General features: G+C 28.1%; 3 protein-coding genes across 3 annotated transcripts; all 3 read right to left on the bottom strand.

Moving 5' to 3' along the window:
• Positions 1 to 15,665: 15,665 nt before the first annotated feature.
• Positions 15,666 to 16,404, bottom strand: LOC127259118 (uncharacterized). The gene is made up of 2 exons (XM_051286265.1): positions 15,860 to 16,404; positions 15,666 to 15,761 (listed from the first exon to the last, which is right to left on the bottom strand). The coding sequence occupies exons 1-2, from the start codon at positions 16,319 to 16,321 to the stop codon at positions 15,666 to 15,668; spliced, it is 558 nt and encodes a 185-aa protein (XP_051142222.1). The 5' UTR covers positions 16,322 to 16,404.
• A 1,300-nt stretch (positions 16,405 to 17,704) lies between these two features.
• LOC127259119 (uncharacterized) lies at positions 17,705 to 20,075 on the bottom strand. The gene is made up of 2 exons (XM_051286266.1): positions 19,269 to 20,075; positions 17,705 to 17,719 (listed from the first exon to the last, which is right to left on the bottom strand). Exons 1-2 carry the CDS (start codon positions 20,073 to 20,075, stop codon positions 17,705 to 17,707), a joined length of 822 nt encoding a protein of 273 aa, XP_051142223.1.
• Positions 20,076 to 30,482: 10,407 nt separating this feature from the next.
• On the bottom strand, positions 30,483 to 32,761 carry LOC127258978 (uncharacterized). Its single transcript, XM_051286083.1, has 3 exons — positions 31,748 to 32,761; positions 31,133 to 31,675; positions 30,483 to 30,876 (listed from the first exon to the last, which is right to left on the bottom strand). Exons 1-3 carry the CDS (start codon positions 32,624 to 32,626, stop codon positions 30,781 to 30,783), a joined length of 1,518 nt encoding a protein of 505 aa, XP_051142040.1. The 5' UTR covers positions 32,627 to 32,761; the 3' UTR covers positions 30,483 to 30,780.
• Between the last annotated feature and the right edge of the window lie 37,843 nt (positions 32,762 to 70,604).

Consider the following 70,604-nt stretch of genomic DNA (forward strand, 5'->3'; position numbering starts at 1 on the left):
TTAAAATTTATCAATTTTGGTTTTAATATAACCAAAATTTATCATTTTTTGTCCGAATATAAATATTTTATCAATTTTACTCTCAATATAACCAAAACTCATCATTTTTAGTCTAAATATAATCAAACCTTATTTTTTTGTCCTACTGTCAACAAATCAACGGAAAATGTTGATACGAGAAGAGGACAAAGTAGGAGCATTTCAGGAGATCATTTTCCTAGAGCTCCATACATAAGTGAAAATTTTTCTTGCAGTAATGCATCTCGAATGATGTTCAGAACTTGTCCGTACTCTGATACAGGAGATTCATACCAATGTTGGGAAGAGGCACAAAATGAAAATAAAAAGAACTTTGGAGGAAAAATGCTTTCTGAATATTACACTGGAATCCTTGTTGTCAAAGTGCGTGTAAATGGAGAAATGCAGAATGTAGAATCTGCATCGTCCGGTTCCTCTCCAAATAAGAGTTGCATGTCATCAATATTTTCCGTCGTTTTGTTGACGGTGGGATTAAAAAATATAAATTTTGATGATATTGAGACAAAAAGTGATGAATTTTAGTTATATTGGGACTAAAATTGATAAAAATTTTATATTGATAAAAAAATGATGAGTTTTGATTATATTACGACAAAAAATGATGAATTTTCGTTATATTTGGACAAAAAATAATGAGTTTTGGTTATATTAGAACCAAAATTGATGAATTTTGATTATATTGGATTAAAATAATTTTTTTTCCATAAAAAAATTAGTCATATAATTATTTCAAATTACAGATTCAATGAACGATGTAATCAAGGAACTATATCCTATATCGATTATAAAACCTAACTAAAAAAAAAAAAAAAACCAACCTAACTATATGCTGTAGAGTCTAGACTACTATTTATTTAATGTTTGTGAATATGCTAAAATAAAATAAAATAATATTATTGAGGTATCGAAGTAGGACACATGTGACGTGTGTTTGTTTTAGGGGTTTGGATTTTGAATTGGGATTTGAATAATAAAAATTTTGAATTTGAATTTTGTATGATGTGATATAAATAAGTGTTGATATGATGTTTTGAATGTAAAATTAATTTTTAGTATAATATAAAAAATAAAAAATAGGTGTTTGATTTGATGTTTTTTGGGGAAAAAAATTGGATGAATAATGAATAAATTCAATCCAATCCCCCGAACAAACACACAAGATTCGGTCCCATTTTTTCTGTCTATTATTCTGTTTCCATTAGCTACACTTTATTTTTCATTTTTTCTTTTGAAATATAATTATACACTATAATTTGTATTTTAAATTTCATCATTTATAATTTTTTAAATTTTAATTATCCAATTTAGTTATCTAAATTTTAACCAATAATATATTTTATAATACAATAATTATTTTTATTAATACATCTTTTAATTAATTAGTAATTATATTTTACCTAAATTATCGTGCCTACAGTTAGGGGTGAGCATTCGGATTTTCGGTTTAGATTTTTCCAAATCTGACCCGATCCGAAAATCCGATTTTTTTACAAAAAAAACAATCCGAAATAACATAAATCTGAAATTCAAAATCCGAAATCCGAACTAAAAAATCCGAACCAAACCGAAAAATAAAAAATTCTAAATATTTTTAATTATTTTTCTAATTTTTAAATTTTCTTTTAAATTTTATTATTATTTTATAATATTAAATATACATAATATATATAAATTAAATATATTAAAATATAATTAATAATTTCGAGTTTTTTTATATTAAAATATAATATTTTCTAATAAAATATTAGATATATGTAATAAAAAATATATTAAAATGTTATATTTTGGATTTCAGATTGGTTCGGATTTTAAGTATACCAATCCAATCCGATCCGAAAATTGTCAAAAATTCAATCCGAATTAATCCGAAAATACGAATCAAATTTTAAAATGATTTGGATCGAATTTTCGAATTTCGAATATTTTGCTCACCCCTATCTATCATAATATATAAACAATACATAATAGATAAGCATAGATAGCATTCTTGCATAATTATATAGTGTATGAATTAACTACACATTATAATAAATCAATACAATAGATATCATTATTTATAATTAATATATTAATTTTCTAATCCAAAATTTTAATTCATACATAAATAAATAAATAACTTACACTTCACTTAAAATGATCATCACACACATATCTTATTTTTCAATCTATTCCCTATACTTTCAAAATAAATATTTAATTAATTTCTTTCACATACTACTTATATATATATATATATAGTCGGGACTTTGTAACAAATACACACATGGATAGAAGGGGTATTTTCGTAATTAATCAAATTCGAGATGGATGCATTATTTCCGTAGTTAAATTAATAGTTTGGCAAAGCTACGTAGTTTGTGACCACGTGATTTCTTTGACAATTAATTAATTAATTATTTAAACTAGCTAGACAGCATGCTTTGTAGGTAACTGGCTTACAAAGTAATACTTCATCCCTCCACAAACTAATTTTCTATTTTTTTTTAAACACAAATTTTATATTTTTACATTTCGTTTATTTATTACTTTTAATCTCTACCATACACTTAAAGATAAATTTGTCTATTCATAAAAAAACAGACAATCACCTAAAAAACTGTGCAAATATACTTTAGAACAATAGAAATTAGACGGAGGAAGTATTTGCTTAATAGAAATTTATATGTAATTTTTTTTTTTTTTTAAAAAAAGGTACAAATTATAATTATAAAATTACAAGAATTACATATTAAAATTATTAAACAAACTCCAAAGTAACACACCGTTACTGCTGCTAAAAGTCAAAATTTAGGGGAGGCTGTCTACTTTTGATTTGCACGCAAAGAAACGACAAATTAAGAAAAAATAATATTTTATCTGTTTTAATACAATAGTCTTATTTATTATTTTTGTCTGTTCTAAAACAAAAGTCTATTTCTATAAATAACTATATCATTATAAAATTACACTTATTTTTTTTTTATTATTATTACACAATTGTCATTACTTTTTACACTAATATACTCACATACTCACAGGGACAAAAACAATTTTATTTTTTATTTTTACTTACTACCAATATAATATCAATATTCTTTAAATTCTGTGTCAAACGCAACCCAATTTATACTTCTAGGCCGGAGGGAGGGAGTAATATTTAGTCAACTGTTGAGGGAGGATTACTGGAGAACTAATTTTCGTTCAATCAAATTAAATAATTTATGGTTGTGACCGTGTGAAGATAGCTAAGGTTTGCTTCTTGATTTTGGAAAGTCTTTTTTTTTTTTTTTCCCAACATTTTACATTATTTTAGTTTGAAAAATCATCCAATTTTTTTCCTCGAAAAATATCAAATCAAACACCTATTTTTTATTTTTAATATTATACAAAAACTTGATTGTATATTCAAAACATCACATCAACACCCATTTATATCACAACATACAACTATTCAAATTCAAAAATTTTAATCATTTATTCTCTAAATTTATCAGCCTTCCTTTTTTGTCTGTTAGATAAATTTGTTTTATTATTAATTTTGACAAAGTTAAAATATCAATGTTTAATTAATATTTTTTAATTCAATATTTATTTATAACAAATATCACTATTATTATTACACATTATTCACATTCTTTTTTTTTTTTTATTCTCTTTAAATTTTCATAAATACCCGTACTAGTTTATAGTTTATTTTTATTTTTAACTTTCGTCCGCCTCACATATTTTTTTTTGTGAAATATAATTATATACTTTAATCATATTTTTAATTTTATATTTTATAATTTTTTAAATTTTAATTAAACTATTTAATTATTTTAATCTTATTATATAATTATTTTATTATATAATAATTATTTTTAGTAATACACGTCTTACTAATTATTTACTAATTATACTTTGCCTAAATTTTTGATTATACATCAATAGGTCCATGGTACATGGGACGAAAAGAGTAATATTTAATATTTTTTAAATAATGTGTTCATCCAAATAATTTTTTTTTTTATTAATATGTACTCATATATGTATACTCTATTCATTAATAATTTAAAATAAAATATTAAAATTATATTAATTCTACAATTTTCATATTTAATATAAAAATACTTCCAATTATAAAATCTAAGCAGATATGCTAAGATCCCAAAACAACTATTTTTATTTCAAAAAGTATAAAGTAAATTAAAAGAATACAAAAGAATGCCCCTTAAAGAGTATGTTTTGAAAAATGTATTTCAATAAAACTATAATGTTATTATATGAAATAAATTTAATAAAAAAAGAACTTTTGAATAAATAGTATATGTGAGTGAAAAATATAGGATATTGCAAACATACTCCGCATAACAAAACATGAAAAATTGAATAATTTTGAAATTATTTGAGAAATTTTTTGTATAATATCAATTGTTAAAAATATATATTTTAGCATGCCTTTTTTAAACTCAAGATATGATCGAACAAACTCGAATTGGTTAGAAGTGATCGAAAAAATAGTCAAGATTTTTCACGAACAAACTTGAATTTGCCAAGATTAACCGAAAGTGGTGCAGATGTCCACTAGATCAGAGTCAAAAGTAGAACTCTCAACACCGTTAAAGTTGGAAACAGGACTCGCTCGCTCATACCGGAAGTATAATCGAAAACAGGACTCGCTCAACTCTTAATAGAGCTACAGTCGAAAGGAAGACTCGTTCGTTCACAATAGAGCTAGAATTGGAAAAAGTACTCGTTCGCTTTCAATAGATGACCCCTTTAATAAATTTATTCATCTTAAATATATACTACAAAAAAATAGTATATTTGTAACGGAATTTTGTTCCTAAAGTTCACGTAGCTAACATAATTTCATCTCTAATTCCGTCTCTAATATCATTAGTAACGGAAAAAGTGAATTTGGGAACGAAAAAACCTCGTTACAAAATTGATAATTTCTTGCAGTGATACTTAACAAATATAAATTAATTTAATTTAATTTTTAATATCTTATATGTATGATCTCGTTCAAAATATTTTTATTTTTCTCTTTCTTTAATAAAAAAATAATTTTATTTATATTTAAAACTCTTTATTTTTATAAAAAAATCCTTTAAGTTAATTATATATATGTATTATATAAAATTTTATTATCTAAGAAATTATATACATATTATATATAATTTATTGAGATATAATACTAAAAATATATTTAAGCACATATTCTAAATATTTTTTTGATATTTATATCCCAGAAGTTTGCTCAATTGCATTCTTATTTTCTTATGGTATTAGATTTTTGGTATGATATATAGGTCACCATAGTATTTAACAATGAATCAAGGTCGGGAAAACAAACAACGACAAACTCGTCCTTAAGAAGTCATCATCCAATCAATTTGTCATTTTCTACATTATCACATTATATTTTTTATCAGTTCAGTAATAAATTTTTTATATTGATTTCATTATACCTTTTATCTATAATATTTTTATATTAAATAAATTATATGAAACGAAAAAAAAAATAAAAAATAATGACAAATTATGTTGATAGAATAAAGTACCTAATAAACATATATATATATGATTAAATCTAAGTAATATTAGTATTTCAGATCTTATTTTTGCACTATTTTGAAAAAAATAAATAAAATATATATATATATACTATATCTAATGCATATTTCTTATTTTTATATTTACAATGGTATATTCAAATTTTATATTTCATACAAAAATTTTGCAAAATAGTATAAAATTCTCGTGTGATTTTCGAAATTTGCTAAAAATCTCGTATGGTTCTAAAAGCTCATATTATCTATTCATTTTTTTAAAAATATTGCATAAAAACTCTCTATGTTAGTATTTAACGACGATTGCAATTTACACACTCAAATACAACAACTCCTCGGGCTATACTTGCACACTATAATGCAATAATCCTAAAATCTATTGTATTGCTCAGTCATGCTGACTTTAACATGTGAAGTACTAACGGTCGTACTCTCTTTTATCAACCGTCGTACTTTGAAAATAATACTAATATATTTTTATTTTTATTTTTTTAGATTTAAAAAAATAATACTAACATATTTTTATTGAGAATGATGTAAAATATAAGATAATAAAGTTTTCATATATATATATATATGAGCAAAAATCAATTATATTTCCATTCAAAACCATTTTTTTCATTTTTTGGTCTCACTCAAAATTTTTTTTATCAAAACTAGTCCCACACAAAACAAAAAGCATCATTTTTAATCCTACTGTTCAAATTTTAACGAACTGTGCTAACGTGGCAGTTACAAAAACTAATCTGGCAGCTGAGTCGGATACACACGGCCATGTTTAAACACACAGCTCAGCCACCGCCCTAACCGATTTCAACACAACCGTGTTGAAACAAAACACGCCCGTGTTTCCCCTCAATCTCATAACACATCCGTTCCACTAGGTGTGTTCAAATTCGGTCGTGTTTAAACAAACACGCCCGTGTTCAAACTCAGAACACCACTGTAATGGTGTTAAACACGGACGTGTCAAACGTATAAATCCAATTCCTACCTTTTTAATGTTGTTGCATTTTGATCGACATTTTTAATATATGATCATTATATATTTTTAATATTAACAATATATTAAATAGAAGTAAAAACCTAATAATATACTCTCTCTGTCTCATTTCAAAATACTATTTTTACCATTTTAGTCTGTCTCATTTCAAAATATCTATTTTTTTTAGTAAAAGTAATCATGCACTAATATCAAAATACGCTTAACTTTTATTTAAATTATAAATATATCATTACACACACACTTATTTTTTTTTGCATAAAGTCAAAGGGTAAAAATGTCAAATTTTCTTACACATTTCCAGTAACTAATAAAATACTATTATTTCTTAATATACTACAAAATCTCAAAGGACACCTTTCAAAAGGGACATAGAGAGTATTATATTTAATTAAAAAGTCAGTTTATATATATATAAAAAAAAAAAGACATCAAAACAAAACATCCGCATAAGAAGGCTGGACCGACGGATAAGGAAACGAAAAATGCTCATAAAGGCCTGGAAACGATATATGTATCTTCTCATCCACATGATCGAATCGGCGATTCATCTCAATGTGCAACTCAGCAACGGATGACTCATCGGTGGAGAACCTATGTTGAACCCGATGACGAGGCTGAGTGTACGCAGCCTCTCGTTTAATTTCCCGCTCAACCTCCTCACCCTGTACAGGATCATCCGGATCTATCTCCTCACCAGCCTTACCAACCAACACAAACCGCTCTTATCCTCCTTGTGTCATAATTTTCGTGACCATGGCCATAGACTGCATGGTACGAAAACTATACAACATCACAAGACAACAAGGCTCGTCCGTCACTTAATCAAAGAGTCTAAGACCTTTTTCCAATCGAGTGACATAAGGTCTAATAACAATGTCTCTAAGACGTTTATCCTCAACTTGATGTATAAGGAACCTCGCAAGCATATAAACTAAATTTACATGTATATGTGTATACATACTCCAAAGATAATATAAATCATGCGATGATACTATTCCCGTACTCTTTCTATGACTAGATAATATATGGGCCAAAATATAATGAATCTATCACAAAGGTGCATACCGGAGCTTCGATGCCTTCGACCGGGTAGGATTGTGAACTTGTTCCGTACTAATCCGCGACTAGAACTGATATGCATTTTTTTGATATCGAAATGGGCAAGTCGTTAAACTCTGGTGTATCCATGAACTCCATATCATACAAACCCATGATTCCAGCAAAATAATATAGTGAAATCAAAAACATCTTGCCTCTGAGTCGAAAAGTCCGCTTCTTTGGCTTTTCGTAGTGATAGTTAATCGAGTCGTGCGTCAACGTAGTCATGAATTCCAACACCAATCTCTTGTAAATCGGCTCTATAATTTGAAAAACTGACGCCATGCCCCCATCGAAATCAGCTCCTCTACATCATCTTCTATGTCCAGAGTCTTCAATATTTGGCTATCGATATGCTTACTAGTAAAAAAAAAGTCATATTCTTCAAACGCTCATACCTTCTCACCCGAATCGCCCCATCTATCCTCCTGAGGGTTTAACACACTCTTATTCTTGAAAAATCAAATATTGAACATTTACATCCAAATTCGTATTGTCCCTCCATGAACATGCAACGTTTTTGCCGCTTCGTTGTTTCTTTTACTTATGTGTCATCCCTTAAAATTAACAAATAAGAGTTCACAAAAACTAAATACAATACAAAGTATATTGTACACATTGTTCAAAATCCAACAAAATATAGTTTTTGTTGAAAAAAAAATTAATAAAACATCAAGAACAAAGTATTATACAATATTGTTCAAAAAATCCAACAAATTTTAGTTGAATGTTGTTAAAAATACCAATACAACCTTAAGAACAAAGTATTATACCATATTGTTTAAAAAAAAAAAAAATTCCAACAAAATCCCTCAATAACAAAGTATTATATCACATTCTTAAAAAAAATCCAACAAAATCTAGTTGAATGTTCTAATTCCAACACAACCATGTTTGATAGCCTCGTCAAAGCTGCAAAATAAAGTATCAGTTCCTACACCACAAAAAAACTTGCAAAATGCAGTAGTTCAGTAAGTAGGGTCGTCTCCGCAGGTAACAATAATAATATTGAATATTCGGTTATCTAAAATTATACTATATAAAATGGGGGGGTTGAATTTATCACACTAAAATAAGAGAAAATAAATTCGCTCAACTAAATAAAATAAAATAAAATGCACGGCAGATTACCAAAGATGATTAGACTCTAGCATAGGCATGAATTTTTCATTCGGGATATGAAATTTGATCATCGACTAAAAGTCAAATTCATCGACTAGTTGGATAAATTGGTTAAAGTTGATCTACACGCGTTCACAACCAACCTTTCCTTACTTTTTCGATAGATAAGGTACGGCCGTTAGCTATTTCTCTAATCGGGAAAGAATCCTAGGTACGATCGTAGTTTTCTAACTCGACAGCTGTAAAAACTAGAAAGGCCCAATTCAATTTAACAAGCTTCTAGGAGGATTTGTTTAAAAATTGATTTTAATTCTTCCCTAGAGTGTTCTTCTCTAGGTTGCTACGCTAATTGGAAAATTACACAATTTCGTATGACAATCCCCAATATAGCTATGAAATACTAAATTGATACGTGCGCAATAATCAATTCAGGATTTCTAAACTCATCGATTAGAAGAATTAAAAATACCCAACATTGATGAACACCAATTTTAATCGAAACCAAGTCTCACAATTTCAATCCCGAAAATCAATTCATACCTACACTAGAAATGAAACTACTCGCAATCCATAGCAATTAAAAATATAAAATAACTCAAATAGTTCATCATGCCTTCAAGTTTAAAAATCGACAACAAACCAATTCTAGAAATGAAGAAAAAAGGGTGCCCGGAAGTTCTTCTGCGTTGCTCTCCAAAGTTCCCGTACGTAGTATCTTCCTTCGCTTCTCTTCTCTCTCATAAAATAGGTTGTAGGTGAGATCGTGGTAGAGAACGTGATAGTCCCCTTCTCTTCTCCTCTTCAATTAAGAAAATCGTGTCTCTTCAAGTCACCTAAGATCCCCTTTGCACTTTAAACCAAACAATTTTAAAATTGCTAATTAACTCCGGAGGACCTTTTTGCAATTTTTATTTTTTTCTGCTTCGTGATCACGCCTAAGGACTTCCTGCGTTCTGCTTTTCTCTTCAATATGCCCAAAATTTGTCAACTCCTCAACGCCTAGTAGAAAGTTCAAAAACACATCATTAGAAGCATATATACAAAATTCGTATCCAAAAACCGTCTAAAATATAGCAAAATATTTGTCTAATATCGTATATATCAATGTTCACGACTGTGTTCGTGTACACATCCAACGACATGGTTGTGTCTAACCCTTCACACTATTCTGTTTTTTGAACATGGCCATGTACGCCTACATAACCTATTCGAATTTTTTATGTATACACCCGTGTGTTGTCAAACATGCCCGTGTTTGTTCTTAAATTTTTCGTATATATAATTTTCAAATTAAGGTATCCAAAAGAAGTACCTATTAAAGTAACAATATTGATTACTTCAACAAGAGAATATAAATTAATCCATATCAAGGTAATTTAAATTCATCTACATTAAGTTAAGTCAAATCTCATCCCATAATAACATAAGTCAAATCCAACCTCACAATAAACATAAGTTTCACAGTAACAAAAGACAAATCTCATTACAATAACATATATCAAATCCACGTAAGCATACCAAAAATTATAATTTCTCTTAATGTGTCCCATTTGATGTTACACCTTCATTTGTTGCACCAATTCCAAGAGTTATTTTTTCTGACTTATGTTGTACAAAATGTAAGAATAGATTGTAATTGAAAAGTCAATTCATGTACCAATATATTAATAAACAATATAAGTTACGTACCGTTAAATTTGCGATGGAAGCTTGTGGTGTAGGAGTCTCAACTTGTTGAGTTTGTGTAGTGGAAATACTTTGACTTTGCGTCGGAATATCGCATCTATGCGATAAGTCCCCAGCAAGTTGCATCTCGTCCGCCACAAAATTTGACTCAATCAAATATGCTTTTCTCTTTTGATAACCCTTTAAAGAATGCCCAACAAGAACACAATATTTGCAAGTTCTTCTTATTATTTGTCTTGGCAGAGTATTATCACTGACATTTTTTTCCTTATGATCGACCTTTCTCCATTACTTCGTTGGGTTCACGTCTCATAGCCTTCTTAGACCTTCCAGCATATCGTCTAACACTAGGAGGAATTGGTGGAGGCAATTCAGTTTTTTGGCACATTTTTTGACCATCCATTACGCCAATAGAGTACGAATACACTTTATTGAATGTCTTAACACTGTATATTTTGTCAACAAAGTCCTCTGAATTTAACTGTTGTCCAAATATAGCATTTATCACATGGCGACACGGGATCCCGCATAATTCTCATTTTCTACAACTACAAGATTTTTGTAAAATATCAACAACGAATCGATTCCTATCCAAACAATAAATCGCGTAACGCCAATCGTCGAATTTAATGGGTGTGCAAGAATAAGTCGCCTGAATGTTTTCATCCATAATTTTTACTATTTTCCAGAAAAAACGCATATCCCCCATTTTCTTTGTGCTATCCCCATTTGCTTCTGAAATCTATTAATAAGTATCTTCTAATTCACTCAAACATCAGCAAGATCAACATTTTTCTACAGTTTTTTTGCATACAATATTATAATATTGAATGACTCATATAAATTGTTCAAGATCATGTCACATTTAGAAAATGTAGCAAAATGCGATATTGACCACTGAGACAGTGGCTTGTCGGCAAGCCAATTAATGCATTTCAGATCTAACTCTTGAATTTCTTTCATCACCTCCTCAAACTCGGGAACATTACTTGCAACGACAGCCATCCAAATCAATTTTTTATATGCAAGACCTTTAAATTATGTTGTTTTCATGTTTCTATACAAATGCCGAACACAAAATATTTTCACATTAGGGGAAAATCTTTTCCATGTCCGGCACGAGACCTTTTTGTTTGTCGGATATAGAAGTATAATCATCGTGCTCTATGTTCAAATCTTCTCTTAACAGAGTAAAAACCATTCCCAAGCTTCACGGATCTCACTCTAAACAACAACATATGCCAATGGATACAATTCATTGTTAGAGTCAATTCCAATAGCAGTTAATAGAATGTATTGACAAGGACTTCTTAGGTAACAACTATCAACCCCGATGATAGGTCGACACCCAGACTAAAACCCACACACAAACGATTTCAAACATATGTAATACTTACTAAATCTGTGCCTTTCATTCAAAAATTCGTCTTCCAGCTACATCAAAATAGTTGACCCAGGATTAGACTATCGTAAAATTTCGGCATAGTTCTACAATTTTACATATTGCTCTTCTGCATCATCTTCAATTGCTTTCAGTGCCCATTTCCGCGCTCTATATGCTTGTTGTTGGGATATATTACATCTAATGTCTTCTGTAACGTATGTTCTGAATCCCTTTATACATCGTTTAGGATCTAATCAAAACGACTTATATTTCTTTGCAAGCCACAACGACTTAACATTCTTTACATTCAAGTCGCACATACAATCATGGTTGTAATTATATGTTATGAGTTGAAAATATGGTTGATCATTCACATTTACTGGGTTCATTTTCCAATTACAATTCTCAACGACACCTCAGACATAAACTCTTCTTTTATCATTTTGACAAATTCAAACTTCTCATTGTCTTGATAGATTGGTTCTGAATTGCATTTTTAAATTATTTTTTCGAGCTAAAAATCATTCCAAGACTAAAAGTAAGATCATACTTTGACGCTAGATCTTAAATGATATACGACTATATTTCATCAACATCAAACTCGACAAAACTGGTTAAATCTTTATCTTGAGAATCACGAAGTGACATCTCATCTTCATAATTTAGGTGTACTACGACCCTTTGATTTTGATTAAACTCATTTATATCCACATTATTCTCAAACAATGATCAATCAATCATATCATCTTTCGAATGTTGTTATTCCATTATACATAATGCTCAAAATCTGATTCACTAAGCATTTCATTTCACTCATCTTCTTCTCTAATTTCATTGCAATCTAAATCTATATCTTCACATATATTTCTCCAACATCTTTTCCCTTATCGTAATTATTTTCTATGATAATGAATTTTTTTCCTACAATACAAGTTATAATATAACATATATTCAATACACTAGCTATAAAAAAAAAAAATGTATGCATTAATCAATAAAAAAAAATACCTTATATAAAACTTATCTCTATAATATTTATATTTTTCATACATTATAATTTACTAATCACAAAAAAAATACATGCTACACATATTATCATTGTTTATATCATAAAATACAAAAAAAAATAAAGAAAAAAACAATACAAGTTATAATATAACATATATTCAATACACTAGCTATAAAAAAGATAAAAATGTATGCATTAATCAATAAAAAAATACCTTATATAAAACTTATCTCTATAATATTTATTTTTTTCATACATTATAATTTACTAATCACAAAAAAATACATGCTACACATATTATCATTTTTTATATCATAAAATACAAAAAAAAAAATAAAGAAAAAAATTAATTTAAAATTTACATCTTTAATCCAAAGAATATAAAAATATAATATGTGGAATATGGGATTGAAATGTTGAAAATGTGGGGATGGAATGTGGAGTTGGAATGTTGAGAATATAGAATTGGAATGTGGGGAATTTGGTAGCAAAAATGTTGGTTGTCGACTGTGTTGGCCGTCTATGCTGTGTTGTGAAGTGGGGACATGTGGGGCTAGGGTTTTTTATGTGAGTGAGGTTAAACACGCCGTGTACACTTCTATACACGGCCGTGTTTACATAAGTTAAGATCAAGTGGTGTTCTGAGTTTGAACACGGGCGTTTGTATAAACACGTTGTATTTGAACATGCTAACTGAAACGGGTGTGTTATGAGGTTAAGGCGAAACACATACGTGTTTTGTTTCAACACGACCGTGTTGAAATCGGTCAGGACGGTGATTGAGCTATATGTTTGACCACGGTTGTATTCTATGTAACACAACTGTATTCAATCTGACTCAGCTGCCAAAATAACTTTTATACTTGCCACATCAACACAGTTCATTAAAATTTGAACGGTATGACTAAAAATGATGATTTTTGTTTTGTGTAGGATTAGTTTTAATAATTAAAAAAAATTAGTAGGACCAAAAATAAAAAAATTGGTTTTGAACGAGACTATAATTGATTTTTGCTATATATATATTTATTATGTTATCATTAATTAATATTTTATTTTATTATACTTCTTCCGTCCGAAAAATTAGCAAATTTGGAGTTAGCGCAGACATTAAGAAAAATAAATATTTTATTGAAAAAGTAAGAAAATTAAATAAATTAGTTAATTGTATTTTTAAAAATTTAGTTAGTAATTAAATGAAATAAAGAGAGAGAGTGTACAAAAGTAGTCACAAAAATAGTAAATAAGTATAGAATAAAAGTTAATAGTTAAATGTTAAATGTTGAATGTTGAATATTCGATTTTGCAAAATTAGTAAGAAAGTAAATTTAACGAGCAAACAAAAAAGAAAAAGGAGAGTAAATTTGGCGGACCGAGGGACGGAGTATTTATAACTTTCAATAAATTTATTCTATTTTATTTTTTTTAATATAAAATTTAATTATTCTAAGTGTATTTATAAAAATAAATTTAGAATTTATTAAAGAAAATATATTAAACTAATTAATAATTATTGCAATACAAAATATATTTATATGTATGTGAAATAAATAATAATTTTTTTTAGAGCAAATAAGAAATAAAAAAAATTAAAATGAAAAATCTCTTTTAAATCGTTGGGTTATATAGCTTTTTAAATAGGGGTGGGCAAAAAAAATCGAACTGAATCGTCGAATAGCTGAACCGAACTGAACTGAACCAAATTTTCGGTTAACCGAGCAAATTCAGTTTGAATACAAATATTGCATATTTGATATTTGTTCGGTTCGGTTCGGTTTCATGTTTTTATATTTTCTAGTTCGGTTAACCGAACCCGAATATATTTATATATTTATATTATTATATTTTAATTTTATATTAATAATTATATTCGGTTCGGTTCGGGTTCGGTTTAGATATTTGAAATATTTTTTAAATTAAATTTTTAATATATTTTTTAAAAAAAAATTGGTTCGGTTCGAATTATTTGCAAATATTTTGTATTAATTTTCAGTTTGAATACGATTTGTAGTTTTGGATATTTGTTTGGTTCGGTTCATATATCAAATACCAGTATATTCGCAAATACTCGAACCGTATCCTCCCCTATTTTTAGGAATCAGCCTTTTAGTTCCAATATTTTGAAAATCATAACTAAATAATACAAAATCATAACTGGTCAAACAATTAAAAATTGTTCAATTAGCTAATAGCTCTTGAAAAAAACTCTTCATCAAACACGTCTACGTACTAACAGAGACGACGAGTTTTTATGCAATATTTTGAAAATCATAACTAAATAATACAAAATTTTTGAATCAGAAGAGATTTTTAGCAAAATCCGAAAACCATATTGGGCTTTTATGTTATTTTGCCCAAAAAAAGTTTTAAATCCAACCCACCAACCATAATAACAAACCGCGGGCCGGGTCAATTTTAAATATTTTAACCCAGCCTGAGCTCAAAATATATTAAAAATTGATCCCACGGGACCTGCCTGAGGCCACCATTGTGTTAACCGGGTCTAGTATGGGTCCGCGGGCCGGTACAAAAAATAATACGATATGTTTAAAAATTGAAAATTACCAAAAAAATAAAAGAAAATATTGCAATATTTTGAATATATAAGCCTTAAACATGTTCTTTTAGGACCAATATTTATATATGATCACAGAATGAATTACTCAAATTGAATTTACAAACCACTGTATGCAATGAAAATAATAATAATAAAATATTGGAGTTCTTCTATCTGGACTGTATATGTATGCTCCCAACTTACAAAAACACTCCATATAGATGATTAAATCAAGCAATAACCTCATTATCACTGCACTCCCTAAATTTAATCTCCGCCGTCGATCCATCCACTCGCCCCACGTCGCAGCATTCGCATCGATCCATCTACTCAAATAAAATAAATTTAATTAATTAATTAATTAATTAAAATTCCCAAATTACAAATAAATTAACTAAAAAATTACGTATGGTTATAATCTTACTTGAACACGTTTTCTCGCCGGAGAAAACACTCTCACATAAGTAATCAGGTCGGCGGAATGGTTGCCGGCGGCGGCGCACGGCGGCAGACCCCGCGGGCGGGCCCGGGCGTATCCGGTGACGATCCGGTCGCCGGCGACGGTCCGGTAGACCGATTCGAGGAAGAACCAGTGCGGCGCGTCGCAGGGGTCGGCCGGGACAGGGCGCGTGTTGAACATGTAGAACGGCGGCTTAGGGCCCTTGGCCCATGGCCGGAAAGTTTCGATGGGCATTTGGAGGAAGCTTCTGGGGAAGATGGACTCGTAGATCTGAGCGGAGTAGCCCCAGGCGACGGAGAAGGTCCAGTTGGAGGGGCGGTGGTGGCAGATGGTCTGCTGGAGGAGGCGGGACTGGTCGGCGGCGGCGGCGGTCATGAGGTGGCGCGTGGACTGGAAACGGTCCATTTTGGGGAAGATGGGGTCCATGGCGTCGAAGTGGTGGAACGTCAGCAGAGGGACTTTGGGGTGCGCGGAGAGGTAGCCGGAGAAGTCGCCGTGGAGGTCCACCTGGACAGATTGACAGACAGACACGTGGAGGATTTGTTAAGGCCGTGTTTGGTTGCTGTTTTTAGGGTTTTAAAATTAACAACCCACGTTGTTTAAGAGGAAGGTTTAACTTTTATTTTGCACTAATAAAGAATAGTAGAAAATTATAAATAAAATACTCATTCACTCCATTATCTATCTATTTATTTTTTTTACGGAGTTTTAAGAATATTAATATTATAATATAATATGATATGAATATAATAAAAAAAATTAAAATAATTTTATTAGTATTGTGTGATATAAAAATAATGGCATTTATATAATATATTTTAAGTTGTAAGAATATTTGTAAATTTACTAGAAAGTACACAATAATCTATGCAAAACATGTTATTATTGATTTCGGTATATAATATAGGTTCATACAAAGCACTAAAAGTAAAATACTAGTATTATTTTTAATCTATTATAAAATACTTCTTTCGTCTCAAATATTTTACAATAATTTTATTCTATCACATTACTTAAATAAAAAAATAAAATAAAAATACATTTCTCTTTCCAATTAAATCACATCATCTCCAAATTATACTACTTAATACTGTTCACTTAAATTTCTGCAGTATTATATTGATAGTTGGATAAAATTGTGTTTAAAAGACCAAAATGTCTCTACTTTAAATAATTATTGTTAAAAAAATAGGAATAGTTTTGTCAAAAATGAAAAGCTAGTTACCAAACGAAAATGACAAAATAGAATTATTATTTTGAAACAAAAAAAGTACTCCCTCCGTCCCAAACACTTTGCAACATTTTTTTTTATTTGTCCAAACTCATTGCAATATTTTCAAATTTAGAAATAATTAATACAGTAATATTTTTATACATATATTAATATACACTTCACTTTATCCCATCATATCACTCAAATAAAAAAAAAAATAATTAATTATTTTTCTCTCCAATCACATTACTTAATATCCAAATTATCTCAAATTAACATTCTTAATACTCCTTACCTAAACTCATCGTACCGAGACTGATGGAGTAAATATTTATCTATCGCAAATATCATATTAATATTATTTCATAGCATAACTAAAGTAAATAAATGTATAGAATAGTCATTGTATATTTAAGCTAATGCTACATGTATTTTTCTAAAATATATATTAATTTTTTACAAAACGTCATATTGAATATATTTTTATATTTATTAAAATTTATTTTTTATTTCAAATATTATATTTAATATTTATTTAAATTACATCAAATCATCAATTTTTCACTTATTGTGGAACGAAGAAAATTCATTGGTTGCTATGGAGTTTGACTCTTGAATGACAATAATTCCATGGAATTCGAATAGTCATACAAATTAAGTTAGATATCAATCATTATCATCTTCTTTCTTTCTATTTTCTCCATAAATAATATAAAAAAATATATATATATATATATAAAAATATTATGGCCGTCCCGGATGAAATTATATATTTAAATTTTTATAGTATGCTAAAAAATAATATATTTTTTTAATCACAAAGTATACTGTCATTCGGTGACACGAATTTTAATTAATATAGTATTTTTTCCGTCCGTTAAGAGTTACATTTACCTTTTGTGTTATTATATTTAACATTAAAAATATTTTTATATTTGTATAATTTTTTTGTACAAATATTCTTCTATTAGTATTATAAGATACTAATTGAAGTAATTTTCGTAATATTTTCTTAATTTGAACTATGTTTTGATATATGTTCGTTTATACAACTTTTACAAATTTCTACTATTTATCAAAAAATATTCTCAAAAATATCCAATTAAATACTTATTATTTTTATTTTTTATATTATACTACTCCCTTCGTCCCATGTAATATGGATGTATTACTGTAGACACTGGAATTTAGGTAAAGTATAATTAGTAAGTAATTAAGAAGTGTATTAGTAAAAATAATTATTATTTAGTAAAAATAATTATAGATTAAGATTAAGATAAGTAAATAGTTTAATTAAAAATAAGAAAATTATAAAATTTAAAATTTAAAATGCGATTAAAGTGCATAATTATATTTCCAAAAATAGAAAAGACAAGTTATATGGGACGGACGATAATAGAAAATAGGGACAAATTATGTGGGACGAAGGAGTAATAATTAATTTTTACATTCACAATTTCACATTAACATTTACTTATATTTATAGGTTATGCAACTATTCAAATTTAAAATTTTTACTAATTCACATTCCAAACCAAAATTCTATCCAATATATGTATATGTAATGATATATTTGTAAATACTTAGAAATGTGTTTATTACTCTCTTCGTCTTAAAAACAATAGTTTCACTTTCTCTCCACTTTTTTACAAAATTATCCTCACTTTTTCACAATAATTATATATAAAGTATGGTCGTTTTCGTCTTTTAAAAACACTCTTACCCCAATATCAATATAATATTCCCTCTGACCCAATGATACTATTTTCCATTTTTTTCCGTAAAAAAAAAAAGATATTATTTCCTAATTTAGTAATTTACTAAATACCTAACATAATTAATACTCTTACAACTTTCAATATATTACACAATTTTTATTATTTTTTTATCATACAATCTAATAGGGGTATTCTTTTTTATTATAAATCAATATAATACTAATATTCAAAAATTTACTTTCAAAAAACAAATGTTATTCTTTTTTCTGGTCGGAGGTAGTACTATTATTTTTTAATTCTCGTATCAATCCCAAATGTCCCTATTATTTTGGGACGAAGGGATTATTTTTATTATTATTATTATTATTGTAATGAAAAATAATTAACAAAAATGTATATATATATATATATATATATATAAAAAAAAAAGAATTGCAAATACCTGATGGATTCCTTTGTGGGGTGTAAGATTGACACCAATGTCTGCAATACAAGTCATTGTAATCAAATCTGCAGAACTGCTCTTCGCATACCTCACCAGGCACCCTTCCATGTCCGCCGCCAGCGCCTTCGCCGCCGGGTAGCTCAGAACAATCCCGCCGCCGCCGAACGCCTGATCGAACGAGAACCAGTAGTTCGAAATCACGCTCTCCGAATGCCAACCCAAATAATAATACTTATTATGATCGTATTCCGATAACACATCCACAATATTATCCACAAAAAAAATCGAATCATCGTCGCCCATCACGATCCATCTCAGCCCGCCGGCGCCGCCGCGGTCCTCCTCCCGGAAAAGCTCCAGGATCCCGTGGACCATTCTAGGCATCAGTTCGAACCGGGGCTTAACGGTCTGGAACAGGTACGAGATGTTGTCCACCACCCTGTACGGCGGCGCCGTCTCCGGCCACGGCAGGTATTCCGGCGGCGGCTGCCGGTCGAGGTAGATAAAGCCGCGAGTTTGGTTCCGGCGCCACCAGGCCTCCGTGTAGCCCCGCCGCTTCGGCCAGGTCGCGACGGAGCCCATGATCCCGAACGCTATGTGGCTGAGATTCGTCCGGTCGCCGTCCCCGTCGTCTCCGATCGGAGAAATATCCGCCGGCGGCGGCCATCGGATGAAGAACACGCTGGGATTCTGTCTGTTGGAATAGAGAACGAGGAGGAGGTAGAGAAAAATTCCGGCAGACAGGATAGCTTTCCACAAGGTGTTATTACCTGCGAAGAATCCTCTGGAAAGCGAATCCGCCATTGTTGAAGAAGCTTTGGGGAGGAGACGAGACTGGAAAATAGGGTTTTATGAATTTCAGAGAGAGGGCGAGAACGTCGTGTAGAGAATGGCAATCACGTGAGCATCACGTGCTCTTCGCGCCCAATGGCTAATTGGAACGGAGAGATCTCTCCGGGAAATATTTTTTATATTATTTAATTGGGACACAATTTTAGTGAAAAACAATAAATACTTACCCTTCTATAGAACATGAAGATTTTTTTTTTCTTTTTTCTATAATAGCATAACTGGCAAATAAAATTAAATGCTTAATTAATTTTTGTTTGAATTATAAACATTATCTGAATTTACTTATAGAGCTGATATGATAAGAAATCGGGTAATTAATTTGTTAACTTACTCAAAAATAATCCAATTCTGCATTCTAGACTTTCTTTTTTTCTTTTATTGGTCTGAATTTGAATTTTTCAATAATATTATTCAAAATAGAGAATTCAACGTATCTTTTCAAATGTGATTACATTTTTTCCAAGGAATCAATGTCTATTAAATAATTTATAAATAAATTTTATATCTACCAAATATTTTTATTAGATTCTATGTATAATTATCATTTAAGTACACTATTATAATCTTTTGGATATATACCGCCTGATTTGTTTTGATTTGAAACATTAATCATTATTATTTAGTTTCCAAAAAATATAATTTTTTATAAAACATTAAATTAAAATTTTATTTAAATCAAAATTCATGTTATACAAACTCAAACAAGAACCGAACAAATCCTATACTAATCAAAAAGATGAAGTTTTGTGTGTGTATATATGTATCAAAAAATGTCAATTGTGGTGTGTTTGTTTTGTGCATCCAGTTTGAAATAATTTTTTTTAAGTAGGGAATAAGAATTGTGTAAATAATATAAAAATAATAAGTATTATCGATTTTTGTCCATCGGTTCGGGTTCCTTGGAATTTACAAGTGTTCCAAATCGATCTAAAAACCCGATCAGTGGTATCAGAGCCTTAGGTAAGCATTGAACACAGTTGAATCTACAATTTTACGGGTGTATCAAAAATTGGTAAAATTGCCATAACTCAGTAACGAATGGCTAACCCTTCAACTTCTATGTGTTAGATAATCATAGGGTACTTTTGTTTAATTCTATATGATTAACGTGTGACTTAACTGTGTTGCCTAACACACTTATCAAGTATTCGGCTGCTCCAAGAGCGAGTAAGTAGCACTGATAAGTTGTTAATTTTGTGAATATATGTCACCTATATTTAATATTTCACCGTTAGATGAAAAAATTGAATTTTCAATTTGGCAACAAAATGTGAAAAGTATTTTGGTTACTCAAATGGTATCCAAAACAATTGATGACGATTTTAGTCCTTTAATGACTGAAGAGAGAAAGTCGTAATAGATGAACATGCACATTCTCTAGTTATTTTGAACTTATCTGATTCTTCAAAAGAACCGTGAGATCAATTAAAAGAACTTTATTTTGAAAAATCCCTACCTAATAAATTGTTTTTACTTGAATTTTTTTCGGTTTAAATTTGATTTGAATAAAAATATTGATGAGAATTTGGATGTTTCACTAAATTTGTTCAAGATATAAAGCAAACGAGAGATAAAAGCATTGATGAATATACCTCAATAGTTCTCTTAAATGCAATTTTCGAATCTTTTTCAGATGTTAAGTCTATTATTAAGTATGGTAGAAATAATATGAATCTTAAAATTGTCATGAATGATTTAAAAAGCAAAGAACTTGATTTACATGCAAATAAAAGCAATAAGCATGCTACTGTTGAAGTGATGTTTGCTAAAGTTAGATCACAAGTCAAGAAAAATACAGAAAATCAAAAAAATCTGATAAGGATTATGTGAAATATAGGTTTATGTCTAGGCCTAAGAACAAAAAATATTACAATTGTGGAGATCTTAATGATTATGTTAAGCGATGTCCACATCCTAAAAACTTTAGAAACCAACATAATGAGCATGTTAATATGACTATAGAAAATGAATGTATAAGAGATGTTTTCATGGTTCAAAAAAATTGTGTTGTTGTTAATGCTATTTGTGCTAATGAGTTGTTACTTGACTCTGTGTGTACTGGAATTCTCATATATCTCGTTTAAGAAAAAAAATTTCAAACTATAGATCTATATCGTATGTTACTGTTTAAATGGAAAATGAAAAACTTTGTAAAGTTGTTGGTATGTGTGGTATTTGTCTAAAGTTCAATACTGGCTCTGTGTTAACCTTAAAACATGTTAGATATGCTCCTGATTGTGCAATAATTTGACTTTATGTATTGCACTAGATGAAAGTGGATAAATAGGAAAATAGTAAAATGGTGTTATGAAACTCTTAATGTGTTCATTTGTTGCATTTAAGGCTGTTAGATAAAACAATTTGTATGTTGTTTATGCTAAACCAAATTGCATGTCAAATGTAAATTTTTTTTTGTTAATGATAAAATTGAATTGTGGCATAGAAGATTGGATCACCTTAGTGATAAAGTTCTTGAAATCTTAAAGAAAAATAGTTTTGTTTTAAATGATAAGATTACTATTGTATTCTTTTGTGACTCGTGTGTCTATGGTAGGCAACATAGGGTAAAATTTGATTTTTCTCATGTCCATAAAGTGCTAAATGTAAGGATGTATTTAAATATATGTTGTTGATTTGTGGGATCCAGCTCCTATTCCTACTCAAAGAGGAAGTCTGATTAAGTATACATTGTTATATATGTTGTAGTAAAATTATAAATGATAGTTAATATATTAAATAAGATTTCTACTAATTTTAGTATAATCATAATTACTGGCAAAATGGAGTGATGTGCGTCCCTGCCAAATTTGTGAGTTAACGATTGAGTGAATTTTAGATTTAAAGATGGAAATGAGCAATTAAGAAGTAATCGTGAATGATTAAAAAACTAATTGAAAACTTGATCGTCTATAAAAGAATCATTGAATGAAACATCACAACTTATACTCTAATTTCATAGCCTAGCTTGGAGGATTGGAAAAGACAGTTTGAGAGGAAGCGCCGTCAGATAATCATTATTTTTACTGCTTTTATTTATTTCTAACCATGAGTGACTAATTTTCTAATCTAGTCCAAGGGTGAATGTAGATTTTGGATTTTGATTTGTGAAATTATGTTTTGGTTTAAATTGCATCTTGTTTAGTAAATTGATATTTGTGCAATTTCTGTAATTCATGCTTACAATTATTTTATTTAATCTTTTATCACGGTAGGATTTTAGATTGGTTTAGCAATTATTTGTTAGTTGAACATCTGCATCTGTAATTGTGCATTTGTTTGATAAAGTGGTTTATAGGTCGACAAGTTTAGCCTAGAAATTGCATGATTAAATCATTTAATCTTTTCGTAATTGATTGAATATTTAAATTGAGTTTTTCTCATGCTATTTTCAATTGGAAAATTAATTTATGGTCGTATCTAGATTATTTTTTTGATTAGGGATGTAGTTAATTGGTCGTACCATTGCCGCCAATAAAGTAAGAAAAAATTGGGCATTACGATCGTATCTAATGCCTATAACCAATTTATCAATTGAAAAACAAGATTATTTAAAATCGATGATCGAATCTTCAATCTGATTTCTTATTCACTAATTGGGCTAAAATCTAATATCTTTGGAAGCTATTTTTTTTTTTTCTAATCACTTATTTTAATTACCTTGGTTGAATTTGCTAATAAGTGACTTGATTCATTATGTGTTTAATCAAAGATAATTAGACATAAGATAGTTCCTTATACACTCCAACATAATGGGGTGCGGAATGAATGAATCTAACTCTTATCGAAATGGTGATAAGTATGTTTAACTTTTCAGGTCTTTCAAAGAGGTTTTTGGGAGAAACTGTGATAACAGTTGCATACTTAATTAATAGATCTCCTTCTATGCCACTTAGGGGTAATGTTCTGAATCTGTATGGTCTGATAAGAAACTTGGTTTTTTCAATTTGAAAGCATTTGATTGTGCTACATATGCTTTATATAAAGTTGATAAACTTGAATCTAAAGTTGTGAAATACATTTTCTTATGATGTCTTTTAGGAGTAAAATGATATAGATTGTGGTTAAAAGATGAACTAAGTTTCAAAGTATTGATTAATAGAGACGTCACCTCTAATGTAAATGAAATGTCTTGCTTGAATGTGTCAAATACTAAAACTATCTTGACTCTTAACGAGGCGGAGCCAAATAAGGTGGAGCCCAATAAATTGAAAATTTCTGAACATTTGCATGATATATCTGATTCTCATGATAAGTTATTTGTTTTTTAATCTGAAAATGTCTTACATAATGCTGTAAATTCTGAATTAGAATATGAGAACTTGGAAACTATCAACTGACTAGAGATAGGACTAAAAACTCACTAGGCCACCTACTAGGTTTAATGAATATGACTTGACCTCGTATATTTTTACTGTGTTTGAATCATTAGATGAAAATGAACCTAAATCCTATTAGAAAGCTCTTAAATCTAAAAATGATGAAAATTGGCTAAATATAATGCGTGATGAAATGAGTTACTTGCATGTTAAATAATACATGGATTTTTTTTTCCTACACCTAAAAAATGTTCTACTCTTGATTGTAAACGAATTTTCAAAGTTAAAAATGAAAATGATAATATAATATTTGAAGCTATATTGGTACCAAAAGGTATTACTAAAAAAGAATGGATTGATTACACTGGAATTTTTACACATGTAATTAAATATACTACTCTTAGGATTATACTTGCCTTAGTTGCTCACTTTAATTTGGAATTAAAACAAATGAATGTTAAAATTGCTTTCCTACATGATGATCTAAATGAGAAAATCTACATGAAACAACCTTATAATTTTTTAGAGGAAAGTAAGAGGATGTTTGGCAAATAGCTTTTTGAAGAGCTTTTAGCTTATTGAACAGCTTTTAGCTGTTTGACCAGTCAAAAAGCTAATTTAAGTGTTTCGTAAATTAGCTTTTTGGAATAGCTTTTTGGACCCAAAAAGCTAATGTTTGAAAAGCTAACTTACCCAGCGTTTTGAAATAGCTTTTTCTGTAAAAAAAAATTTATTCCTTATATGCCCTTAAAAATTTATTATGCATTTTACACAAATAAATATATTTTTGATTATATTAGAATATTTTATTATTATATAGTTTTACTTTTATAAATTTAAAATAATTAATTTTTATATATAAATTATTTTAATTGTAAAATATATAAATTTATTAAAATCAACATAAAATATAAAATATAAATATTAATAATTTATTTTTATATTAAAATTACATTATATAAATTTTATACTAAAAATAAATTAAATGAATTAAATTTATTGAAAATTATAAATATAATGAACTAATCGATAACTAACATAATAAATATATATACGAAAAATTTATTATTTTATATTTTACATCATTTTCAATAGAAAAAACTATTTATATATTTTAATAAAAATATATTATTTTTTTAAATCTAACTCTAATAAAAATAAATACTTTTATAACACTTTTACAATTTTTAATAACTAATAACAAAAAATTTTAAGCATTCTAAACTCAAAAGAACATAATTAAATATATTAGAAACAAAAATAAAATAAAAATGTCCTCAATTGTCATTTTAAGTATAAACAGCTAATATCAAACAGTTGTTTTACCAAACATTTTAATACAAACAGCTAATCGAATCAACTAGTCAAACCAACTAATTGAATCAGCTAACAGCTATCAGCTAATTGCCAAACACGCCCTAAGTTTGCTCATGTGTTTCTACTACAAAAATATTTGTATAGCTTGAAACAATCACATAGACAATGGAACATTAAGTTTGATGAGTGCATAAAATCTTTGAAATCTACAGAAAGTAATTTTGATCATTGCTTGTATCTTATGAGATCAAATTATATTTCTGTTTTCTTACTTATCTATTTGGATGATATGTTATTGATTAGTCCTTGTGTGAATACTATCAAACATGTTAATGATTACTTGAGCAAGAAATTTGACATGAAATATTTGAGTGATACAAAGAACATTCTTGATATGAATATTATTAAAGATATGGTTGTTTTTACACTTTTGTTGAATTAATCTGCATACACTGAAAAAGTCCTGAAACAATTTTGTATGTCCAATGCAAAGTCTACTAATGTGTCTTTAGTTTCCCATTTTGTGCTAAGCAAAGAACAATGCCCTAAGTTTGAATCTAATATGAATTACATGAAAGATGTTCATATTCAAATGTTATAGACTCTGTGATGTATTGGATGATTTTCACTAGACCTGATATCCCATATTCTATGAGTTGTTTGAGTCGTTTCATGTCGAACTCTGAAACTGAGCATTGGAATGTAGTAAGGTAGTTACTTAGATATTTATGTGGTACTAGTAACCTAGGGCTACAATTTGAAAATGTGTTGAAGAAGTAAAATTGAGAGGTTATGTGGATTCTAACTATGTGAATAATAGAGACAGTAGGAAATCTACTTCATCTTATATGTTTAATTTAGGTGGCTCATGTATAGGTTGGAAAAACCCAACTTCAACATATTGTTGTTCTATCTATTACTGAATCAGAATATGTTGCTATAACTGAGGCTCTAAAGGAAACGTTGTGGCTAAAAGGTTTACATTCTGAAATTGAGATATTGCATGACAATGCGATAGTCTATTATGATAATCAATTTAGAATCCAATTATGTAAGAATCTTATTTTTCATGATAGAACCAAATATATAGATGTTATGTTTCACTTATTTGTGACATAGTTGCGAAAGGATTAGTTAAACTTGAAAAGATATCTTTTCAATTTAATCATGCTGATATGGGAACCAAATGTTTGTCTATTTCTAAGTTCAAGTCATGTTTAAATATATTAAACTTTGACAGTATGTATTATTGCTATGTGTTTAATATATGCTTTACTGCATTAACTATGTATTATATGTGATGGAAAAAAATGCGATGATGTCAACATCTTCCTACTCCCGATTGTCCTCCAAAGTAACCATGATGGTGGACCAAAACAAGGTGGACATTATTGGTATGTTTTATTCCGACCCGCAAGATCCAAACCCGACCCGATTCGTGAACCAACCCGATCCATAGAATATAATCTAAAATTTGATTATCTCCCAAATTGTTTAGACCGGTTCCCCCTTCTTCCAAATCTTTCCTCTACCGATGCGATAAAAACTAGGTTTGGATCTCTTTTTACTACTCGTTTAAATCTCGTTTGTTCCTATCCCATCGTTCTCTCAACGGGTTTGTAACTATCTCTAAACTTCTGGGTGTTTATTTTCTTCTTATCTTATCTATATATGTGGGATTTTTCTATTCCTTTAACACCAAGTGAAATCGATGTTCTAGGTGTTCTTTTGTGGCGGTTCTATTCGACCTTATCCCAGCCTTATGTCAGTTCGATTTATGTCCATCGGTTTGGGTTTCTTAGGATTTACCAGTGTTCCAAATCTATCCAAAACCCTTCAAAAGTATGAGGCCTTTTGGAGGAAATTCAAAAACAAATATGTGCAGACTTAGCCCAAACAGACAATATCATACTAGTGTTGAGTTAACCCAATTTAAACAGTGGTATCAAAGTCTAGTTCAATAGTGAATTGGACTCGGTGGCTTTGGGCATTGGTTGTGGTTGTAGAAAGCCCTCGTGATCTGCAGAGGTGCCCAGTGTCGAAAGTCTCTTGGCGTTGGTTCAGTCCCGACAGTTGTAGTTGTCAGACAACAGATCCCTTTATAATAGACGATGCAATGTGAGCAAGGAAGGCTCATATGTTGGTCATTGGTTTGAGGGGAGGATAGTTGGAGTGCAAACTCAAATCCCACATTAGAAGATGTGAAGAAAGTCTAACACCTTATAAGTTCCACATAAATTTTACTAATATGAGGCCTTTTGGATGAAATCCAAAAATAAATCCGTACGAGTTCAGCTTAAAGCAAATAATATCATACTAATGTTGAATTGACTCAGTCTCAACAACACATATTCTATTAATCTTAGCACATATTATATTATATTCGTCCCTTAACAATTTATCTATTTTTTCATTTTGGTCCGTCTCATAACAAAATATTCATTTCATTTTTTAGTAACTGTACTATATGCCTAATATTACAAATAACCTTCCAATTTACAAAATATTACACACATGTCACTACTTTTATATCATACAATACTAATAAGGTTAATTTAGTCTTTTTACCTTTATTTCTACTATATTTCAATATAATACTAATATTTTTAAAACTCCGTGCAAAAGCAAACGGACCTAGATATGTGATGGATGGAGTATTTTAATTACTATATACATTATTGATTGACAATATGTTAATGTAACTTACCTTAAGCATCCTCAAGTATAATTATTTTCAATTTAAAGTATAGTAAATATTTTACTCCAAATAGAGTAATTGTGTTTGGGAATTATATTAATTACGACAACACCCCAAACGGTTGGTGTGCAAATGCAAGCAGTTTAACGGACCTTTTTTGGGCTTTTCCATGTTGGACCTATTTTTTGTATAATTAAAAATAGTAATAACAATAGTAATAATATGTTTGTTTTAAGGGAAAAAATTTAAAATTAATCTCATTTCAAAAAATATAATTTTTGGTCTCAATATAAAAAAAATGTATTAAATTAATTTCATTATACGCATATTTAATCAATTTTGGTCGTATATTGTTGAAAAATTAATGAAAAATACTAACATGAATAAAGGTTTTGACGTGGCATATCTGATTTGGATTGAAACATAGAGAGCCATATTTTTATATGTATAGAGATATTTAAATTTAAACTTTTTTAATAAGAAGTTATGAAATTTGAATATGTTGTTTGTATATTTAAAAAATTACTCCATAAAGTTTGTTTGTTTAATTTGTGTTTCAAACTAAATTTTTTAATATGCAGTATTTTCATGTTCATTGTTTTTTCTTTACAAAATATTATTATTAAAATACAATTTAAATTAATTTTTTAATTCATAAAATAGTTAAATGTGATCTTTTATATATTAAAGAAAAAAAAAACACATCATTCAAAACCAAGCACATCAAATAGAGAGCAAATTGGGGGAGAAACATATGATGTTATTTATTTGTTTGCCAAGTATTTTTTTTTTTTTTTTTTCCAATTCATTTTATTCTCTTGGTTACTATAATATTAATTTTGTTTTGTGAAAGAATTTATGACGCAAAGACGAAAACAAACATATGAAAAATTATTATTATCGAATGATGTAAGAGCTGAAATACATATGAAATTCCCATTTCTGGCTACGGAGAATTTACGGTGTCTTAGGCCATCTTCAACCCATCAACTCTATTTATTCAGTTTTAATTTCAAATATGCAGTTGCTACAGTAATTTTACTCCAATCATAACTCTATTTTTCACTATTATTATTCAAATATTTAATTTTTTTATTATTTTAAACAATTTTTTATTTTTATAATTTAAAATAAAAATATTAAAAAAATAAAAATTGAATTTAAAAATCAAATTTATAATTTTAAAAATTTAAAAAAAAAACGATAATAATAAAGTTGGCGTTGCTACAGTACAACACCAATTTTGATGTTGCACCGTAGCAACGCCAAAAAAAACGCAAGATTTGGCCGACCCATCGCCATTAATGACACTAGATTAGAAATGCTCTTAGACCAATAATGTATATATTTGCATTGTGAGAAAAAATTGCGAGTCTAAGCTTTTATTTAGACAGATTTTTAAAAGAATTTCGGAATTTTGATAATAAATAATTATAACAATATTTTGTTTGCAACATTTTAAAAATCACAAATAAATTTTTTTTCGGAGTTTAAACTATCACTACAAAAAAAATATCAATTTTGCAACAAAATTTTTTCGTTCTTAAATCCACTTTTTCCATTACTAATGATATTAGAAACAGAATTATGGATAAAATTACGTTAGCTACGTAAACTTTAAGAACGAAATTCCGTTACAAATATATTATTTTTTTTTTTTTAATTGTATTATTTCAGCAAAGACAACTAATGATAGTTAAACTCCTCTTGGTTCAAAAACAAGCAAGAATCAAGAATTTGACTTACCCAAACTTCCTCGTACAAAAAGACACAAAAACCCACGACCAACACAATAATAAATGGCAGACACGAAAATTCCAAAATTAGAAAAATTATCCGCAGTAAGAAATGAGTAATTACGACCCCGAGTGGAGTCAACTCTGGTCAAACTCACTCCCACGTCATCATCTTCATTCCATTTCCTTCCATCACGCGTTGAGATATTTGACCACAACACAACACACGCCTCAAATTTCTCCACCAACAAACAGCAAAAACTTATTACAGTAAAATACAAACAAACAAACATAACCCAAGTAATAAATGTAATTTAATTAGGCACCAACCAAAATAGTGGATTTCATCAAATCCAATCCCCATCATTATACAATAACCCAACTTGTGCCTTCCTTTCTTTTTTTTCCCCCTATTTACAGAAGATGAGAATTAAATCAAATGGGTCCTATTTCTTCTTCTTCTTCTTCTTTATTTCTCTCTCTCTCTCTATATATATATATAAATCTCTCTCCCCCAAAAATACAGACAAATCTCATCCGTCCATCCATAAACGAGTGAGTGAGTTCTTCTTTCTTGAATTCCCCATCAATTAAGCAATCACTTCCCCTCTCCTGCACTTTCTCAACTTTATCTCTGCCCTTTTCCCCTCTATCCGTACCACGTCACAGCATTCACACCTATCCACCTACCCCACCCCACCCCACCAAAAAAGAAACCCCATCAAGATTTTAACAAAATCACCAAATAAATAAATTTTTTTTAAAAAAGGGATTCATTTCTTCCTCTGCACCAAAATCGAAATCAAATTCAAATTGGTTTGTTTAGAGAAGGGGTTTTGGAGATTTTTGAAAATTTAGAAATTTAAAAAAAAAAATTAATATTTAATTCAATATGTGACAAATGATGTAAGGTAATGTGACGGAAAGTAAATGTGCACTGACCTTAGTACGCTTCGTGGCGGGCGACCATAGGTCGATGCTGTCAATGCTGTCCGCGGAATGATTGCCGCTTGACAAACACGGGCCCAGCCCACGTGGCCCGGCCCGAGAATACCGGGTCACGATCCCCTTCGTCTCCAGCCTCTTCTCCAGCGCCGCGTAGAAGAACATGTGCGGGTCCCTGCAGGGGCTCCCCGACGCCTTCCTCGTCTGGAACATGTACTTCACAGGGCTCGGAACGTCCAGCCATGGCGTGAACGTCTCCACCGGAATCTGCAGGTAGCTCCGCGGCATTATCCTCTCGTATATCTGCGCCGAGTACCCCCACGACACCGACAACGACCAGTTCCTCTCCCTGCTGTAGCAGACCGTCTGCTGCAACAGCCGCGACTGGTCCGCCTCCGCCGCCGTCATCAGATGCCGCGTCGCCTCGAACCTGTCCTTCGCCGGAAATATCGGCTCCACCACGTCGAAGTGGTGCAGCGACGTCACCGGCGCCACCGGATGCGCCGACAGGAATCCCGATATGTCGCCGTGCAAATCCACCTGAGAAATGGATTTGGGGATTTTTTTTTTTAATTTGGAACCCTAATATGAAACCCTAATTGATTTTTTTACCTGATGATTCCCTTTGTACGGAGAAACGTTGACGCCGATGTCGGCGATGCAGTTGCGGGTGGTGTTGTCGGCGGAGTTTAAGAAAACGTAGCGGCGGAGGCAATTTTCCATGTCTCCGGCGAGGGCTTTGGCGAGAGGATAACTGAGGATGATTCCGGCGCCGCCGTAGCCCTGGTCGAAGGAGAACCAGAAATTGGACATTAGATACTCCGATTGACCGCCGATGTAGTGATATCTGGTGTGGTCGTATTTGGACAGAACATCCACCATATTATCCACAAAAAAAATCGAATCGTCGTCCCCCATTATCACCCACCGGAGCTCCTTCTCATCCCCGACCTCCCTCAGAACCTCCTTAATCCCGTGCACCATCCTCTTCGGCCGGATTTCCGACAGGTTCGCAAACTCCGGCAGCTCGTCCGAAATCCGGTACGGCGGAGATGTCGCCGGCCACGGCAGGAGATCCGGCGCCGGCGCGCTGTCGAGAAACAGAAACCCCCTCGTCACGTTCGCCCGCCACCACGACTCGATGTAGTTTTTCCGGTACCGCCACGCCTTCTCCGACCCCAAAAGTCCGAACACCAAGTGGCTCAGATTCGTCGGCGCCGGCGCGGCTTTCACCTTCACCTTCGGCAGAACCGTCAAATTCTCCGGCGCCGTCGCCGTCGCCGGCGACGGATTCAAAAGAGGGCAGAAATACTCCGATCCAGGGAATGTTAGGTTTTTATTCGTGTAGGAAAATACGATCAGATAGACCGTCAGAACTCCGATCAACAACGGCCGGCAGTGATTCAGCACCGCGAAATTGAAATTGGAGACGACTCTGGCTTTTATCTGCCCTAGATTCGGCTGATTCTGCTGCTGCTGCTGCTGCATCATTACACAGATCGTTCTTACAACGGCTCTTCTGGGGCAGCTTCTATTTCCCAAACAATTAAATAAACAATTTAATTAAATTCAATAAGAAAAAATAAATAAATAAAATAAACTTCAGCCCTTTTAGGCCTTATTTCAACCGACGAATCCTATATATACATACAGATACATATACATATATATATTGTATATATCGTATGTCGGATAATTTAATATTTGTAATTTCAATTCAAAGATTACGTGTAAGCCTATGGTTTTTTTTTCTATTATATATTTATCTTTTAAAATATTTAGATTCAGATTTTGGACGATTGTTACGCATTTGGTAAATCGAATTTTAATTATTAGTACTCTCCTTTTTTTATTTTTTATTTCATAACAAAATTTTTATTTTTTTATTTTATTTCGTCCTATAATAAAGTATTTTTTTTCTCAATAATTATAATATTTATCTAATATTACAAATAGCTTTACAATTTACAATATATTATACAAATGTCATTATCTTTATATCATACATATTAATAAGGTTATTTTAGTCATTTTTACTTTATTTCTACTACATCCCAGTATAATATTAATATTTTTGAAATTACGTAAAAAAACAAATGAATATCTAGTTATGAGATGGAAAAAGTATTATTGTTACGAAAGGGATTAATTATTTGGTTTTGAAGATAGTTTTGTTTATGGAACGATTTTCCTTTTTTTTAACATAAAAATAGTAAAGTTGTGTGTTTGTTTGGGGGATTGGATTTTAAATTTACTGTACATTCCATTTTTTTTTCTTCAAAAATATCAAATCAAACACCTATTTTTTATTTTTTATATTATATTAAAAATCAAATTTACATTCAAAACATTACATCAATACCTATTTATATCACATCATATAACTATTCAAATTCAAAATTTTTACTATTTAAATCTCAGCTCAAAATCAAAACTCCGAAACAAACATATCCTTAATGGGTTAGGATCCAAAAGCAATGTAATGTGCTCTGTATATGTGGTAAATTTGAAATAGGAGTTTTTAATGTCGATTATAATTTGGGAATGTGGATAATATTACGTTTTTTTTTTTTTTTTAATTGAAATATTGTGGAATATTGAAATATATCTGAAATATGTTTGATATTATATTTTGCTATTTTAATGTTTGTATATTATGATGATTTATTCTGCTAATGTTATAAATTAAATTTCTAACATAATGTTGTTTCAATATATGTTATATTTTTTCATCCAAACACGTAATATTTATTTATACTTTTAGTAAATATAAATTTCATCCATTCACTACAAGACTTATTGTACCGTATGTATTATGATAATCAAATGTCTTATGCTAGTAGACACATAATTTAAAAACAATACTTCATTCGTCCCAAAAGTATAGTTTGTGTTGTATTTAGCACGTGATTTAAGAAATATTGATATTATATTGATAGTGGGTAAAAAGTACGAGTAAAAGACTTTTTTGCTCTTATGGGTGTATTAATGTAAAAAGTAGTGACAATTGTGTAATAATAATGAAAAAGTAATTGTAGTTTTACAGTGATATGATTATTTATAGAAATGAGATTATTATTTTGGGACGAACAAAAATAGTAAACAAGACTATTGTATTAGGACGGAGGAAGTAGTATTAAATTGAAAGTGATTATAAAGTAGAATGTGAATAATCAAATTGCATTTACTTTATAAATGGTTGAAAAAGTACATTAAAGTGATAATTATAGAGGTTGTTTTGTTGTGTAATGGGAACCACAACTATTAAATAAAAAAATTGAACAATTATTTTAAAACAAACGAAAATGGAAAAAAAAAAAAAAAAAAAAAAACTCTTTTGAAACGAAACAATTATTTTTTTATTGTAGATTAAGTTCGCATGAATTTTATTTTTATTTTTTTTTAAATAAAAAATTTATTATATATTTTCTCTTTCCACTTACAAAATATATTTTTTTAATTTGGGTTGTCTAATCATTTTTTATTTCATTCAATATCATAGTCGTGTTCATGTGCCTGTTTACGGTCATGTTCTGAACAGACTGTATTTCTGTCATGTTCATGACCTTGTTCTCAACACAGTCAGGGCGGCCCTGGCCCGAGCGAAAGTGGCGCCCGCTCAGAGCCCATTATTTATATCTTTTTCTATGAAATCCCTTTTTATACTTTTTGGATGATAAAAATATGATTTTTCATCTATATTTTTTGCGAGATTTTATATAACATTTGTTAAAGTATAAGGAGCGTTACGCAATTTTTAAAGTATATAGGAAATTTCTGCTTAAATTTTGAAACCACATGTGAGTTATGGACAATATTTTTTTTTATTATTGATATTTTTTGCATAAAAAATGTTAGAAAAAATATTTTTTTATTATAGGTAAAAAGATATTATATATATTTAAGGGCCCCTAACTTTTATTTAGCTCCGGACCCTTGGAAAGTTAGGACCGGCCCGAACACTGTAATATTATAGGTCATGTTCACGACCATGTTCTTAACGCAACATGTTCTAGGCCATGTTTACGACTATGTTTTCAATATAGTCATATTGTATGTCATATTTATTATTATTTTCACTTTGTTAAAATTATTTGATATATATTTATAATTCAAGAAAAATTGATAATTATGATATTGAATTTGACCAAAAATGATATTTGCTCATTAAAAAAGTGATCATTTAGAAAATATTTCAATTTTTTCTACGGATATTTCTAATTTATCATCACATCACATCGTTACTATTATGCCAAAAACTAAGAAAAAATTGTATTTATACTATTCTTAACTACTAACTACAATTACAATACTATTTTTTTTTTTTCGTAAACTTCATGTCAAAGTAGACGTATATTTCAAATTGGATGAAAGTATAATATCATATAAATATATATAATGTATATATAGTTAAATGTTAATATATAATTAGATTGGGGTATGTTTGTTTTTTGTTTTTTGTTTTGGTTTTAAGGAAAAAATTCTGATGTAAAAAATAAAAAATTGCATAGATAATATAAAAATGATGAGTGTGTATAATATATTGATATTTTTTAAACGTGTTTTTGAAATATAATATTCATATGAAAGTAAATGAATATCTTATAAATAGCCTAGGTAATATGATATTTTGAACAAAATATAAATTTTAATTTCATAATTAGTAAAAAAATAATTAGAGATATTAGAGATATTTTTAAGGAAATATAAGCTTATTGTTTTAAATTTTAATTTTAATTTTTATATTATGCAATAATTGCAAATTTCTATAAAATTATATCTAAACTGTTATTTAAATAAAAAATTAAATTAATTTCTAAAAGAACACACTCAATATCATTTTTATATAGAATTTGATTTAAATTTCTTTATTAGGTAACCAATGTGAATTTATTGTTTTCCCTAAAAAAAATAATAATAAAGAAATGAATAGATAAGATTCAAACAACTATTTAAATCAAAATCAAATGAAAAAATAAAAAATCAAACTAAACAAACTCTAAAACATGAATATGGTTTGAGATTTTTTTAATTTCTTTATATTTGAGATTGAAGATCTTTATTTAGTGCAAAACTAATTTTAAAGTTGTATTAAAAAAAAAAAATTGTTATTCTAAAATATTTTTTGATATATACTTATTATATTAGTGGTTAATAATAAGAAATTTTTTGTTTCTTCACTTGGTCACTCTTTCATCTCAATTCAATCGAGTCTTTTGGAATTTTATAGTAGATTAAAAAAAAATAGTATTTTATTAGTCAGTTAAAGTGTGTAAAGTTTTTCACATTTTTGTTATTGACTTTATGTATAAAGTAATTGTATGTGTAATGATATATTTGTAATTGAAGTAAGAGTAGTATTTTGGTATTAGTTTATGATTACTTTTTCTAAAAAAAATACTTTAAAGTGATACGTAAAGTGATACGAATGAAAATGACAAAAAAAAAAAAAAAAAAAAAAAAAGAAATCTGTTGAATTAGTAGGGATGGAGTATTTCATTTTATCATTACAACTTTTGAGAACATTCTAAAAAATTATATTCTAACATTGATTTTGATATCAAATTATGTTGTGATCACATATATTTTGTATTTTATCAAATAGTAAAGTTTTTCTCTCGAATTTGATTCTTATAACTTGAAAACTCGCGATGAATTCCCTAAATTATGATAGAAACAAAGAAATAAAGAACAAAAAATTTCAATTTACAAAAAAATTGATTCTTACACTTAAGTTATATTACAAAAACATTATGACATATTTTTAACCAAATTCACAAAACTAAAAAAAATATTTACTATTATTACTACACTAACACACATTACTAATTAAATTAACCTAATAACCTCTAAAAATATCATTCACAATATTCATTTGAAATATTTCTCCCACAATTCCTTTCATTGACCATCTTCCTTGACATTGTTAATTTCTTTTGGAATATGAAATTAAATTTTTTTATTTTAATAATAAAATTATGTACATATTTAAAGTGATATATAAATTATCTAACTAATGAGAGAATCATACACATTTTTGAAATAAGACAACCACCATAAATATAATATATATTTTATAAATATATCTTAACATTTTTCCTTAAACTCAAGATATGGTCGAACAAATTAGAATTTTCCAGAAGTGATATAAAGTGATGTAGCCGAGATCCTCCACAAACGAACTTGAATTTACCAAGATTGATCGAAAGTAATGTAGTCGGGATCATCCATTGGATCAGAATCGGAATCAAAACTTTCAATACCGTTATAGTTTGAAACAGAACTCATTTTCGCACCACGAAACTATAATATAAAATAGAAGTATTCTCAACGGACGGAGTTAGAGTTGAAGCAGAATTTTGCCAGGGAAGATCAAATAATAGAGACACTGACGGTACGAAGATGGCAACATGACTGTAAATATAATAATATATACAGGATATAACGGATAATGGATGTACCAAAAAAAATTTGGCTCTGATATGTTGAAATATGAAATTAAAATTAAAATTCTCTATTTTAATCATAAAGATAACAGTGATATCATCTCTATTTTTCTTTTTTAAGTTACACTAGTAGTCTCAGCACAGTTAGTTAATTATTGTGAATGAAATTTATTGTGTGATTGTTTCTAAGCTTATACTTATTTTGTTGAGCTTAATTAAGTTATAAACTATTATGTTTAGTCAGACTTCAACAAGGCAGACTCGAAAAATAATAATCGCAAATTTTTACGTTATAAAAAAACAATTAAAAAAATTCAAAACAAACATTTATTCTTACGTTGATCATAAAAAATAGTATTATATATATATATATAAAAGAAAACACAGTACTTAATACATTATATACAAATATCACAATAATAATCAATAAAATTATAAGATAATAATATTAGTAATAATTTCTTATAATATTTTTACGATTTTTTATACTTTACAATTAAAAAAAAAAATTATAAAGATAATACACACTCGTATATTAAAACATATAAAAATAAATGACTTTTTATATTATTCCATAAAATAATTTTAGTTTGCATTATCTAACCACCCTTAAATACTAAAGTAAATTAATTAATATCGAATTAATTAGCAATGTAAACCTAAAATCATACTCCCTCCGTCCAATGTATAATGGGTCTATTACCGTAGATACGAGAATTTAGGTAAAGTGTGATTAGTAAGTAATTAAGAAGTATATTAGTAAAAATAATTATCATATAATAAAAATAATTATAGATTAAGATTAAGATAACTAAATAATTTAATTAAGATTAAAAAATTATAAAATTTAAAATTTAAAATGAGATTAAAGTGTATAATTATATTTCCAAAAAAAGGAATTGACAAATTATGTGGGACTGACGAAAATAAAAAATATGAACAAATTATGCGGGACGGAGGAAGTAATAAATTGTTATATTTTTGCCATTATATATTTATAAATAAATAAATAAAGCGTGAGGTCAAGGTGCTATTGTACTTTACATTAATAATAATAATAATAATAATAATCATCCTTAGTAAATAAATAAATAGATAAATAATTGTAAATGTAGTCATTTATTAAGGTGGGCTATCGGCATGTTATTCAATCTACCATAATTATTATATGCCATATGAATAAATTATTATAGGCATTGTACTCTTTTAGGTGTTTTAGATTTTATTATTATTATTATTATTATTATTATTTTAAAAAATTATATTATCTCTATGTTCTACATAATTTGTGCAATTTTTTTAATTTCGATCTGTTTTATATAATTTATTTTTTTTAAAACATAATTATACACTTTAATTATATTTTAAAATTTATAATTTATAATTATTTTTATTATATCATAATTATTTTTACTAATATATTGTTTGATTATTTATTAATTACATATACGTGTCAGAGTCAAAGTGGACAAATTAGCTGGGACGAATGGAGTATTTTAAATAAAAGTATTTATTAATTAAAAAAAATACATCTTTTATGTTATTCACACAGAAAACAAAAATAATAAAAATAAAAATAAAAACAAAAATACTATGTTATAAGATATTATACATTGAGTTATAATATAACATATGATTTATTATAAATATACTATAATAATATATTCACATGATGATTTGATTTAGTATCTGCAACCCTATTTTATTTATTTGTCTTTAAGTTACTTACACAATCTATATAATTTTTATAAAAAATCACAAGATTTGTTTATTTAGTATTTTTGTTTGATATATATATTTTGATGTGAGATAGTTAATTATGTATGTAATATAAAAAATAATATTTTATATTAAATATTGATTTCTTTTAATATTTAATTTTTTATGAGATGATAAAAAATAGTCGTGTTTATTATTTTTGTCTGTCCTAAAACAATAGTCTTATTTTCATAAATAATTCTGTCATTATAAAACTACTTTTACTTTTTTATTATTATTACACAATTCCTATTATTTTTTACAATGATACACTCATAAGGGCAAAAAAAGTTTTTTACACATACTTTTTATTCACTATCAATATAATATCAATATTCATTAAATCTCATGTCAGACCCAACTCAAACTATAGTTTTGGGACTGAGGGAGTAATGTTTTATTAATTAGTAGAAATATTAAAGATAATTTTAGCATTTTTACTTTGAAAGTACAAAAAATTGAAGTTATTTTGATACTTAAATATAATTAATTTTACTATAATTAAAAATAAATATACTGTATGAAACGGATAAATATAATAAAAATAATACTTTGAGTTAGAACGTATTATATTTTTTATATAAAACTTGGCCCTAGATTATATGCTAATAAAATAAAAAGTGCTGCTTAATGTTTTCAAAATATTTTATATTAATTTATATAGTTTAATTGTATTATTAATATAATTAAATCTAATAACTTTTTAGTTATTCTAACACTTGATCTTAACCCAATAAAACTTTATATTCCATCGCTTGTTAAAAATAAAATGTAAAATTTAAATAGTAAATTTGTAAATTTAAATAATTATTCAATATGATATAAATGTAAATTAATTTAATATTTTAAATATAAAATATTTTTTAATATAACATAAAAGTAAAAAATATAAATAGAATTTGATATGTTCTTAAGAAGAAAAATAGTAAATAGTAAAAATATTGTAAAATCCCGAACAAATATTCTTAATTCTTATATGATCCATATTATAAATTTATAATCATAATCAAATTTACGTTGTGATCTGTTATTTTTATTATTCCGAATTTGATTGAAAATCTACATGAGTTATATATTTATTTGTTTGAGGTTTTGTGATCGGATATTTTTTGATTTGATGTTTTTATTTCTAAAATAAATATTTATGTGCCGTGTTTTAAATAAAAAATAATATATATTTATGATTTTTTAAAGAAATTAATAGTGTATTTAGTTGGTGATTTTTTTATTATTTTTATTTTAAACTTTTAATTATAATAATTATTTAATATGATTATAAAAATTTGTAATTATTGAATAAAAAATACAATTAATTACTAAGTAAAATATAATAATAATAATAATATAATTATTTTGAAAGTTGATCTTTATAACTTTGTATGAAAAATCATTTCATAAATATTATGTTACTTTCTTCACTTTTAAATCATATTTACTTTAATTCAATTATGACAATAATATCATTGTATTATTATAAATTAATAGTATGAAAATTTCAAAAATATTTTATAAATAGAGCCTAAGTAAACATGACATTTTATTATTATTATTATTATTATTATTATTATTATTATTATTATTATTATTTTACAATCTAAGCTTATATCATCTGTGATTTTTTTAGTGTAGTCACTAAGAAACCCTTTTGGGGTGTGGTTTTTGAATTCGAAATTTTTTAATAGGAAAATTTTACATTTAAATGAATTTTTTAATATAATATTAATATAATAAATATCATATTAATTTTGAATATAATATATAAAAATAATAAATATTTAATTTGATATTTTTAATGATAATATCTTTTAGAAAAATAAAAAATTTTATTTAAAAAAAGAAAAAGAAAAAACATAAAAAGACCCACAACAGAACCTTAATTGTTAAAAGTTAAAATGTAAGAAAAAAAGGAACTATTTTTGGGAGGCCTATGAAATGGTAAAAGTATTTATAGATTAATTAAATGTCCACTTATTGCGGAGATTTGATCCAACGGTTGACTTATCACTTTCGTGGCAGAAATATGTGACCGCTGCGAAAAGACTAATATACCCTTCATCTACTGTTCTTTCAAAATAACTCCAAAAAAAAAAAAGTTTAACGACTATATATGAAAGCAACATCAAAAGAAATAAAATAATATTGCCACTGTCCCACTTATCATGTACATATTTTTATTTTCATCAGTTCCACTTATTTTATCATTTTTTTTTTTGGAAAATAATTATACATTTTAATCTTATTTTTAAAATTTTAATTTATAATTTTTTATAACTTTAATTATACTAATCAATTATCTTAATCTTAATCTATAATTATTTTTAATATACGATAATTATTTTTACTAATATATTTTTAATTATTTATTAATTATACCCTTTATAAATTCTCGTGTCATCAGTAATGTGGACAAAATATTCGAGACTGAGGAAGAACAAACGTTGAAGGAATTTGTTTTTTTGTTTTCTTATTTCTCTGATAAATCACGTGAAGAAATGAGAGATCACGGGCACTCTGTTACTTTTGCCCACCAAAATCCAAATTTTTTCCCAATCACAAAAGATCAAAACAAAATAAATAAATAAATAAATTCAAACTAGACTCTCAAAATAAATAAATAAATAAAACGTACATACTCGCGCCGTTCCAGATACCATGTCTGCTACACCATAGACACGATATTTTAGGAGGAGTATAATTAGTAGATAATTAAGAATGTATTAGTGAAAATAATTATTCTATAATATAAATAATTATAAATTAAGATTAAGATAACTAATTAGTTTAATTAAAATTTAAAAAAAAATAAAATTTAAAAATTTAAAATGAGATTAAAGTGTGTAATCATTTTTCAAATAAAGGAAAGTGACATGGTATGTGAGACGGACAGAAACAACAACGTGAACATAGTATCTGGGACGGAGGGAGTATTATTTATGTATAAAAATAGAATGGCAAAAGTGGGTGAGGCAAGAAGCCTGAAAATGGGTGCAAATGCCAACTTTTTTCCAGTCGTAAATCACTTGTGAAAAAAATTAATTGGAAGAATATAGAAGAAGACTTGGAGTTGGTTAGGAATTCATTACTCATTAGGACTAATCTATCACATACTTACAAAATAGATATACAATACGATTACTATTTTCGTTCATTTATTATCTTCTCATTTTGACAACGTAGATTTTAATATATTAATATTTTATTAAAATACGGTATGTAAAAATAATTTTATTTTTATTTTTTTGATATAAAATAAGGATATGAAGATAAAGTAAAAGCATTTTTATATTTATGCAAAATTTAACTTTACTAGAAAAATTGAGAAGATTTTAAGGGGACGAAGAAAATATATAGTTTTAGTTAACGCAATATATACTATAAATTTACAATTTAGAGATGTTTTTTTTTTTTTATTAGCTCCGTTTTGGATGAAAGTATTCATTTTAATTTTTTACATAGAATAAAAAATAATAGTATCTTTATAATTTATATAAAAATTTAAAATATTCTTACAATAGTGTGTTATTATGTTTATTATAATAGGAATATGTTTTAGTTAACAAATGAAAATAGTGAAACGGATACTTTCAATAAAGACAAAGAAAATACATTTTATGTGTCGATTTAATGACATTGGTGAAACTACATGGGGCAAGGTGAGGTAAAAAGCCTCTCCCCCACCCAACTCTTTAATATTTTATTATAATTTATGTATTTTTTAAATTATATGTATAAAATTAATTAAAAATTATTAAAATTTTGATATAAAAAGATAATGGTACAAAAAAATTATTTAGATTTTTTATTATGGAAAATATCAAAATTTATTATATCAAAATTATTGATATAGTATTGTTGATGCTGATTTCAACAATAAAAAGTAAAATCTGAAGACTAATTTCGAATTTGACTATAACAATATCTGAAATTGTAAATCCCTAGACACTGTACAGAGAAAAATAAAAGTAATAGATACTGGAAAATAAAAAGGATGATCCCCAACTAGAATTTCTCTAAAATTGATGCTGATTGAAGATGTCTTTTGCGAGACGCGAGATGCATGTTATATTACCCCAACCCTCTTGCATCGGTTATTGCGTCGTGTGAGCCGAACCGTTTGCCCGTTGCAACCGCCTCAAGGAACCGTCTTGCGGTTGCAACCTCCCCTAAAGACCCGTCTCGTGGTTGTAACCGCTTCGACCAACTGCTCCGAAGTCGCTAACTCTCCTGATGCCTCAAACCGACCGACCGACCGACAGACCAGCCGACTGGTCTTCTTGCATCGTATTGGTTTAGCCCGGAGCCCAACCCCTCTTTCGGTTTATTCACCACCCCAAATTTTCTAAGCACCCTCATAGGCCCAATAAACCCTAAAGTATTTTGTATTTAACAAGTATAATATCATATCATATCGAATTTTTTTAGTATTTAAATAACTTGGTATTTTAATATTTAATAGTATATCAGAATATATCAAGAATTATATTCAATATATTGATACCAAAATTATTATTTTGAATTTTAGTATTTGGGTATGAAATAGTATATATCAATACCAAAATTTTGCTACAATATCGGTAATATCGGTATATATATTTGTTATACCGAATTTTCGGTATATTGAATTTTCAATGTGATATTGATGCAATTTATAAAAATAAAAAAATAAAAATTACCCACCCTTGTTCGAATTCCGATTCCGTCGTTGTTCGATGGTAATAGGTTATATTATATATTGTACTTTTATTATGTTAACATATATTTGTAGTCTTTTTTTTTTTTTTAATAACGTGAGAATCTCCAGCCGCTACCTGAAAGTATGCTCTGGGTAAATCTCTGATCGAGCCTAATACCTTGCAAAGTAGGCCTGACAAGACAAGTTCCATTAGACGAACCATGTGTGGCAGATGGACCTGGAGGTGTCGGGGTTTGAACCCTTAACCCTGCGGTAACAAGTTCACTTCCCACACGATCATCTCTTACTGTAATTACACATACAAAATGGAAGAAAACAAACAATTGGATTTGGATGTCACATCTTTTTGAATTTCAAGAGATGGCCCGTAAGGAATAATTTAGTGGCGTGGGGAGTAAACTTGTGACCATAAAATCATGGGTTCAAATATAACCGGCTCCTAGGGGAGCAACACGAGGAAGTGCTAAGTGCTCCTAGTGTAAGAGGGTCCACATTTTTAAAATTTAGACTATTACTATTATTAAATGTATTAGATTTTAGATTTAATTTTTTTAAATTTTTTTTACAATTATCTAATTTAATTTTAATTCTAAAATTAATTTTTTTTAATTACTTTCTCTAGATCTCCATTATTTCTCATCGCACGCCCAATCATTAAAATTTAACTTAAATTTATTTTTGTTTGTTTAATTGTACAAAGATTTTGCAATGAAAAATACATTTGGAGTTTATAGTATTATTATTAGTGTTGTTGTTATTATTATTATACTATCGGTTTTATAACAATCATGATATGATTAAAATAAAATTTATTTTTGTAGAGTTTATTATTATTATATTTATCGTCAGTATTATTTTAAAAATAAATTTAATAATATATTTATGAGACCTATAATTTAATTTATGCTCAGGGCCTAAAAAAACACGGAGACGACCCTGGGTTCAAATTCCGACGCCTCCAAATCATCTGTCACGCATGGTTCACTTAGTGTGACTTATTTTGTCGGGCCTAATTTATAGGGTATTAGGCTCAATCGGAGTTTACCCAGTGCACCCTTTCGAGTAATAAAAAAAAATGGTTTGGCTCATTCAATTTTTATTTCAACTAACCAAAAAATAAATAATAGTAAATACATTGTCTTTTCTTTGACTTCCTCTCATTTTGGTCTTTTTTTTTTTTTTTTTTTTTATTATTTCATTTTTTCAAGACTTCTTTAAAAGATACGTACGTAATTACATCATGCGTGATGCAATGGAACACATTGTATGGTTGACCAATTAGAAGAAGATTCTTTTTTTTTTAAAAAAAAAAAACATTATTGTATTATAGTATATAAATTATGGGGGAAATTTACAACTTGCCATGTTCAATATTATTAGTTTTTAAATTGTTGACAGTAAAAATTAAATATTTTGCCCTACATTAATGCCTTGATTTGATTTTGTACCATTCAGGATTTTTATTTCCCCCAAAACCCTAAAAAAAAAATACCTAATAAATTTTAGAATTTTTATTTAAAGTATCACATTTTTATAAAACTGTAAATATTATTGAAATCAAATTAATATTATTTTAAAATTCTAAAACATAATTTCAGATCATAAAAAAATAAATTCTTCGACCAAACAACACCCCGGACTAACACAAACTCAGGATTTGCTCTTCCAACAATTTTTTTTTACACAATTTTCAATATATATAATATATATTTTATCATCTCACAAAAAAAAAATCAAACATTCAATATTTAATATTTAATATAAAATAATAAATTTATATCATATATATAATTTGATATACCTCACGAAAAAAAAAAAAAACCTCAAATCAAAATAGTAAACAAATAATTCTTAATACTTTTGTGTGTATATTTCAATATAACTAAGTAATAATTGATATATATATATTTTATCATTTATAGGGAAAAAATGATAAAAAGTAAATATAATTTTTTTATGAAAAAAATAAATAGGAACACTTTTAAATAGGAATAAATAAATAAATAAATAAGTTTTATGATAGTCAGCTTATCTCTTGCATTGCATAGAAGATCGGAATAATAATTAGGGATTATTATATCGATTTCTATATCTATAATATAATATAATATAAATAATATAATATATAATTGGCATTTCAATAAATTGATACAGATGCGAAGACAACTCGCATCCAACAGTATTTATTAGGTCTTCGGGTGCCATTAATACTTTTCCATTTTAAATGGATATATAAATCTCCCTCTCTCCTATATAAGGTGCAATATTTATTTTTGATACGAATTTTTAAATGGGTAATATTAAATAGGATAATTTAGAAATTGAGTGATGTGATAGAGAGAGAAATATATATTTTATTTTTTTATTTGGATGATGTGAGGGGATAAAATATGAGGGTAAAAATTAAATATAATTAATTATTTCCTATTTTGAAAATATTGCAGGATGTTTGGGACATACCAAAAAGGAAATGTTACAGGGTATTTGGGACGGAGAGAGTAATATTTAATGTATATATATTGTTATTATTTACTATTTTTAATAAAAATATACTCCTTTCGTCCCATAAATGTAATTTTAATTGGGTTGCACACGAAATTTAAGGAATATTGATATTGGTAGTTGGTAAAAAGTATGGATAAAAATTTTTTTTTTGCCATTGCGAGTGTATTAGAGTAAAAAGTAGTGGCAATTGTGTAATAAAAATAAAAAAGTAGTTGTAGTTTTACCGTCATATAGTTATTTATGGAAATAAAACTATTATTTTTGAACGGATAAAAATAGTAAACAAGACTATTGTATTAAAATGGAGGCAGTACTATTTTTTATATAAATATTATTACAATAAAAAATTCAATTTTAATATTTTATTTTAAATCAATTTTATATTACAGCTACAAAACTTAGATATATTCATTCATAATAATAATAATAATAATAATTGCTAAGACGTGGATTTGTTTTTAATTGTATTTTAACATATTCTTTTTTTTTTTTCTAATTAACTTTGATTTTTTAGTTTTTTTTTTTTTCGTCAAACCATTAAAATAAAATCAAATTACTCTTTTTACAATTTTCATCTATCTCACTCAAAAGTATTTTTTTTTCTATTTTAGTAAAATTTATTATATATTAATACCAAAATACATTTAATTTTTATCAAAATTACAAAAGTCAAAAGATAAAAATATCAAAATCTCTTATTCCACTGACTAATAAAATATTACTTATTCAGTCCCATTGAAAGATTGTCATTTTTTAGTTTCGTCTGTTCCAAAACAAGGTTATCATTTCCTAATTTAGTAATTGTACTACCTACTTAACATAATAAATATCATTTCAACTTACATTATATTACACAAATATCATTACTTTTATATTATACAATACTAATAGAAGTATTTTTATCTTTTTCACAATAATCTATTATAATATTAATATTTAAAAATTTACGTGTAAAAAGTAAATAAGAATATTGCTCCGAGATGAAGAGAGTATTATTTTTTAATTTACTGCAAAATTGTGGGAGTATTATACAGGTTCCGATGTCACAATTGAAAATACATTATGGGTGTGTTCGTTTGCAAGATTTTGCAAAATTCTTACTATTCATCCAATTTTTTCCCCCCAAAAATATCAAATCAAACACTTATTTTTCATTTTTTATATTATACTAAAAATTAATTTTACATTCAAAACATCACATCAACCCCTATTTATATCACATCATACAACTATTCAAATTCAAAATTTTTACTATTCAAATCCCAACTCAAAATCCAAACCCCCAAACAAACACACCCATTATTTGGTCTTTTTCACTCAAAATATCATTATAGTAAATATAATAAATTATTAATATCAAAATACTCTTAATTTTTATATAAATTATAAATATATCATTAAATATATATATATACATAAATACAAAGAACAAAAATAACAAAATCATCTTACATATTTTTACTAACTGATAAAATTATTTTTTAATTTATTATAAAAACTCAAATGTATAGTTTTGTCTGAAACGAAGAAGAGAGTATTAAATATTTATTTATATTTTCTAAAAGTTTGTTTCAATAAAAATTTCTTCCAACCTAAATTTTTTATACTCATAAGTCATAATTTATAAGTAGGGGCGGATTTAGAATATTTAATTTGGTGGCTCGAAAAATTAATATAATTAAAATAGATAAATATATCAACAAAAACTTGCATAAAAAAAAATTGCAATTTTATATTAACAATCACTAATATATCAAAATAATTATAAGTGTTCACGACGAGATCTTATATTTTGGTATTATTTGACAATAGCATTTATACTAACTTTCGTAAATATATATCTTTCTAGAAGAGTAACGAAACAATTATTCAATAATTAATCTTTCATGTTATTCCCTAATTTGATTTTGATGATAGTTATTGCTGAAAATGATCTTTTCCACGATGGCAATTGATATAAGAAGAAGTTCATAGAAGACGTTTTATTTTTTATTTTTTTGTCTCAACAAATTTTATAGAAAGTTCATTTAGATTTTTCAAATTCCAAAATATATCATTACATTGAACATCAATAATGAAATTATCCAATAATCATTCGAAAATTATCAATTTTGCTTCTGAAAATTCGATAGATATAATTTTGCTAGTAGCTACAATCTCTATCTCTTTATTGAAAAAGAAAAATTTATTAAAAAAAAAAAGAAGATTGTTCGCAATATGAGCGGTACCACCCACCCTATACCCTACCACATATGCGAACGTCCGTCAAGACATCAATAATTTTTTTGGTAGGTCTTGTCAAATATTACAACGGTCACTCATTCATAAAATAAATATACTACTAATATTTAGAAGTGTATTTTTAATTTTAGTGATAATTAGTATTATTTTTTTATTTTTTTTATAGATCAATTGACTCACCTTGTCTAATGCTGCATCCTCCCCATTTATAGGTATATATGAAAAATAAATGTAATTTGGTGTGTTTGGTTTTAACTTTCAATTTAATTTTTATTATTAAATTTTTACTATTTCAATAAAATTACATTACTTATTTTTTTTAATTTTTTTTTATATAAAACCCCACATTTTAATATTATTTAAATAAAATAAATAATATTTTTGAAGAAGAATAATAGTAATAAAACTGTAAATGAAATCAAGAAAATGTAACCCATATGCCACGTATGTTTCTTGAAATTAATTCGAGGGTTAGGAGTGGAACAGGGACCACTTCTATTACATTCATTCACACTCATATGAATTGATAAATACAACATTAAATTATACTGTGTATATATATATATATTTTATTTAATAGAATATATTTATAACAATCGATATATTTATAGTAAATTTATTATTTTTAAATATAAAATTTATTTAATTAAATTTTTAATATTTTACCTGTAAGACAATTCACTCAAAATTTATTTATTTTTACCTCTTTTTAATCAATAAATATTTTCCTTTATCTATATTTAAATTTTATTTTTTTAAATAATTATTTATATTTATTATAAATAAAATAAAATATTATTTATTTATATTATATAAAATATTTATTTTCTACAAAATTATATTTATAATATATATTTTATTAATATATAATATTTAAATACATAGTTTAATTTTTTTTTGAATAACATATATTAATTTTTATTTTAAAAATACTAATAACATCGTTCACATAAAAAAAAAATAATAATACTACGTCCGTCCCATAAATATGACAATATTTGTCTTGTACGTCATTGTACTTAACATTGAAGATATCATTATATTTGTATAATTTACTCCACAAATGTCATTATATTTGTATTATAAGAGACTAAAATAGAAGTATTTTTGTCATTTTATTTTGATTTGGACTATGTATTGATATAATAATTAATATTCAAATATCAACATGCAAAAAACTCATGAAACCCTTCTTATGAAACGGAAGTAGTATTATAATTTACTATGATTAACTTACTAAATTTCATTATCTTAGATGTCATATATCACCATAAGTGGATCTATAATTTTTTTTACTGGTGATGCAATAGATAAATTAAAAATAAGAATATTAATATTAATAAAAAATAATATAATATTATTTTTATATATTTATATTTTTAAAATATAACTTTTCAATTCAATTGAATTTTAATTATTTGGTATATGTATGTGATATTTTAAATTTTAACTAGCTATGGTTTGTTTCTTTTTAAAAAAATTTAAATTTATTTTTTAATAAAACTTAATATACTATGCACATTTATTATTTTTATATTATATACATAATTCTCTATATCTTACGTAAATTTCTTTTTTTTTTTTTTTCAAACCAAAACAAAAAAACAAGAAACACACCCTTAGTATGCTATTTTTCCTTAAACACGGATGACATTTCAAATTAAAATAAGGTAAAATTATATAACATATCATTGTGTTTTACTAAAAATTTATAAAATACACTGTATTTTATTTATTACGTGAAATCCTTTGTGTTAATGAAAAGTTTGCATGAAACACCCTCATTGTTTAAAACTGATGTTTAGTTCAAAATAAAGACCTAAATTACGTAAATTATATACAAATAAAAAACGTAAAATATTTTAAATAATTTTTTAAAATAAAATAAATAAATAAATAATTGATCAATCATTTATTTTTATAAAAATTAGAAAACAATTTGTCTCAAAAACTATAAAATGAAAGATTAATAAAGTATTTATTTATTTATTTATTTAATGCAAAAAAATTATTTAAGATATTTTGCGTTTTTTATTTGTATAAAATTTACGTAATTTAGGTATTTATTTAGAACTAAATATCAGTTTTGGACAAAAAGGGTGTTTTTTGCAAACTTTATATTAACAAAGAATTTTGTGCATTTTTACAAAAGCACAATGAGGTATTATATAATTTACTCTTAAAATAATAATAATAATAATAATAATAATAATAATAATAATAATAAAATTATTAAATTATAAATTTTTATTTTTATTTTTTAATAAAATTACTGATGTTACGTATCACCTCGTAGTTTATATGTATGTATATCACTGATTATACGCGTCAAACTATTTCGTAACGAAATAAATAAAAAAAATACTAATATATAAAAAATGTAACGTGCAAGCAGTGCAGAGAAAATCTGTACTATGCTGTTATCATTAATTAATGCAAATTTAAATATGCTGTCGGCTCATAATCTGATCTGATCTGATCTGATCTGATCTGATGAGGTGGCACCATCCTACGACACATCCGAAAACCTATGTTGCCCATATTACTTTAGTTTAGTACTCCAATCTTATTTTACTATAATTTAATGATGCTTTAAACTTTAATCCATGCGCTGTCCTATTGTCATTTCGTCTCACTCCCTCGTACAAATATGTCCTCATTTGACTGGATACAAGTTTTGATAAAAATAAATAATAATTATTTTTTTTTATAGTAAAAAAAAATACAAAAATATAATATTATTTACTTTAAAAAAAAACGAAAATATTTTTTGATAAAAACCCTAAAAGGAAAATGAACTTATATTTGAATTATATTCTTTACATGTTTTCTTTGCGACTTATATATATCTTGATTACAATCATACACCCTTTATTTATTTAATTCAAATCATTGAAATAATTGAAAAGCATATCAATAAATAATGTTCAAATAATTTTAATCACTAAAACTTTATTTTAAAAAAAAATAAAAATTCACCATCCAAAAACCATGAATTCAACAGTTTTATTAATCCAAAGTATTGATTTTTGTTTTGTTTAGTTTTTTCTTTTCCTTATGACTTTCAGATGAATTAATTACATAAATATTTCATTTTAGACATTCTAATTAGTACTTATTATAGTTCTATTTTATACTCCCTCCGTCTCACCTACCATGTCCACATTACCGTTTCTGTCCGTCCCACATTTCATGTCATTTTTCTTTTTTGGAAAATGATTATACACTTTTTAATCTAATTTTAAATGTTTAATTTTTTTTTAATTTTAATTAAACTAATTAGTTTCTTAATCTTAATATATAATTATTTATATTATAAGATAATTATTTTCAGTAATATATTCTTAATTATCTACTAATTATACTTATCCTAAATTTTCTTGTCTACGGTAACTCAGACATCCAATGTGGGACGGAGGGAGTAATATTTAGCTAACCTTTTAATCCACTAAAATTAATAAAATTATCCACGAATTTACACATTAAATTCGGAACCATTTAGATTTTACCATATTCAATACATAACTCTATTTTTCAAGACTTTCACAAATTTTTTCATTTTTGTAAAAGGTGATACAGTAAATCATCTTCAACCATACTCCCTATTTATTTTTGCAAGCCACCCATTGTAACATCTATTTTTAGAAGGTCAAATAATATTCTCTCTATATTTTATTATATATATTTTATAATATTTTAAATTTATAAATAACATCAAATATTTTACTATTTTTATATTTAATTTTTAAAATATTTTAATTATTATATTAATAAATTAAATAAAATATATATTATTATTTAATTATAAAAAATAATAAATATTTTTTAAATTAAATAAATTAAAATTTTATTATTTTAAGATAATATTTATGTAAAATATAAATAAAAATATATAATATTATTTGATTAAGTACGCGATAGATAAGACCTAAATATATGCAAGATAGAGAAGTTCAAAGAAAATAATAAAGTAATTCATTTCACTGTAAATGTATATCATCATACAAAAATACCTCAAGTAACTTTGTGAATAAGTCGATTTGTTGTGGTAATGAAATTGTATATTTGGTATTGAATTAAGTTGCGATCTAAAATGGAGAAAATAAAAGGAAAAATTAAATCAAAATTATTATAAATAAAATATGATAATTCCCCTATCCTCCCAAATTAACCTATTCTCGAATGATTTGATAAGATTATGATGGAATACTACTAGGTACTAGATAATTTTCATTAATAAGTATTGATATGAAATTTTGTTTGATATATCGGGGATCTGCAAGATATTCAGACAATCAATTTGTGCATGTGTGGCTGTTAAATTGTCCACGCTGACTGTTGATGTAGAATATTTTGCCACATGTTTTTTCAGTTGAAAAAAGTCTTTTGAGAGATAAAAAGACATTTCGAATCCAGTATATTTCATTGACAAAAAGCATAAGGAAAAATGTGCAAGCATTGATTTAGAAAATCAAAAAGAGATGAAGAAAAATTAAGGGACACTCCACCCGTTTTGGATCCGCAGACATATCAGACAATCAATTTGCTGCCAGCATGTCTTTAACTCTGTTCATGATGCTCAGTTCAAGACGTGATATACTGGATTTTGAAAAGCTCCAACATGAGACAAATTGTTTATCTCAATGCTTGACTGTAATCAAAGACAAAAAAATGTTGTCATTCGTGCTTGCATTAAAATAGATGGTAAAAAAGGAAGGAAGAAAAAGTCCATACTCACAATACCAAAAACGGTTGCTTTTGACTCTCTAATTTTATGTCATTTATAAGGGTTGTGTCAAGTCAATTTTGTGACATATTCATTGATATTTGACATGGTATATGCCTTGACATATTTGACCAATTGAAGTCCACGTATTGTCGAATGTTGATTGCAAGAAGTGAGTTTGTATGTGTGTATATATACATTACTCATGAAATTGTAGACGTGAGGTTTTTTTATAATTTTTTTGAGGGAAAAAATTTGAGATCTTTTGAGTGCTTAGTGTAGAGTGATAATTTGAAAATTTCTACTCTTTTTCATATTGAAAGGAAAGCCCAAATCTCATATTGTAGTAGTTGAGTTTTACTTCTTGTTGAGCGGGAGTGTACTCTTTTACTTTGAAGGATTTGTAGAGAAGTTTGTCCATGTGTTGAGAGGTGAAAATTTGGAAAGATTTCGTGTATATTTTTTGTTGGAAAACATGCTCGAAGTTGCTCGTTCATGGAGTCGGAGATGACATCCTGAAAGTGTTTCAGCAGTCTACTATGTTGATAAATTTCCGAGTGTTTGTTTGGTTTAAAGAGGATTCCAAGTAGAGTCAAAGGAAGAAAAGGTGACAAGCTGTCTACAACAACGTTCCATTTCAGAGCACAACCAATGGAGATCGAGGTCTTCCATGCTTGCCTTTGCGAAGGAAGATGCATTTGTATATGGTAGAAAAACCAGTAAAATTAAGTTGGGTTTGTGGTCGTTGATTTGTGGAGTGTGTGAGGAGTTTATGTATCTTATTCTTGCCTTAGTCATAGTGGAATTGCCCTGGGTTTGTACCCCCAGACGTAGGCCGGTTGAGGGCCGAACTGGGTCAACAAACTTCCGTGTGTTGTTTGTTTCAATTCACTCAATCTTTTTGTTGCTTATTTTTTATTTGAATCTCAAGCAGACAACATTACTAAAAAAATAGCAAACCTTTTTAGTTTGCATTCTACCCCGTTGTATCCTTCAAGAGTGAACAAGATTGAGTTTAAGGTGTAGAAATACACTTTGTGGGACCGTCAATTGGTATAAGAGCCAACTCTTCAAAAGATTAACAAAGAGAGATCCACTAAAAAATGTCAAAAAAGGGAGCTCGACCTCGAGACCACCACTGCTCGTTGGATCAAACTACATTTATTGAAAGATGAAAAATAGAGGTGTTCATTATGTCCATCGCTGATGAAGCTTGGAAGTTTGGATGGACGACGCCCATAAAGCTAATTCAGGCTTTTGAAACTCTCAATGGAGATGTTCCAGATCAGTTTGTTCCAAAGCCGAAAACTTAATACACAACTAAAGAAAAAAGATGAGCAATGCCAACTCCAGAGCTTTGAACGCTATTTTCAATGGAGTGGATAAATTTCTTTTCAGAATAATCTTGATATGCACAACTGAAAAAGCTGTTTGGGATGCTTTGTTAGTGACTTTTGAAGGGTTTGATAACGTGTAAACCACAAAGCTGCAAATGGTGGAAAGTCAATTCGATAGTCTGAAGATGAAGAAAGATGAGATGATCTTCGGCTATGACAATTGGTTCAAGGATATCGTCAACCAGACACACATGCTCGGTTTGGTTTATGAAGAAAGAAAGCTCGTGAATAAGATGCTAAGGACAATCACAAAGATATTTGCACCGAAGGTATCCGCTCTTGAAGAGATTTAGAAAATCAAAACAATGTCAATTGATACTTTCATTGGAATTCTCCAAAACTATGAGTTGAAACCATTTGAATATAAAGTCATGCAAAACGGTTGCTCTTAATGCTGAGGATTTTGATGTTGGTGAAGTGGATGAGGATGAAGTTTCATTCTTTTCCAAGCAAATTTTGAAAGTACTACAACAACAGAGGGCAAGACAACTGAAGCAGAAAACTTGGCATATTAGAAATCAACAGAAGATCCAACAACCAACAGACGACCGCCACAGAATAAGTAGAAATAGAACATTCAGAACAAACATGTTGCTTTCAAGTATAAGCAGAAATGAAAGTTTCAAGTCCCCCAAAGGCTGAACATTTCAGGCGATTTGATATGCTATGAATGCAATGGATTTGGGCATTTGATATATGAATGTCCTACGGCATTGAGGACAAAAATTAACACTATGGAAGTGACTCTCAGCAGTGAAGAAGATATTGATGATCAATCTATGTCAAAAACTTTGGATAGTGATTGAAAAAAAGGTACTAGCTTTTAATTTGAAAGCAAAGGAAGAGATTGAGTTCAATTTTGATTCTAATACTCTTCTTAAGATGGACTGTGACAAAACTGTTGAGAAATACAAAGAAATGGTGAAAATGCAAAATAATTTGATCTCCATTAATGAAAGACTGAAGGATCATGTTGATGAACTGAATGCATTGAACAATGCTCTCATTGATGAAAATCATAACCTGAGGAGTGAATGTGATAGACTTGTCGACGAAAATGCAATGTTGAATCACCAGATCAGAGATGCATTGAAAATATCATTGCTCTGGAAGTGTCAAATGCAATTTTTTTTGAAAAAAAAAATACCTGCATGAGGAAAGGAAAAGATAAGCTCGATATTGTTTTTGCCATCAGAAAATCATTCGGTGATTGTCATGGGCTTAGATACAAACACGGTATTGGAAGCAATCAAACTAATTTTGTAAAAGGTGGCTTACTGGAAGATTCAACCAATACAACATTGCAATAGAGGCAAAGACGAAGAAATAAAGTGCATGAGGTAATTGGGAAGACGTACAGGCAACCTGTGAACTGCATGTATTGTGGAATCGTTGGACACAAGGCTGATCAGTGTGGACAAGTCATTCATGACATATTCAGAATAAAAAAGATTTCTTGGCCTTCAGAGAAGATGAAAAAAAATGCATGACCATCATTCCAAAGAAAACCACGAACAATAAGGTAGGAAAAATCACAATAATTTTCCCATGAAGATCATTGATTCTCTCTTGAATCGTGTCGAGTTTTCTTACCCTATTTTCTCTCAAATATCTATTCGCATCACGAATTCACTTAACCCCTGCCTTTTCTAACCACGAATCTCATTCCCCTAAAATCGAATCTCAAACCTCAAGAATTTCTATAAGGTAAAGACCGCAAGTTAAGAAAAAATCTTATTCTCATAATTTCATGTATTTGACCAGTGATTCACTCTTAATCAAACAAAAAATAATCAACACAATTTTTTCTTATGAATCTCCGTGATTTCATCCAAAATCATATCCATATTAATCGTCACCAAGTTTTGAGTGAAAATATCTGCAATTATTTCATCCAATTAACATGGACCAAATGTTGTCCAACATAAAATCGAATAATATACATCAACTAAAACATATTCTAACAATTGAAGACCTGACCACGGCCTGATGTCCTCGTCAAAACCATGTATCAAAGTTGATTTCATTTTTAAGTAATCTTCTCAATCAATCATTTTCACCAAATTATACTTCGCCAACATTTCATTCCATTCATAAAAAAACTTACCATATTCATCAAAATCGTAAATATATCTTCCAAAATTATTAGCAATGTTTTATACTAATTAAAAATACCATCCGAATGTATGACAATATTTTGATAAATTTTCCAAATACATAGCATGCAAAATATAACCGATTAAGGGTAAAATTATTATACGGAAAAGTTCTATATTATAGTAAATTACTACTTAAATTTATCGAATTATATGTGATTAACACAGAACATGTGATAAATCTCTAGCCACCTCGAAGCCAACGTATTTTTCATAATTTGATCTTAATCTGAAAAAATCGTAATAGTTTTTCTTCCGTACATTGTGCTAGCAAAAGTGTCAAACAACCACTCAAATGAGAAAATTATTTTGTCGTATAAAAGCATTGTGCCATAAACCATTGTTTTCCTGTGGTGATTAATACCAACAAGCAAGGTCAACGGACTATTTTAGTTATTCTTTTTATATGTAATGCCGAAACAAACTACGTCTTCAAAATCAATATAATCTACTCTCATTATTCTATCAACCCAAAATATATTTGTCATATCATCTTCATCAAGTTGAATAGAATATGAAGAATTTGAATTTCTACTTTGCATCTCTTGCAAATATTTTAGCACTCCTCCAGTGTTTCTAGCCACCATATACTATGTTTTTTTAAATTACAAATAACTTTTAATATTTTGCCTGATAAATTCTAAACTATTTAGGCTACTGGCTTCCTTAATCACAAAATTCTGTGAGTTCTGGAGAAAGTTCTACATGCCCAATTATATCAGTATGGGCATAATGAGTTTCATCTATCCTCTTATATAGACTCAAATACTTCATAAATTTCATATTCATTCAATTGAATTCTCATCATTGTTTTGCACCCGAAACTTGTTATTGCACGTGGAACTCTTACATTGATATTTTTTTTTCTCCATTTGTATCTTCGGAACTATAAGCAAATATTTTGAATTATATATTTTATTCTCGATCTTTATGTATTTTATGTTCTTTTATGTCAAAACTTGTTTTTATTAGCATAAGATAAGTAAAATTGATATGTATCTTCTTTATTGTCAAACTTTATTCCAATTTGAGGTATTTCTTCTTCAGAAGAGATATGATGACTATTACTAAGCATTATTTTTCTTATTTTTATAGTCTAATCTACGTGAAAACGAAGACCTATTTGGGACATACTTTGACGAAGCGAACTGAACCACATATAAAATTAGAACCTAAAATTCGTCAGGTTGTAAAACCGGATATACAAAAGCATAACGAACTAAATCGAACACAATACAAAAGCATAACCCAAAATGCAATGAATTTTAAAACTGTTGTATTACAATGCATATACGTATATATTGTGTAGTAATATTGTGGATGCTACGTGGACTCTTAAAATGCCACAATTTTTGTTCTTCCAATTTGTCTATAAATATAGGATGTAAATCACAATAAAATGCAACCAATTCCTCATCAATCTGCTCTCCTACATCCATTTACTCTACATTCATCTATTCTTTCTATATTATATTATAATATATAAATGTTATATACTAATATACAAGTACTTATACATATATATATATTTACCAATATTATATTATTATTATTATATAACACGTTATCAGCACGAAGGCTCTTGCCCATTTTATTTTTGGTAAGTTTTATTTTTATATTATCTATATTATCTATTTTCTAAAATATGGAAAATCTTGCAAATTTTTTTTTAAATCTCTGTTTCTCACCGACAATAATTTTTTGACTTGGTCACTGGATGTAGAAATGCATCTGGTTTATATGTACCTTATTCATACAATTGTCAGTCCAAGATCGGGCTAAGGCTATTATTTTCATCCGTCATTGTTTGGACATTCCTTTACAGTCTGAATATTTGACGGTGAAAGATCCACTAGATTTCTGGAATGAATTGAGGGAGAGATTTGGACACTTGAAATATATCACTCTCTCCAAAGCCCGACATGATTAGCTTAACCTGTGATTGCAGGATTTTAAAATTGTTACATAGTACAACTCTGCTATCCATCAGATTACATCTCAGTTGAAACTCTATGGATAAATTGTTACTGAGAATGATAAATTGGAGAAGACTCTCTCTACCTTTGATGCTTCTAATGTTGTGCTGCAACAGTAGTATCGCGAGAAAAATTTTCAAAAGTACTCACAGCTCATTGCATGTCTTTTATTAGCTGAGCAAAATAATGAGTTATTGATGAAAAATCATCAGTCCCGGCCCACTGGTTCCAGTCCGTTCCCTGAAGCGAACGTGACATTTTATAAATGAGGCCAAGGACGTGGTAGAGGCCGTAGACGTGGTCGCGGTCGTAAGAGTCAACGCAGTCGATATACCCCTTACAATCACTGCGGTAGCCGAAAAGGCTAAACAGGGAAAGAGGCAAATCAGCATTTGTAATCGGTGTGGCATTGAAGGCCATTGGACCAATACCGGCAGAACAGCCAAACATCTAGCCGATCTTTATCAAGCCTCACTGCAGAAAAAATGGGAAGGAGGTCGAGACTAATCACGTTGATAATGATGACGACCTTGATGATGATCTTCTGGATTACGACACAACACATCTTGATATAGCGGATTTTGTCGTAGGTCCAGCAAACCCCCAGTGATAGATATATTATGTCATTCTGTCTTTATTAATACTGCGTTTATTTATATTTGAAGGTTAAATAGATGTCAAACAAAATGATGCAAATATGTGTTTCATTGACAGTGCAACAACACATACTATATTGAAACACGAAAAGTATTTCTCCCATTTGAAAAGGGAAAAGATTAATGTCAATACAATATGTGGCAGTGCGAAATTAATTGAAGGCTCTGGAGAAGCCATTATATTTCTCCTCGCGGGGACGAAAATTGTGATACAGTATGCACTGTTGGCCACTAAAGCTCGAAGAAATTTACTGAGCTTTCATGCCATTCGGAAAAACGGTTATCACATTGAAACTATGAGTGATACCGATGGTGAATTTTTATTAATCACCAATATCATTGATAAAAAGAAATGCATCATTGAGAGATTACCCTCACTCTCTACTGGTTTATATTATGCCAGATTAGGTGTTGTTGAAACACATCTCACGGTAGATCAAAAGACTACCGATTTTCAAATATGGCATGATCGCCTTGAGCATCCTGGCAGTGTATTGATGAGGCGAATAATTGAGAATTCGCATGGCCATTCATTAAAATGTCAAAAAGTGTTAAACTCAAATGAGTTAACCTGTGTTGCCTGCACTCAGGGAAAATTGATAACCAGGCTATCGCCAGCTAAAGAAGGTATTGAATCACCTACATTTTTGGAAAGAATACATGGGGATATATGTGGACCAATAGACCCACCGTGTGGGCCATTTAAATATTTTATAGTGCTTTATTGATGCATCTACGAGATGGTCCATGTTTGTTTATTATCTACTCGCAATATGGCATTTGCGAGATTGCTTGCCCCAATTATTAAATTACGGGCACAATTCCCCGATAATCCAATTAAGACTATACGTCTGGACAATGTTGGTGAATATACATCGAATGCATTTGATGATTATTGCATGTCGATTGGAATTAATGTAGAGCACCCAGTTGCTCATGTTCATACACAAAATGGTCTGGCAGAATCACTTATTAAAAGATTGCAATTGATTTCTAGACCATTACTGATGAGGTCTATGTTGCCCGTTTCAGCTTGGGGGAATGCAATCTTACATCCAGGAACACTCATAAGAATGAGGCCGACAAGCTATCATAGCTACTCCCCGATGCAGTTAGTATTTGGTCACGAACCAAATATATCTCATCTACGTATTTTTGGGTGTGCTGTTTATGTTCCTATTCCACCCCAAACGTACAAAAATGGGTCCTCAACGTAGATTGGGCATTTATGTCGGATAAGAATCGCCGTCAATTATAAAATATCTTGAGCCTATGACGGGTGATTTATTCACTGCAAGATTTGCAGATTGTCATTTTGACGAATCACATTTTCCGACATTAGGGGGAGACAAAAACAAACCGAAAAGGAATATTAATTGGAAAATTCCATTGAATTTTTATGACCCTCGTACAAAGCAGTGTGAACTAGAAGTTCAACGCATTATACATTTGCAAAATATTGCAAATCAGTTACCGGATGCATTCAATGACTCGAACAAATTCACTCGATCATATATCCAAGCTGCTAATGCTCCGGCTAAAATAATTGTCCCTGATGGACAAATTACAAGTACTAATGAATCAACGACACGCTTAAAGCGTGGTAGACCACTCGGTTCCAAAGACAAACATCCTCGAAAGAAAAAAGGAATTAATGATGAAAATCATGAAAATATCATGAATGACATTGATAAACCTCAGCCTAATGAGGAACTCAACCCTGAAATAATTGCTCTAGAAGAGCACGATCTTGAAGAACATGATGAGATTATTGAAAACTCAATTAACTATGTTACTTTAAGAAAATGTTAGAACCGTAAAGAGGCAAAATTATTGATAATGCCTTCGCATACAGTTTAGCACTTGATATAATGGAAGAAAACGGGGATTCAGAGCCAAAATCGGTTCATGAATGTCGGCAAAGAAATGACTGGCCAAAACGGGAACATGCGATTCAATTAGAGTTTGACTCATTAAACAAAAGGGAGGTCTTCGGACCAATTCTTCAAACACCATATGGTATAAAACCAGTTGGATACAAATGAGTGTTTGTACGAAAAAGAAATGAACATAATGAAATTGTGAGATATAAAGCCCGTCTTGTAGCTCAAGGATTCTCACAAAGACCTGGAGTAGATTTTGATGAAACATACTCTCTAGTTGTTGATGGAATAACATTTAGATACCTTGTGAGCCTAGCAGTGCGAGAAAAGCTCGATATGCGTCTTTTTGACGTAGTTACTGCATATCTTTATGGCTCATTGGATACTGATATTTATATGAAAGTTCCTGAGGGATTCAATATGCCTGAAGCATACAAATTAAACCCAATGAAATCATATTCCATCAACTTGAAAAAGTTATTATATGGACTTAAACAATCAGGGCGAATGTGGTATAACCGTCTGAGCGAATGTTTAATAAAAGAAGGTTATACTAATGATCCAATATGCCCATGCGTCTTTATAATGAAAAATGGATCAAATTTTGTCATTATTGCAATATATGTTGATGATCTCAATTAAATTGGAACTTCTGAAGAGATCCAAATTGCAGTTGAATATCTAAAGACATAATTTGAGATCAAAGATTTTGAAAAGATAAAATATTGTCTAAGATTACAAGCGGACCATATTAATAATGGGATATTTATTCATCAATCCACATATACCCAAAATGTATTAAAGCAATTTTATATGGATAAATCACTCTCTGAGTACACCAATGGTGGTCTGATTCCTTGATCCCAATAAAGATCCATTTAGGCCAAGGGAAGAAAATGAAGAAATATTTGACCCCGAGGTACCATATCTCAGCGCTATTGACACATTAATGTACCTTGCAAATCGTACTAGACTAGATATATCTTTTCCAGTAAATCTACTGGTCAGGTTTAGCGCATCCCCCACAAAGCGCCATTGAAATGGTATCAAACATATTTTATGTTATCTTCAGGGGACTCATGACCTCGGTCTATTTTATTCGAGTGAATCTCGAAATGAATTAGTTGGTTATGCTGATGCTGGTTATCTGTCTGATCCACATAAAGCAAAATCTCAAATTGGCTATTTATTTACTTGTAACAGAACCGCAATCTCTTGGAGATATGCTAAACAGACGATAACAACTACTTCTTCAAACCACGCTGAGGTTTTAGCCATTCACGAAGCCAGTTGTGAATGCGTTTGGTTGAGGTCCATGACTCACCATATTCAGAAAAATTGTGGCTTGATTTCTGATGATGTATTACCTCCTACAATATGATTCAAAAATAATGCAGCTTGTATAGCTCAATTAAAAAGAGGGTATATTAAAGACGATCGGACAAAGCACATATCTCCGAAGTTCTTTTTTACTCACGATCTTCAGAAAAGTGATGAAATTAATGTGCTACAAATTCGATCGTCTGAAAATTTTGCAGATTTGTTTATAAAGGCGTTGCCAACCGCAACATTCAACAAACTGGTGCAAGGAATTGGAATGCGTCGGATGAAAGACATCAAATAAAGTCCAAAACAGGGGGAGCGCATTAATATAAGAATGGTGTACTCTTTTTTCCTTCACTATGATTTTTTGTCCTATAGAATTTTTTCATAGTAAAGTTTTAACGAGACATATTCTTTGTATAAAAGCATCCAAAGGGAAGTGTTGCATTACAATATATATATACGTATATTTTGTATAGTAATATTGTGGATGCTACTTGGACTCTTAAAATGCCACAATTTTTGTTCTTTCAATTTGCCTATAAATATAGGCTGTAAATCACAATGAAATGCAACCAATTCCTCATCAATCTGCCCTCCTACATCCATTTACTCTGCATAAATTTATTCTCTTTATATATTTTTATACATATATATATATTTACCAATATTATATTATTATTATTATTATTATTATTATTATTATTATTATTATATAACAAAAACCTAAAACTGTAATCTTGAAAGTTAAAAATAGATTAAGTTTCAAACAATAAAAGAACATAGTAAATTATACATTACTCCCTCGTGCTTTATTAAAATGCACAAAACATTTTCTATTTTATTTATTACGTGAAATTTTTATACTAAAATTTGTACAAAACATCATATTCGTCCAAAACTAATATTTGGTTGTAAATGTACACTTAAATTATGTAAATTTTGTACAAATAAAAAAAGTAAAAAATTTTAAATACTAATACTTTTTGAATAAGATAAATAAATAAATTATTTATAGATCCTTCGTTTTTATAGTTTCTATAAAAATTAAATAATAATTTATCTAAAAAATTATAAAATAAAAAATTAATCAATTATTTATTTATTTATTTTATAATTCAAAATGACTATTTATTTAATATATTTATCTATTTTACTTATATAAAGCTTACATAATTACATTCAATTTTATACCAAAATATCATTTTGGACGAATAGAATATTTTGTGGAAACTTTAATATAACACAAATTTTCTTTACGTAATATATAAAATATGAGATATTATATTTTTTTAAAAAATACAAGAAGTCGTTATATAATTTTTTTTAAAAAAAAAAACATGATATATTTTGGATTGAAATCAAGCCTGATGGGTGAGTGTGTCGGCGGCGCCGGTCGGTCACAATATTGGGTGGAGGATGTAATAATTGGGTCTGTCTAAATGAACGAAGAGGAAAGAAATAAATCAAGGAACTAGTTTGCTATTTTGAGTAAATAAATTAATTTATGATTTAAAGAAAATAATAGGTTGTATTATTTCTCAATTTAATACACGTCTTCATTTATAATGATTAAACCAAATAGGTTGTATTATTTCTCAATATAGGATTCCGTGCCGAATCGGCGCTATGTTTCTTTTGAAGAGATTAAAAAGAAATTGATTTGAATTTAGCATGAAAATAATATTTGAAAGAATATTTTGTGAGAGAAAAATATGTATTTTTTTTCGAAAAATACAGAGTTCAAGTAGTAAAATTTGAAAACTCTGCTAAAGAAACATACCATAAATAAGGCAATTTATATATATATATATATATTTGTTGGACATGGGTCCAAAAGTACCTGAACGAGAAGGAGGTTCAAATACAAAAGTGGTGCCAGAGCTCATTGGCCACGGATCCGCTCAACAGCAATGGAGCTTCAAGCCTCGAAGCCAAAGACTGCTGCTTCCACAGAACCGAATGAAACAGTTTCCATTGGATTGTGGTGCTTCCACAGGGCCGAAAGCAAAGGAAGGTTGCCTCCACAAGATAGAAAGCAACAGCTTCCACAGATCATGAGATAACTACCTCCGTTGGCCCTGGGTTAATAATTTTGTACTTAACATTAGTGGAGGACCTATGCACTCTCATGCTTTATTCAAAAAGCTCTATGGAACAAACCAGCAAGAGGAAAACCGAAGATTCCATTTAACTCGAGGCTGTTGGGGATACATCCCCGTGGACCGGCTAGGAGTATGATGGAAACAAATCGGAGTAAACAATATATCTGATCCAAAGGCAATGGAAGAAGTTCAGAGCAAGTCCCGTCCAGAGGCAATGGAAGCGACTGGGAGCTGATGGAAGAAGGTTACCAGGTGGTTAGGAGCTTATGGAAGGAGGTTATCAGGGAGCTGATGGAAGGTGGTTACGAGGCAGTGAAAGGAGGTGATTTGGAAGTTGGAGGTAGCAGTGGGAGGTTACTAGGAAGTTGGAGGTAGTAGTGAGAGGTTACTAAGTGGTTGAGAGTGGTGGAGAAATAATTGTAACCGCCCCTTTAGTGGGAGAAGTGGTTATTCTAGCTTAGGATTACAAGTAGGAAAAAGAAACACAACACACAGGCACAAGAGAACAATTCGTCTATTTTCTTACTTTCCTTTCATGTTTTATTTTCGTTTAATGCATTTTAATTCGAATTACATACTTTTATCCGCTTTCCAGTAGATTTATCCGAGTTTTAGTAGATGTTAGTTTAAATCCATCGAAATCGGTGGTTTAGGCTCGAAGCCTCGTGGACGATCGAAGCTTTGCAGGCTCCATCGTAGGAGCCGCCTCCAATCCGACGACGGACAGGCTCTCTGAAGTACTTCCGGAATCCACACCAACAAATCCACGAACATTCTTGGAACCTCCGAATTTCAGGATCCAACAATATTAATAATGATTATTTTCTTTTATTATTGCAAATTATTACGTTTAAATCAAATATAATATCAAAATACCCCGACTTGTAATATATTTATCAATCTTAATTTAATATTAATTAAATATTACGTCTATTTTAAGAAACTATAAATTATTCCATCGCGTGTACATATCACTAAACTATATTATATATTTAGTTCAAACCCGTAAGAGATAGCATACCCGATCAATTAAAAAAAAAAAAGCAACTATATATGTAAAATATTACTCCCTCCGTCCCAGATACCGTGTCTGCTACACCGTAGACACGGTATTTTAGGAGGGGTTTAATTAGTAGATAATTAAGAATATATTAGTAAAAATAATTATCTTATAATAAAAATAATTATCCTATAATATAAATAATTATAAATTAAGATTAAGATAACTAATTAGTTTAATTAAAATTAAAAAATAAAATAAAATTAAAAAATTTAAAATAAGATTAAAATGTGTAATCATTTTCCAAAAAAATGAAAGTGACATGGTACGTGGGACGGATAGAAACGACAATGTGGACCTGTTATCTGGGACGGAGGGAGGACATAACTAGAAGGGAGCCGTGCATAGCATAGGGTAGTTATGAATTTTATAAATTAATTGTTATTATACAATAATTAAATTATTTTTAATATTAAAATTATTTATTAAATTAAATTATTTTACACGATCAATTTTTAATATTCTAATATTGAAAATAGATAAATTTTATCGATTAAATATAAATATTGCAAAGATAATATATATATAATATTAGTCTCTATTGATATTTTTATAAGCAATTTTTAAAATTATAATTAAATTGAAAATTGTGTCGATAAGAAATTTAAGATGTCTGAACAAAGTCAAATTTTATTAACTTGTCACTGTTATTTTAATATAATTAAATTATAAAATAATTTTTTCATTCAGAATAATTATGCTTTATTTTTTATCAGTTAAGTTATGCATAATTGATTTATAATAAAAAATTATTCACCCACAAATTTATTATTTTTATTTCTTAGTCTTCATGTCCGGATAATATAACATAAAAATCCCGACGAAAGAAGTAAAAAAATAATGTATAATCTACTTGCATATCTTATATTGAACAATATATATTTATATCGACTAATTTAAATGTTATTATCAAATTTGATTCATCATCTTATAAATATATTTATCTTTCTAATATTATATATATATATATAAACAAAAAAATAACACATAAATAAGGATGAAAGTAATTTGATTTTTATTTTTTTATTTGTGAAACCCACACTCATCAAATTTTTTTTAAAAAAAATGCAACCAGTGTGATCGATTAGAAAGATGAAAATCATTTGATTTTTAATTTTTAATTCGTGAGATCTACACTCATAAAATTTATATATATATATATATAATCAATAGGTCAACACGTGAGAACACACTTTCAAGCTTAAATATATATATATATATTAAATTAGATTAGATTTTTAAAAATACATTAAACACAACCATGTAACTTTCTAGGCAATGGTTCATTTGAGAATTCTCTTTTTTTCTTTTTTTTTTCTTTTTTTTTTTTAAAAAAAAAATCTTTTACTATATAACTCTATTCACTAATTTTTTAAAAATATTATTTTTTTAATATAAACTTTACATGTGACCAAACTTTCAATATAAAATATAAGCCAAATACAGTAGCATTTCTTCATTTTTGGAGGAAATATTTTTTTTTTTTTACAATTTAATCTCTGAAAGTTTGAGTTATTATACATTTGATATTTTAAATATATTTATTTAATGTTATTATTATTTCACTTCGTTCAATTGGGTGGGTGATTGTCTTTTCTTTTTTTTTTTTCCTTAAATTTTTATTTTTATTTATTGTTATTAATTTAAAAATTGTCTTAATAAAATAATACTTCAATTTATTGAAAAGAGTTGAATAAATATTATGTAATTGTTTAAAAATAAAAAATATGTGTGGAATATTCGTTTTAGAGGAAAAAATAGAATGAGTTGAAGTTGAAGTGGAGGTAAAAAAAAAATTTAAAAAAAAAAAATTAGAGAAAAATGTAGAGAAAATAGAAGAATCGATTCGATATGGTCGAATTCAACGCTCTCTAAATCTGGATTTTGATGTGGTGAATTCATTTCAATCAATCCCATTGTGTTGCATTGTAGCAATGCTATTTTTTGTGCTTAATTTTCTTTTTATTTTTATTTTTTAACAAAAATTTTAAAAAACTTATGAGTGTGTTCTTTTTGTGAAAATTATTCAATACATTTTTCAAAAAATTAATATATTATACATATTTTTTAATTTTTATATTATCTATACAATTTTTTATACCTCACATAAAAATATATACCTTCAAACTATTTCACAAAATAAAGACACCCTATATTTCAATGTTATTTTAATTATGTAGAGACTTATTTGCAATGTGATGTAATTATGTATATATATGTAATTTTTGTTATTTATTACTGGGATAAATTATATAACATATTTTTATATTTTAGTAAAAATGCATAAAACACATGTATTTTATTTATGGCATGAAACATCCTTATGTTAATATAAAATTTGCACAAAACACCTTCATTGTCCAAAATTGATGTTTGGTTCTAAATAAAAACCTAAATTACGCAAATTTTATACAAATAATAAATGTAAAATATTTTTAGATAATTTTTTTAATAAAATAAATAAATAAATAATTGATTAATCTTTAATTTTATAGTTTTTGGAAACAAATTGTTATCTAATTTTTATGAAAACTATAAAAATAAATTATTGATCAACTATCTATTTATTTATTTTTATTAAAAAAAACTTATTTAAGAATATTTTACATTTTTTATTTGTATAAAATTTGCGTAATTTAGGTTTTTATTTACAACCGAACATCAATTTTGGACAAGGATGGTGTTTCGTGCAAACTTTATATTAACACAATGGAGTTTCACGCAATTAATAAAACATGGGGTGTTTGTATATTTTTACTAAAATACAAGAGGGTATTATATAATTTACCATTTATTAGTGATTAAAGTTTATAATTTTTAAATTATACTTTCAATGTATTTAAATTGAACAATAAATAATTAGAATATTTATGATAAATTTGAAATAGTTTTCATACCAAAAATTTATGCATTCTTTTTATATATTTGTCACCCAACAATATTTTGTATTTTTAAATAATAAAAATTTAAAAATTATCTTGTAAATATACATAAAAATTAAAATTTTAATTACATACCAATAATCATCTCATGTTTTAACTTAACATTATATATTTTTCATATTTAATACTCTCTCCGTCCAAGCTAAAAGTATACATTTACTTTTGGCGCGGAGATTAAGGAATAATAGTAGTTTAATTATAGTGTGTAGGTAAAAGTAGTGAAATGACATTTTTGCCGTTGTTTTTTTGGTATAAAAGTAATGATGTGATGTAAAGTATGGGTATTTGTGGAAAAAATGAGATATTTAATGAAATGGTTACTTTGTAATTGGACGTCGCAAAATAGAAATATGTATACTTTCTAGCTGGAGGGAGGGAGTATATTTTTTCTTTTGATAAGTTTTTACAAAACTCAAACCAATTTTTTTTCAAACTGATAGAAAAAAATATAGTATTTTGTAATTTTTTTGTATTTAATACTCCATCTGTCAAACTTTAAGGTCTCATTTACCTTTTACTTCATTGTATTTAATATTGAAAATATCCTTATATTTGTATAATTTATTTTAAAAAATGTCATTATAATTATTATAAGATACTGATAAAAATATTTTTGTTATTTTCCCTGACTTTGTACTATATTTTTATATAAGAATTAATATTCAAAGATTAATACGCAAAAAATAAATGAGATCCTTAGAGCCGACGGAGGTAGTATACATTTGTTTTTGTGTTTAACTTGTAAAAATAACCGTGAAGAATAAATTATTAATTATTTATATTATAAATATATTATTATGCAATAATAAATAATTATGTAAATATTAATAAAAATTGGGTGTAAATTGTAAATATAATAAATTGTTTAAATGAAAAATAGAATATTTGAAAAATATCTTTTGGAGTGAAAAATAGAATTTTAGGTTAAAAATATTGACCTGTCGCGCGGTCAATCAAATATTTCACCTACTCCGTAATCACAATTTAATGTAATATAGGGGAAGGGATCGTCTCCACAGGGATTGTGTGATTCACTCTTTCGTGTTCTAATGCAGTAAATAGAAGGAGATTTTTCTTTTATTATCTAATTAAAATAAAATAACAAAGCAATTAAATTAAAGGGGAATCGACTATAAGGGGATACCTGGCTCAAGGGATGATGCAGTTATGACACTTGTGTTCTATCATTAATTCAATTAAATTAATTCTTATTAAAGTATCAATAAATTGGTTATAGTTATCAACAAACTCTGACAACCAATTTTTCCTTACAGAGTAGGTTATTAAAGTATGATCGTTAACTACCCCTAATTAAGCAAATAAACCTAGGTGTTCCCATAAGAATATTGCCTAACCATATTCCAATCTAGAAAAACCCAATTCAAAACAATTACTACCTAAGATGAGCAATTAGATTTGATTGTCTAACCTCCGGAAGGAACTATTCAACCCGGTTGTCACCTACAGATATCCTACTTGAATTGACTTTAAATTATCAAACTAATTTAAATATCGGTACCAAAATATTCAATCAATCTAACAATCATAAACGTTATTCTCAGAATTAGACAAATATTGATAATCAAAAAGAACTTTTATAAA

This window comes from Andrographis paniculata, unplaced genomic scaffold, assembly GCF_009805555.1.
Source record: "Andrographis paniculata isolate CXL003 unplaced genomic scaffold, ASM980555v1 Contig5END, whole genome shotgun sequence".
Classification (NCBI taxonomy): Eukaryota; Viridiplantae; Streptophyta; class Magnoliopsida; order Lamiales; family Acanthaceae; genus Andrographis; species Andrographis paniculata.

Coding starts and splice junctions, on each gene's coding strand:
- LOC127259118 (XM_051286265.1), bottom strand. CDS start 16,321: ATGGACCCCATCTTCCCCAAAATGGACCGTTTCCAGTCCACGCGCCAC. Junction 15,762..15,859: donor CGGCGAGAAAACGTGTTCAA/GTAAGATTATAA, acceptor TTATTTGAGTAG/ATGGATCGATGCGAATGCTG.
- LOC127259119 (XM_051286266.1), bottom strand. CDS start 20,075: ATGGCGGATTCGCTTTCCAGAGGATTCTTCGCAGGTAATAACACCTTG.
- LOC127258978 (XM_051286083.1), bottom strand. CDS start 32,626: ATGATGCAGCAGCAGCAGCAGCAGAATCAGCCGAATCTAGGGCAGATA. Junction 31,676..31,747: donor CGTACAAAGGGAATCATCAG/GTAAAAAAATCA, acceptor TCCATTTCTCAG/GTGGATTTGCACGGCGACAT. Junction 30,877..31,132: donor CCGCCACGAAGCGTACTAAG/GTCAGTGCACAT, acceptor GGGGTGGGGTAG/GTGGATAGGTGTGAATGCTG.